This window comes from Corvus moneduloides, chromosome 27, assembly GCF_009650955.1.
Source record: "Corvus moneduloides isolate bCorMon1 chromosome 27, bCorMon1.pri, whole genome shotgun sequence".
NCBI classification, from domain to species: Eukaryota; Metazoa; Chordata; class Aves; order Passeriformes; family Corvidae; genus Corvus; species Corvus moneduloides.
The window spans coordinates 1,586,037-1,657,463 of record NC_045502.1 but is presented as its reverse complement, the minus strand read 5'-3'; the positions used below and the strand labels follow the sequence as shown (position 1 = coordinate 1,657,463).

At 48.1% G+C, this 71,427-nt stretch overlaps 1 long non-coding RNA gene across 2 annotated transcripts; it reads left to right on the top strand.

The window, feature by feature from the left end:
• Positions 1–22,449: 22,449 nt before the first annotated feature.
• LOC116435713 lies at positions 22,450–56,106 on the top strand. Of its 2 annotated transcripts, none has more exons than XR_004236826.1 (3): positions 22,450–23,137; positions 24,659–24,799; positions 54,207–56,106. It is a non-coding gene; the product is annotated as an uncharacterized LOC116435713 (long non-coding RNA). The 2 variants fall into 2 exon arrangements; XR_004236825.1 differs by lacking the exon at positions 54,207–56,106 and adding an exon at positions 38,222–38,626.
• The last annotated feature ends 15,321 nt before the right edge of the window (positions 56,107–71,427 follow it).

Here is a 71,427-nt window from a genome sequence, read left to right as displayed (position 1 = left end):
GAAATTCTGGGTTTTGCCAGCTAAAGGGCAGTGAATAAACTCGAGCTGTCCCTCACCCTCCCCACGTGGGATCAGAACTTCCCAGGGAGAGGCTGCGGGGCCCAGGAGCTCTGTATTCCCTCACTCCATCCCTGGATTTACAGCAGCTGCCTTGCCCGGCCCTGTTTCTCCTTAACTTCGTGATTTATTTGGGAAGGTTCAACGAGCCTGGGTTGAGCTGGGGAAGTGACCACGCTGCTAAATCAGTGGCAGTGCTGGATTTCAGCGCTGACCCCTTAAAGGCCACTCAGATCCCAGGGATTGCTCCCTTGCTGGGAGGCAAAGGGGATGTGGCAGCTGCCTCTTGTTCCACTCAGTGGATTCAACCCATTTGAGGTGAATTCCTGGCATGGTCCCAGGCTGGCTGTTCCTGTGTCCTGGACACACTCCGGGCTCCATGGATAGGGTGATTGACAGTCAGCAGAAGTGCTGGGAGGCTCCGGTGGATTCAGACTCGGGACAGAAGGAGCCTCCTCTGTGCTGTGAGGTGGGAGAAGCCCTTCCCTGCTCCCAGGTGCGCCTGACCTGCAGGAGTGTTGGAAAAATGATCCTTTGTTTCTGTGTCCAGCTCCAAGCAGCGTGGGGGTGCTGCATCCTGCATCCCAAAAAAACCACGGGATGGTCACCACGGAGCTTTGCTGCTCCTCTGTCCAGGCTCGGTTGCAGCTCCTCCCATGGGAATTGCTGCCCAGTGACATGGGAGAGGCACCAGGGAGCAGGAAAGGGTCATTGGCTGCTTGAGGGAGAATTCTGGGGTTAGAGTGGTCAATGGAGATGAGGTCCTTGGACAAAGCTGCTGCGAATGGAAGGGGTGTCTGGGAATGCAGAACACGAGGCCTGAGGAGCTGGAAACCCTGAGCTGGTGGAAGGAAATGGAAGAGAGACACGAGACTTCCAAGTTTGAGTTGAGGTTCTTTAAATATTACCAGCAAAAGTATTTTTGTGCTGTGCGGAATAACGAATTTCAGAGGCTCTGCAAAAGCTGATCAGGAACTCCTGACCCAGAGCAGGGACATGGGGCTGTTCCCAGGGAAAATTGAGACCAACTCCCACCATTATCAGGCTCCTTCTCCTCCCCAGCCCTCATATCCACAGCAGCTCATTCCCAGCAGAGCCCATACTGGGAGTCAGCTGGTGCTGGTGCAGGCAGGATCAGGATTCACACAAAAAGCTGGTGTGAGTGGAGGGGAGTTACCTGAATGCAGAACACGAGGCCTGAGGAGATGGAAGCCCTGAGCTGGTGGAAGGAAATGGAAGAGAGACACGAGACTTCCAAGTTTGAGTTGAATTTTTTAAAATACTACCAGCAAAAGTGTTTTTGTGCTGTGTGGAATAATGAATTTCAGACCTGATCAGGAACTCCTGACCCGTAGCAAGGAGAAGGGGTTGTTCCCAAGGAAAGTTGGGATCAACTCCTGCCATTATCAGGCTCCTTCTCCTCCCCAGCCCTCACATCCACAGTGGCTCATTCCCAGCAGAGCCCTACTGGGAGTCAGCTGGTGCTGGTGCAGGCAGGATCAGGATGAGGCTCCCTGATCGGGTTTGGTGGTGGAACAGTTCCCTCCCCCTCCTCCCCGCTCCCCCAGACAATCAGCCGCGATTACTCATTGCCGCTTCCCGCAATCAGCAGAGTACAGATGGTATCACGTTGTTGGGAGGCCACCACAGATAAGCTGGGGTGAAAACTCTTTGTTACCGGTGATTTCCAGCTTGGTTCTTTTCCTTTCAAATGTTTATTCAGTCAAGAAGAAAGGAACCGTGGGGCTTTTTCATTTTAATTTACAAACCTCGCTGGCTCTCTGCTGTTGCCATTTAAAAGGGAGTTACGGCCAGAAAAATGATGTGATGAAAAATAAATGACCTGGGGAGCGCCATAAATTTCACCTGCTCCCTCCAAGACTCCCCGCTCGAATTTGCTCTGCTCACAGACCCAAAAGATGCCCGTGCAGATTGCCAGGCCTGTGAAATCCATTGGGAACCGTTCTTCCAGGCTTCCTCTGAAGCTCTGCTGTGCCTGGGCTCCTGCAGGCAGGGCCAGCCGGGTTGCTATGGCAGTGGCACCTGGGCATTGATGGACCAAACCCTTCCCATCCTTTTTCCAGCAGCAACAGCATCAGGCACCTTTGAAAAGGGCACAGGAGGCTTCTCAAAAAGGGTCTGAGCCGTGCCTTTTGATGGATGTCTTCTTGAATAGCTGGAAGTGGTTTTGTCCCGGTTTTCCATCTTCATTGGGTTTCACTCCCAGCAGTCCAGGCTTAATTTTACCCAATAAAAAGGTGAATTGAGAGCTTCCCATGATCCTGTCCCACAGGTTTTGTGTTGCTGAGGACAGAAACCAGTTCAGCTAAACAGAATCAGGGCCTTGCAAGCCCCAGTGGCTCCGAAAGAGCTGCCAGAGTGCTCTGCTGAGCAGGAGCAGGGAATGCCGCCGGGACAGCCCAAAGCCTGGTGTGAGCTGCTGAACTGGAGCTGGAATTCTCCGGTCCCTGTCCTTCCCTTCTCCTGCCCAACCTCCCAGCCCAGCTCTGCAGGGCCGTGTCTGTGTGATTCCTTTCCCTGCTGCCAGGAAACCCTGGGTGTTACACCGGGTGGAGTTCCCGGCAGGAATCCCATGGGCACTGCCCCGCTGACCTCGCCGGAGCAGCCAGACAGAGCCACGTCTGCCCCTGCCAGAGCTGCCCTTCCACTGCTTCTGGGTCACATCACAAAGGGACACAGGGCCTGTGCAGGGGGTTTGTCCTCTTTGGGGGGATTTGACCTTTTTTTATTACTCAGACTTGGTTTTTCTGATGGCAGAGTTAAAGGCAAGAAGCAGAATTCATGGAGAGGTGTGGGGTTATGGAGCTGTGGGTGTAAATACCAGTGACCTGGATCATCCTGGAATCCTAGAATGGTTTGGGTTGGAAAGGACCTTAAATCCCATTCAGTTCCACCCCTGCCATGGGCAGGAACACTTTCCCCTATCCCAGGCTCCTCCAAGCCCCATTCAGCCTGGCCTTGGGCACTTCCAGGGATCCAGGGGCAGCCACAGCTCCTCTGGGAATTCCAGCCCAGCCCCTCCCCACCCTCACAGCCAGGAATTCCTTGCCAATATCCCATCCATCCCTGCCCTCTGGCAGTGAGAAGCCATTCCCTGTGTCCTGTCCCTCCATCCCTTGTCCCAGGTCCCTCTCCAGCTCTCCTTTAGGCCCTGGAAGGGGCTCTGAGGTCCCCCTGGATCCTTCCCTTCCCTTCTCCAGGTGAGCACCCCCCACTCTCCCAGCCTGGCTCCAGAGGGGCTCCAGCCCTCAGAGCAGCTCTGTGGCATCCTCTGGACTTGCTCCAATGTCCACATCCTTTCAATGTTCAGGATCCCAAATAAATAGTCCAAGGAGTAAATTTTTCCCAGCTAAGAAGGGTCTGACTGGGAAGTCCCCGCAAACCAGGCATTGCTGCTTCCACTGGGCTGAGTGGTCACTGCCTCAGGTCCTTTCAGAGACCAAACCTCCCCTGCGCTGCCCCTTCTGCCCCCCAAACAGCTTCACAGCTGGGGTGGATTTACTGGTTGTTCTTTATTCCAAAAAGAGCCTGGCCGTGGTTTCCAACTGAAAAGTGCAGAGCAAGCAGGAGAGGGGCGATCCCAGACAGACCCAGGGACACAGACCCACCCAGGGAACAGGAGAAGCCAAATTATTTTTCCAGAGCAGACCTGGGAGAGTCTCATGAGCTGTCAGAGGCCACGAGCTCAGCCGGAGGGGACCAGAACAGCTTCACTTTTCCCTCTTTTATTTTCCATTCTATCCTGGAGCTTGAGGACAGCCTGGATCCCCCAGCCAGGCTGCTCCTCCTCCTCCCCACAACAAACCAATATTGACAATCAGGTCAGAGCACCTTAAATGTTTGGGAGAAGTTTTTTTGTCCCTCTCCCGAGGCTGTCTGCTCACATTACACCCTGAACAGGAACGTTCCCGCTCTGCTCATGCGTTAAGGATGGATCGCTCTATTTTGTTCCCAAATAACAGAGGAGAGGGAAGCAGCTGTGACAACTTAAGCATTGAGGAATCATAAATCATCCTCCCTCTCCCTTGTCCCTCCACATATCATGAAAAATAAATGTGGAGCCCTTTTGGAGATGTTTTCACACTTTTCATTCTTCCAGCTGGGAGGTTTAAAACTGTGGGGCTTTGGACATCCTCACGTGGCTTTGGAATTGGGGGTTTAATAAATAATGAGTGCAATTAAAATGGCAAAGGGGTAATGCCGGAGAAGCTTTAGAGATGAAATAGTGTCACAGTGCTGGTGCTTCACGGAAATGAACACAAGAATCCCCTCAGTTTCTGATGGAAGCAGTGATAATATGATTTCAGCTGATAAACATGTCCGGTTTTACAAGAACTGCTGTTATTTAATAGTTAGGGGCAAAAATGAGTTTGTTTTGTTTAACCGATTCTGCTCTTGGATTGTGGATGTTCTGGGTTAATGACTATTGAAGCCACATCACCTGAAAGCTCCTATATTCCAAATTTCTCCTAATTTCTGCCTGTTTTCCTTCATCCTATGAACCATGGGACGACCCTAAGGGATACCCTTGGCCGCAGGAATTTTCGTAATATTGATTTCAGAGCTTGCTCCTGCATCAGCCTCTCTCGGAGCTCGGCTCCTGTTACTCTGCATGGCTGCTTTTCCTGGGCAAGGCCATTTACTTTAATTTGCTCTTTATTTTCCTTTGGGAAAACCCATTTCTGACGTGGCCCAGGAAAACCTCCTGGAGTCTCTCTTGCTGTTTTAAAAATGAGACACTCGGCTCAGAGGACACCTTGTCTGAGCCTCGGCAGGATTTCAGCCTTTACCCCGCCCAAATTTCAAAATATTCAAGCATTAAATGTTAATTCTTTTCCTTTGGCCTCTTTAGGGACAATCAGAGCACACAAGTTCCTCACTGGATCCATCCTTTTTTCCCAAACCTTGGAATTTAACATCTTATCATTCGCCTTACCGCTGCAGAACACGAGGAAACACCTTTTGTACTTTGCTTTGAAGAGGTTTTTAACCTTCCCTCTTTAAGGTTAATCAGGCCCATTAGCAGAAGTTAATTAAAGTAATTAGGTTGCTTAGCAGACTCTCCTTGGCCTTTGCTAAAACTGAGGACCACAGTAAATACCTGAGATTAATGGCAGTGTTGTGCCATTGTTTATCCCTTGTTTTCGGGAGAGGTGATCAGAGATTGATGCTCTCTCGGATGATTTTATCATAAATATTGCAAATCCCTCAGCCTGTCCTTCGCTGGTGCGTTAAACTTTTATCCTTCCCATTCCAGCCTCTCTCCGAGAGCCGCTGCCCTGAAGAATCTGTTGGTGGAAATAGCAGGATTTGTTTCTGCCCTGGGGGAATTCCATCGTGCCTGGGCCAGGGAAGATGTTTAAAGATCTTCTGTGCCATTGCTTCAGTTTAGTCGTGCAGCTTGTCCTGAGCTGTTCCGACATCCCCTTCTTTGGAGCTGCTATGTTTTGGCTATCAGCTATTTTCTCATTCCTCAGCCTCTGCCAGCACTGACAGCCACACTGGACGCACTTCAGCTCCAATCTCGTCTCACACGAGGGGAAAAACTCGAGTTTTCTTTTATGTTTTTTTTCCTTTTGACAATACAGCTGCCATCTCCCACCTGCTGTTCCCATCTCCAGCGGAGCAGGAGGACGGGAGATCTTCCCTCTCCACCTCTTCCCTCGCACCTTCTCTCCAACGGCTTTTTCCTGGTGAGACCTGGAAATTTCTCCCATCTCTGGGATGGTTTCAAGCTGAAAGACAATAGGTTTAGAGGGATATTGGGATGAAATCGTTCCCTCGGAGGGTGGGGAGGGGCTGGGATGGAATTCCCAGAGCAGCTGTGACTGCCCCTGGATCCCTGGAAGTGCCCAAGGCCGGGCTGGAGCACCTGGAAGGGTCCCTGCCCATGGCAGGGGCTGGAATGGGAGAAACTTTTATGTCACTTTCCAAACATTCCATGATTCCATCTCCCTTCCTCATTAACTCCTGGACTCTGCCTGGCACTGATGGTGTGATTATTCCAGGGTTTATTTTCTGCTGAGGGGAAAAATTCTGCCCTCAGCTCCCTCCCAGTGCCCCCAGTCTGCGTTTACTGGGCTGGGTCAGGACAGCAGCACAGCACTGGGGAGCCCCTTTGCCACCTGCACTGTATCACAGCTTCATTTTATATATAAATATAAATATCTGGATAGATCAATTTACCACTCCTTATATATAAATATAGCTCCTTATATAAAAATATATCTCTCCTTATATATAAATATTTATCTTCTGATATATAAATATACACCTCCTTATATATAAATAAAAATACCCTTATATATAAATATATATCTTATATATAAACATATATATCCTGATATATAAATATAAATACCCTTATATATAAATATATATATCCTGATATATAAATCTATACCTCTTGATATATAAATCTATATATAATCTATATATATATAAATCCTTAAATATAAATATAAATATAAATACAAATATAAATATAAATACCCTTTTATATAAGTGCTGCTTTAACACCACACTGTCCAAGAGTGCAGCTCGTGGCCCCCTGAAAATATTTATTTTGAGAGTTTTTTCCTATTTTTCCGTCATTTTCCTTAAATCCTCAGTAAATACTGGAGAGTTCTGGAATTTCTCTGCGTCTCACTTCCAGCAGAGTCTGTCCCAAACGCTCACGTTGGTGCGTTCAGACAATCACTCCTTGTTTCCCTAAAAAATTCCGCTCTTTTAGTGTCTGAACAGAGAATTTCTCCCCATTTTCTGGTCCCATCCACAAAAGTCTCCCTTTGGGGTGAGAGGGGATTTCAAAACCACTGAAAATTTGGTGGAGGATGCGTAAAAAACCTGGAGTTAAAGCTCTGGAGATTCCTGATGCGGGAGCTCCTGGAAGTGAAGTGGGAAAAGACGCCAAGGAGCAAAAAAGGCAACAGACTCGGAATAAACTCTTCCTAAAGGAGAACTTTGGGGGGAGCATAAGGAAATACACGAATGCAAGAGTAAAAAATATCCTGTAAATGTACTACAGGGTTAACAAATATCCTACAAATATCCTACAAACGTACTACAGGGTTACTAAATATCCTACAAATACCTTGCAAATGTACTACAGGGTTAACAAATTTCCTACAAATATCCAGTAACAAATATCCTACAAAAACCCATTAACAAATATCCTACAAATACGCTAAAAGGTGAACAAATACCCTGCAAATATCCCGTAACAAATATGCTACAAATACTCTACAAAGTTAACAAATATCCTACAAATATCCTTCAAGGATAACAAATTTCCTATAAATATCCAGTAACAAATATCCTACAAATACACTACAAAGTTAACAAATGTCCTACAACAATCTATCAACAAAGATCCTACAAATACTCTACAAGGATAACAAATATCCTACAGGGATAACAAATATCCTATAAATATCCTGTAACAAATATCCTAAAGATACACTACAGAGTTAACAAATATCCTATAAATATCCTACAAATATCCTACAAGGGTAGCAAATATGCTACAAATATCCAGTAACAAATATCCTACAAAAACCCATTAACAAATATCCTACAAATACACTAAAAGGTGAACAAATACCCTGCAAATATCCCGTAACAAATATGCTACAAATACTCTACAAAGTTAATAAATATCCTACAAATATCCTTCAAGGATAACAAATTTCCTATAAATATCCAGTAACAAATATCCTACAAATACACTACAAAGTTAACAAATGTCCTACAACAATCTATCAACAAAGATCCTACAAATACTCTACAAGGATAACAAATATCCTACAGGGATAACAAATATCCTATAAATATCCTGTAACAAATATCCTAAAGATACACTACAGAGTTAACAAATATCCTATAAATATCCTACAAATATCCTACAAGGGTAGCAAATATGCTACAAATATCCAGTAACAAATATCCTACAAAAACCCATTAACAAATATCCTACAAATACGCTAAAAGGTGAACAAATACCCTGCAAATATCCCGTAACAAATATGCTACAAATACTCTACAAAGTTAACAAATATCCTACAAATATCCTTCAAGGATAACAAATTTCCTATAAGTATCCAGTAACAAATATCCTACAAATACACTACAAAGTTAACAAATGTCCTACAACAATCTATCAACAAAGATCCTACAAATACTCTACAAGGATAACAAATATCCTACAGGGATAACAAATATCCTATAAATATCCTGTAACAAATATCCTAAAGATACACTACAGAGTTAACAAATATCCTATAAATATCCTACAAATATCCTACAGGGGTAGCAAATATGCTACAAATATCCAGTAACAAATATCCTACAAAAACCCATTAACAAATATCCTACAAATACACTAAAAGGTGAACAAATACCCTGCAAATATCCCGTAACAAATATGCTACAAATACTCTACAAAGTTAATAAATATCCTACAAATATCCTACAAGGATAACAAATATCCTACAAATATCCAGTAACAAATATCCTAAAGATACACTACAGAGTTAACAAATACCTTACAAAATCCAGTAACAAATATCCTACAGCCGCTCTACAAGGATAACAAAAGCCCTACAAATACATTACGGGGTTAACAAATATCCCATAAATATCCCAGAACAAATATCCCCCAAACACACGGCGAGGATAACAAATATCCTATAAATATCCAGTAAAACATATCCTAAAAACACTCTCCAAGGATGACAAACACCCTGCGAATACCCAGTAACCCTTGTAGGATAAATGTTCTTGTTAAGTAAATTATTCAAATTATCTTCATTATAAATCATTAATTTCTTCTGTGCAGCTGCTGTGAGATTTTTAATTTATATTTAAAGCCTTACCCAAGTCAAGCATAAGCTGATTTTTGCTGCTTTTTGCTGCTTTCTGCTGATTTTTTCTCCTTTTTCTGCTTTTTCCTGCTTTTTCCTGCTTTTTTCTGCTTTTTTTCTGCTTTTTTCCCCGCATTTTCCCCTTTTTTAGGCAAAGTTTTTTAATGTGGAAATTTCCAAAATCATCCAAATTCCTGGAAGTTTTCAGTGCTGACCAAATTTTCCAAATTATTTGCTCCTGTTCTGAGGAAATTCTGGAATTTTGGGGTTACAGTCATTCCAAAACCAGGATATTTTTACTGGATATTTGCAGCATGAGAGGGAGGGAAAAGTCACAACGCAAGTCAGGAGCAATGATCCTCCAAGGGTATCCCACAAGGACATTTGTGCCTGACTTTAACTGGGATTTTTCCCTCCTTCTCACCCCTTTTTTGGCTGCCTGGAAGGTTCAGCAGTGTCCAGATGGTTTTTGTGGAATGGCGAAGGACGGAGTTGCGACAGCAGCACATGGATGGAGACTCAGGCAGGGCTCTGTGTAAATCCCAAACAAATCCCAGGCTGGATGAATCCTGCCTTGTGTCCCGACGGAGCATCCGTGGCGTGGAAAACCCCCAGGGATGAAGGGTTGGAGGTGCACGGACTCTTTCCTCTGTGGAAAGGCTCCATTCCCGATAAATCTCTCATTTGCTCCCATTAATCCCCCCCTTGGAGCCTCTCCTGCCCTGCTCCTCCCCCAGGAACGTGGAGACACCTTAATCCCGGAATCTCTTTATCCTGGAGACATTCCCTGCCAGGGATGGGCAAATCTCAGTTCCACACAGCAAAACCCTCTCCGGTTTTCCTCACAAAGCTGGGCCAGCCTGGATCTTGGGAATGGGACAGGAAAGGCTCTCAAAAGAGGAGTGGTTGGGGAATTTGATGGATGGAAGAGTTCCGAGAGGATGTTGCTCCCTGATTTTGAAATGTCGGCACTTTCTGCGGGTTTTCACTTTGCTGCAGCTCAAGTTATTAAAAGCTTGGTGTTGATAAGGAATTCTCTCCTTTATTTGTTTATATAAAACAACGAGGAGCTCACAGTGCCCGGAGGGCAAAGCAAGAGGTGCCATTCCCGCTTTTAATTGCAGGAAAACCAAAAATAAACAGAAGACCTTGCTCAAGGTCATGTGGAAGAGAGAGAGCTAAATCCAAGTATTTGAGTCATCTCAGAATCACAGAATGGTTTGGGTTGGAAGGGACCTTAAAGCCCATCCCATCCCACTCCTGCCATGGGCAGGGACACCTCCCACTGTCCCAGGTGGCTCCATCCTGGCCTTGGGCACTTCCAGGGATCCAGGGGCAGTCACAGCTGCTCTGGGAATTCCATCCCAGCCCCTCCCCATCCTCACAGGTGAGAATTTTTTCCCAATATCCCCCCCAAACCTAAACTCTTCCCGTTTAAGCCATTCCCCCATATCCTATCACTCCATTCCCCTGTAAAAATCCAGGCTGGGCCCTGCCAGTGAATCCTATTTTATCTCTAGAGAAAACTCAACCTGACAAAAGATGTGGAGCCGAGATGCTCCCATCAGAACCTCTGCAGCCATAAAAGAGGTGAAACTTCCCCCAAAACTCTTAGAGCGTTCAGTGCAAGTACCAGGAGCCAAATCCAGGAGGAATAATAATGGAGTCAAGGATAAAGGGACAAAGTGAGTCAATCCCATCATTATGCAGGGATAATATTTCTTACTGTCCAAAGAGAATATTAAGCTACTGCCTAGGAAGGAAAAAAAAAAAAAAAAAAAGGAATAAGCAGAAAAAGTTATTAAGGAATGATAATGGAGGGAAGGGAATATTATGTTGATTCTCCCAACAGTTATGAATGAATAAAGATACACTGCCTGTGATAAAAAAATCACATTTCCCTGGAGAGAATGGAAAAAAACCCCCATCACTGCCAAAGCCTGATCATTCTTTCACATGCTGAGCACCAAAATAACCCCACCTGTTCAAGTTTGTGCTGATAAGTCCTAATCGGACCCTTTGAGTCATAAAAACATTCCCAGATTTCGATCTGCTTGGAGAGGAGCAATAAATCACCGGGATGGGGCAGACGGCTCTGCCGGCAGCAGTACCGGAATCACTCGTTTGGCACTTAAAAATAAAAGTGAGGACAACGAAGCTGCAGCGTGTACGGTGGTTACAATACATCAAATATTTATAACGCGTCGAACGTCGCTGCGTTGCACCAGTCAGCCACGGAACGGAGGGAGCAGCTCCTTGGCAAAGGCTCTGGAGGTGGAAAATCGAACGGTCTCTCAGCGCTGGAGGAGTCAATTGGCTGCGTTAAAGAGTGAAGTTTTACAAACATAAACTAAAATCTGGGATTCTTTCAAGTTCCCCCTCCCTTTGGGGCACAGTTTGCATCTTCCCGCAGCTCGGGGAAGAGCTGGGCTGGGGATCCTGGCACCAGGGGAGGATTTATGGTGGAAACTACTGGAAATGAGCTGCCACAGAATCCTGGGCAGTGGGAGCCACGGAATTTGGGCAGAGGGAGCCACAGAATCCTGGGCAGTGGGAGCCACGGAATCCTGGGCAATGGGAGCCCTGGAATTTGGGCAGTGGGAGCCATGGAATCCTGGGCAGTGGGAGCTGTGAAATTTGGGCAGTGGGAGCCACAGAATTCGGGCAGTGGGAGCCACGGAATTCGGGCAGTGGGAGCCATGGAATTCTGGGCAGTGGGAGCCCTGGAATTTGGGCACTGAGATCCATGGAATTCTGGGCAGTGGGAGCCCTGGAATTTGGGCAGTGGGAGCCGTGGAATTTGGGCAGTGGGAACCACGGAATTTGGGCAGTGGCAGCCCTGGAATTTGGGCAATGAGAGCCATGGAATTTGGGCAGTGGGAGCCACGGAATGTGGGCAGTGGGAGCCATGGAATTCTGGACAGTGGGAGCCATGGAATTTGGGCAGTGGGAGCCACGGAATGTGGGCAGTGGGAGCCATGGAATTCTGGACAGTGGGAGCCGTGGAATTTGGGCAGTGGGAGCCTTGGAATTAGGGCAGTGGGAACCCTGGAATTCTGGGCACTGAGAGCCATGGAATTTGGGCAGTGGGAGCCACAGAATTCTGGGCAGTGGGAACCATGGAATTCTGGGTAGTGAGAGACGTGGAATTCTGGGCAGTGGGAGCTGTGGAATTCTGGTCTCCCTGGATTTGTGTGCTCTGGTGGGTTCCTGCAGGGATCAGCAGCCAACAAGGAGTGGCCAGAGGGACTGGATGGATGTTGGGAAGCTCCTCATGGATGGTTTTCATTTCTCTGATACCGTTTTGGATGTATCTGATCAATTGCCTGATCCCTCTGATCCTACAGAATTCCAGTGTAGTTCATTTTCAGGCTCCTGAGCTCATTTTCCCTCAGTTTTATGATTTTCATGTTGGTTTTGGGTCAGCACAACCTGCTTTGAAGTGTGCTGATGGGTGGGAATGACAGAACAAAGGGAAGGGTTAACTGGGAAAGGTTTTGCTCTCAGGCTGCTGGAAGGATTGGGATGATTTTCAGGGAACAGGCGTTTTTAACCCTCAGCCTGGTGTGTCAGCTCCTCCTCCACCCATCCACCAGATCCACATCCATCCTCCAGCCCAGTTACACCAGTAAAACCAACTTGCATTTCCCAGTTAAGACTGAGAAATGGTTACCTGCACAATTTCACAATTTCCTCCAAGGCTCATTTTGTCTGGGTTTGGGTTTTTTTTAAATAAAAATTTAGGGTACAATTTCCATTAAAAAAATATAAAGCTGATTTCCATAAAAAAGGAAATTCGGTATTTAAAGAAAGAAGCAGATGTTCACTGCAGGAAGAATGAGGCAGCTTGGTGGCTTTGGCTGAGTTTGAATTATTTTAATTTATATTGTTTTAATTGAGCACGTCCTGTGGATGGACATGCAGGGAAATATTAGGTGATTAAAAGGGAATGGATAAAAAAATGGGTTTTAAAAGGGAATGGCTTCAAATTCCTCCACACCCCAGAGACGCCTGTTTGGCCCAGCCTGTGGCAATTTGTGCTTTGAATTCCTCAAGGCTCAGAGGCAAAATTTGGTGGGATTGGTGTTGTATTTGTGTCCGAGGTGCTCCAGAGCTGGAGTTTCTTGGGAATCCAAGGACTCTCCCTGGATGGATCAGGGCTGTTGGGGTGGGTGTTTAATTAGGGTTGGGTTGGGTGTCTAATTAGGGTTGAGATGGGTGTTTAATTAGGGTTGGGGGTGGGTGTTTAATTAGGGTTGGGTGTTTAATTAGGGTTCACCATCACAGGCAGAAAGACATCTTGGAGCTCTGAGGGTTTGCACAGGGCAGGGATCAGTCTGGGAATGACTCTTCCACCTGGAGAGAGATTGAACCACGGCAGATGCTTGGAGGAGCCAATGGGATCTCACCCAGCCCCAGCTGAGCATCTGGAACGTTTCCTGCCTGCAACCTGTTGGGAAGCAAATTTTAGAGAGCAATTCCTGCTGCTCCCTTCTGCTGTTTGCCACGGGAGTTTCCAGCCCTTCTGTCGGCCGTGTCCGGCTGGCTGGGTCTGACAGGGAGGGGCAGGACGGGGATCTTGGCTCCATCAGTGGGATCGGAGTGATCCAGGGTGACACTGATCGATGCTGGAACAGCAGCCCTGGCGCACGATGTTCCTGGGCCAGTGCGCAGCAGAATCAGTTGAGTGCGGGCCAAGCTCTGAGCTCTCCGTTCCTCAGATCAATGACTGCCGGTGAGCCCAGATTTCACTTTTTCGGCCACAGTTTGCCGTGAAAATCCTGCTTTTAGGCTCTTTTGGTGAGGAAGTTCAGGGCAGTTTCCAGGCCCGAGCTCTCAGGGATGGATCTCCGTGCTGGATGTCTAAATTGGGATTTCACCCTCCCGGTTATCTGGCACAGGCAGAGGGTTGTTCTTGCTTTCAGGAATGAAGTAATCCTAAAGGTTAAGCCTGCGGGGTGTTCTCAACCCTGCAAGAATTAATATGGTGACATTTAACTGCTATTAAAAAAAAAAAAAAATCATTTTTTGCCTTCCCACACCCCCTCCCCTCCTTCTTTCCTTGGAAAAGCGCGTGAGGCGTTTGTTTTGTAGCAGTGGCTGTTTAAAATAAATCAACAGCTCCCACCACTGTCCCTGTCACTGCCTGGGCTAATGCAGATGGATTGGGGCTGTCCCTGCTCCTCCAGCCCCTCCCTGGCACATCCTGACTTTTTAATGGCCACTCCATCAACTTTTCCATGGGGAGCCCTTTCCCGTGGAACACAGGCATGGGACCTCAGCAGATGCCACTGGGAAATCTCCACTGGGGGTGCCATAATTTGCAGTTTTTCATTAATCTGGGGGTTTTTTTCCACCAGCTGAGCTCCCCCGCGCCTTGTGCTGGACCCTGGGGTTGGCTTGGTGGAGGGAAAGTGGATGTGGAGCCATGGATTTGCTGTGTTTCCTGAAGTCCAGGGTGGGATATAATCCATGGCTGGGTTGGGGCTGTCCCTACACTGGCATCATTTTACTCCTCCAGGCAGAGCCGGTTCTCTTCTCCCTTTTAATCTGTAGGACAAAAATGACTTTTGACATATTTGGCTTTTTTAAAATACCTTTATTGTATTTATTTACCAATTTAATGCAAGAAATGAGAGAATTCTGGTTTGGGGGCTTGGTCCAGCGAATTCTTTTCGCCTTGGCTCAACTGGGCTTTGGATCATGATTTTTCTCCTTTTTCTCCTTTTTTTCATCCTTTTTTTTGCTCTTTTTTCTCTCCACTGAAACTAAGCCCACCTCTATTAATATCAGTTATCCTTGCTGTAAAAATCAGTCCATTCATCAGAATAAATGACCCCTCTCTAAAAGGATGATCATAAAAAGGGCTGAGTTAACACAAATTCTCCTGCCTTTTAAGGGGATGACCATCGTAAAACAGCATAAAAACAGATCAATAAATTTTTGTTTGCCGTGGTTTTCTCTTAAGATTAGTATTTTTAACTTAAATATTGAGAACACACAGACAAGTTATGATCCACTTGTGCAGTTTTGTACAGCCAACAATTTTTCTGGTATCAAAAGCTGATTGATTTTCCATTTAAATTAATCTCAGAGAGTCTCAGTTTATGAAATCAAGTGGACCTAAACAAGCTCTAGATACATAAGGAAGGAATTTGGGGGCATGCTGGAGTTGTTTTGTTTTGTGGAACTCCAGATCAAAGATACAGGGAAAAGAGCTGGGAAAGATGCAGCCCAAAAGATTCTATCAGGATTAATAACCCTGATAACAAAGAGGATGAAGATTTGGGATGGATCCCTCCTGACAGGGGGTACCAGAGTGTTTGCAGGGTCTGTGTCAGCCCCTTCTTGGCAAATTTCTCCATTGCTCTTGTACCCTTTAGTATTTTATTTTAAATTGTCACCGCTTATTTCATCCCATTGCCCAAACCCAGTCCCCGGAGAGCGGCTTTTCCCGACTCTGACCATTCTGTTGTTTATTCCTGTTTCCCAAAGCACCAGGGATGCTCAGGGGTGTAAAACGAGGGATCCTTCACCCCAAATCTTCCAAGCCATTTGCTGCAGATGCCACCGTGGCCCGATGGCTTTTTTGGACAGGATGGAGTGGCCCTGAAAAAACCCTTTTTTGCCTGGATGGAGTGGCCCTAATGGAGCCCTTTTTTGTGCCAGCAGAGCTTGGCTGGACACGGACAGGGACCTGCAGCCGCTTCCACGGCTCAGAATTCCATGCTCTGGTCTTGTCCACTCTACTCTTGAGCTCCTCACCTGGAAATAAGGATGGGCTCAAGTTCTGAGCCCACAGAATTAACAGGAGCTGGGACAGCCCCTATGTGGCTGCTGGGGTTGGGAATGTGTCCCTTGGCCTTCTGGAATGCCAGAGGAAACGGCCTCGAGTGTGCCAGGGGAGTGTGCAAATACCCACTTCAGGCTGGATTTGGGGGGAAATGTCTTCACCTAAAGGGTTGTTCAGCCCTGCACAGGGGTGGAGTCCCCATCCCTGGGGGGATTTAACAGCTGTGGGGATGTGGCACTTGGGGACATGGTCAGTGGTGGCCTGGCAGTGCTGAGAGTTGGGTGGACAGATGATCCTAAGGGTCTTTTCCAACCCAATCCATTCCATGATTTTATTCTGTTTTATTTCTAAGGGACTCCACTACAGCTGTGAGTAAGAACCTGCTCTGCCCTCAGTGTCCGAAAGTGACAATTCCTGTTCTGAAGCCACAAAGCCCCATCTGATGATCCAGATGTGGCCAGTGGTTGTGCAAACTGGGCTTCTCCCGTTCCTCTGTTCCAAAAAATATTCCCGGAATGACTCATGGCTGCATCACCAGCTGGATGGGAATGTTTTACTTGATTTGTCACGGCTGAGAAATGCGGGAGTTTCTAAGCAGATTTTTCCCTGGAAGTTTTGTTTCATCCCACAAACGGGCAGAAGATAAAGCACTGCAATGTCCCTGCCCATCAGCCACCCCCGGGTATCTGCCCTTGTTTTCTGAGGCACACTGATAAAAATGCAGGAAGGAATTTCTTAATTTTCATTCTTTGCGCATTGGGGTGAATTTACTCTTCAGGTGCCTCCAAATAATGGGAGGATTTGGGGGTGGGGAGGTGTTTTCTTGGGAATGTGTGGAATCCAAGGAAAACTGGAGCACTTGTCATTAGCAGAGGCAAAAAGGAATTTTCTGTTCCAGGTATTTTTGATGGCCAGGGAGCTTCAGCCACCAGCTCAGCCACCTCCCCCCACAGCAGGAATTCTTTCATTCCCAATATACTAAAAAATGACAGCTCTGACAAATCCACTTTTACCGGAGGTTTGTGCTTAACAGGTATTTTTTCCTGCATTATTTTTCCCTTCTAAAAGCAAAGCATTATTGAAAGTGTCAGCCCCCAAAACTCCCATAAATAATGAGCTGGGAAGCAGGGAAGGCCACAGGCTTCAGCTGCTGTGAGAATTCCAGCATTTACTCAACTCCCAAAGTCCTAAACCAGCTCTTTCCCTAAAACATTTGCAACCAAACTGCTCCCTGCAGCACTCGTGGATTCAATGACAGAAATTGTTAGGAGTGCTGTAATATAATTTGTAAATGATGTTGATTTACTCATTCCAAAGGCTTTTGAAGGAAATAGATTGTGTTCATTTTCTCCAACAAGCTGCACATTCAGAATAACCATTTAAATATATATGCAATTAAACTAATGATGTTTTAGAACATCCTAAATAACAACACAGAGCAAGGACAGCTGTCCACAGCCTCTATTTAGGTTTACATTTCTGCTGCACAGTTTGCTGGTTTAATTTATTATAAATATTGGTCAAAATTATCCTTTTTGCTGCGTCTCCAAGAGCAGCAGCTGCCCCCGGCTCAGAACTGGCCATGAGAGGAGCAAAGGATGGAAGTAAAAGACAATAAAAACCGTTCAGGTGTAAAATTGGGGTAAATCTTTGTGCTTTCAGATGGTGTAGAGACACTCCAGGGGAAAGGAGGATTAGGCCCTGGAATATCCAGTGTAATTATGCAAATTGGTGCTACAGAAAGGGCTTTTAACTGGGGGTGCTCAACAAGACTTGAACAATGCCAGGGCGTTGATCTGCGTGGGTTGGTTCTATCAAAGGCTTCTCATGGGCTAAGGAAAGGAAACATTCCAGGACCTTCGCTGAGGTGTTCCACCTTCATGGAGTCATGAAATCAGGGAATCATGGAATGGTTTGGGTGGGAAGGACCTTAAAGCCCATCCAGAGCCACCCCTGCCATGGGCAGGGACACCTCCCGCTGTCCCAGGCTGCTCCAAGCCCTGTCCAAGCTGGCCTTGGGCACTTCCAGGGATGGGATCCTTGTTTCCTATCCAGTATTTCCCAGGAAGGGATTTTCTTTCCCTGCACAAATTTCCTGATTAATTTTGTCTTCTCAGTAAATAAATCTCCAAGTAAAACTCACTTCCAGATAATGGTTCCCGGTTTGAACTCACATCAACTCCCAACATCTCCATCACCTCTTCACTTCAATAATTGCTGCCTCTGTTTGCCACCAGCCCTTCTGAGGTGCTTCCAGTCCGCACAGGAATCACCAACATTCAGCTCGTTAGGAGACGAGACCCCTCATTAACTGCAAGTATTGAATGAAACAGCTGAGTTGGTAACCAAACCAGCAAAGGCACGGCCTCCTCTCCCTGGGCTTGGGGACTTTGTCATCTCCTTCATGGATTAATTACATGGCCCATTATACTGAAACGTAGGGTTTGGTATTGAGACTGGGTTGCTTCTTGAATTTTTCTACTCTGCAGCTGCTTTAATGTCCTTTATCTTTCCAGGAACCAGCAGCAAATCACAGACTTCTGAACCTGAAGGACGAATTTAGAGTAGTTTTGGATGTCTCTTATTTAAAATTAGTTCAAGGAGAAATGTCCATGGAACAACCTGCAGAGGGGGAGGCTGGTGCAGCTCTGCCCTGCCGTGATCCCTCTCTGGAGGCAGCCAAAAAAAGGGAACAGACCCCAGCCCACCCTGCCCTGCATCCCTCGGCACAATCCCTGCCCTTGGAAGGGATTTCACCTCTTTGGGTTCCCCTCTCCTCCAGCCCTGTGGGTCTACAACCGTGACCCACCAGTAACTCCTGATTTCAGACCCCTGAAAACCTCTGGAACTGGGCTAAACTGGAAAAAAAAAAAGCTCTTTGGCTCGTGCCAAAACTGCTCTGGGGACTGAACCAAAATGTTGTAAATGAAAAAAAAATCAGGATTTTTTCAAAATCCACCCAAAACAAACAAAATTGATGGGATCAAAGGTGTTCTACAGCTTCAGGACAGCCAAGCTTGGATTGAGTCTCTGCTGGGATGGGGATAAAGCTGTGGCTTTATCCAGGCTGGGAGGTGACATCCCACCAGGGGATGGGGGGGTTCTGTTTCCCCTCCCAGCTGGAGCAGCAGCACCTGAGGGTGGGGCACCACATGTGGAAGCTCAAGGAATTCTTGGACATCAGTGCTGGAGTCTCCTGCCCAGTGTCAGGGAATGAGGGGATTTTCAGGCTAAAACACCCAGAATAAATTAATTAACTGACTAAAGGAACACTAACGAGCTGTGCAAGTACCTCCATAAACTCAGCTCTGCTCCAGCACTGAAGGAAAATTCAGGTTTTGATGAGGGTGGTGACACTTCAGATGACACTTCAAAGCCAGGGATAAGGACCAAGCACTTGGAAATGAGGGATGTGTTTATCTGCAGCAGCTGCCGAACTGGGGGAATGGGAAAATTCAATTTGTCCCATAATTATCTTTTGTACAAACAGGCAGTGGCCCTCCAGCCAGGCAGCTCCTAAAAAAGCCTCTAATTATTGCATATAATAACTCCCAACATTAATCTTGGCTGTTGCTTGTACAAAAATTATAAATTACTGCACCAAATCCTATTACTGCAAATATTAAAAGTTACTCAGCATTTATTGGAGCTTTGATTTTTTTTTTTGCCTTGTAACTTTGAGTTAATTCTCTCCATATTTCACAGCTCCAGCGATCACTGCAAGAGAGGTTTGAGAGTTTCAAAAAATTCATCGCTGTGAGATTGGACTCATATGGAAAAAGGAAACATCATGAAGCCAGGAATATTGGGAGTATTTCCTGGATTTGGCCAACTCCAGAGTTTCATTCTTGCTCGTGGGGTGTTCCTCACGGGTTGTTGAGTTTAGAAATCAGCTGAATATTGAAGTTGTGTTTTTGAGCCCCCAAACCACCCCAGTCTCCCATTCCTGCAGGAACCCTGGCCGGGGAATTGAATTCTGGGGAATTTACACCTGATAATGCTCTCGGGAGCTTTGCTGGAGCTGGACGGGGAAAGAGGAAGAATTAGCACAGAATTCAAAGGGATCCACAAATATCATCGAAATCCAGCCCAGATTCTCACAGTTGTTATTGGTCTGACATCCATGGGTGGAATTTTCAAGGCTTCTGTTCCAAACCGGATGGGTAAAGTCTTAAATGAGCTTCTACCACTTTCATTACTGTCAGAACACGAGGTGCTTTGAACACTGGAAGGTTTTGGGATTCTGATGTGCAGGAGGACTCGAGACCTTCCAGGACCATCTTTACATGCCTGCAAATTCATGGAATCATGGAATCATGGAACGGTTTGGGTTGGAAGGGATCTTAAAGCCCACCCAGTGCCACCCCTGCCATGCCCAGGGACACCTCCCACTGTCCCAGGGTGCTCCAGCCTGGCCTTGGGCACTGCCAGGGATCCAGGGGCAGCCACAGCTGCTCTGGGAATTCCATCCCAGCCCCTCCCCACCCTCCCAGCCAGGAATGCCTTCCCAAAATCCCACCTATTTTGTAGCAGGAACAGAGACAGGCCCAGGTAGCAGCTGAACAAAAAACATTGCGCCCATTTTCAGAGCTTTTTCCAGAAACCAAAGAATCTTATTTTTCCTTTTTGTCCTTTTCCTGCTGTGCTGAAAAGCAGGAGAAAAGTTTGGGAATGCAGTCACTTAAGTCATGAAGAATTTAAAGTGTAAGACAATGTTCTTTTTTAGGCTGTGCTGCTACAGAAACAGAGTTTGGAAATTTTTCTCCAAGGTATTTATAGAATTCTCTCTGTTCTCCCCTAAATAATTTCAGACTTTTTTTTTCCCTGTCTAATTCTCAAGTTTTGAAGGTTTCTTTGGGTGGGTTTTTGGCATTTGATTTTTGATGGGGAGCTGGGATGCTTTTGAATATTTTTATACCTTGATTTGGAGGATGAAGCCAAGACTTGAAGCCCTCAAGCAGCTGAGTTGGGGTTGAGCTTGGGGACACAACTGAGGAGCCCCAACTCTCTTGGAGCAGGGAATTGGGTATCCCATAATAATTATCCTCGTCTGCATTCCCCCCTGCCCCTTGCACTGGCTGTGGTTGTTTTTGCAGCAGATTTTTGCAGCGTTTGATCCCATTTTTCCAGCTGGGAACGTGGACAGAGCGCTGTGTGCCCAGAGGCTTTTCCAGGCACGGGAAACCAGCTTCCCTTGGCTGCAGCTCTGCCTCCAGGGAGGCTTTTCCTCCCCAAAACCATCCTGCAAAAGTAAAGGCTTCAGGAATCTCCCAGACCAGGGGAATTTTGGACCAGGAAGTGGCGTTACCCCAGCGGTGTGGAGCTCAGCAAGAGCTGATTTCCATTCCGTGCTGTCCCCTCAGAGTCCAGCCCGGCTTTGCTTTTAAAAAGCCTCATGATGGTTCCGTTTAAAGATTTTTTTTCCCCTGGATTGTCAATCATTCATTTATCACTCTGTCAATGCATAAGGAATTCCTGTCAGAACTGAACTCGCAGTGTCTGATTTTCCCAGCCCTCAGGACTGATCCTTATCTCCAAGTAGAATCATTCAGCTGCTTCAAAGCACCACATTTCCTCCTCTCTTTAATAATAACCCTCTGCTTTAGGCAGATGGGTTGTGCCCCTCAGACTGATTTTAGGGTAAATATGGTCTGCTCCTCCCAATGCCAGATTTTTGGTGGATGGAACTGCTGAATTCCCTGTGCTCAGCCCAGGTTATCTGAAATAACTCTGCCTGGGGATTTCTGGAGTTCAGAGCTTGGTGTGAGGCCCTGAATCCTACAGAAATCATTAATTAAATAGTCACTGAAATCAGTGATGGATGTGGTGTCTTTCCAGGAGAGGGGATGGGACAGGGAAAGGTTTGAGTCCTTTGGGAGATTAACTCCTGGGTTTGTTTAATATCAGCTTGTTCTACTGTGGAACTGCACAATGGCTCAGGGATTAACAGTTCTACAGGTATGGAGATACCTCATTATCCTCGGGGGTTGTTAATTTGTTAATCCAATTAATACTTGATGGAAGGAAGGGAAGCAGCTCCGAGGGTGTTGTGCTCTTAAGGTAGAGCAGGGCCTTGGGTGTTTGTTAGGACAGAGGAAGGGAGGAATATCTGAAATTCAGGGATTTTTCATCCATTCTGCTTACAGGAGCGTGCTCTGGAGTGATGGAATCAAAGCCCAGGCAGGATCATGGCAGTGAACTCCCCTCCAGGCTGTCCTTGAGGAGTCATGGAATCACAAAAGGATTTGGGTGGGAAGGGACCTCAAAGCCCATCCAGTGCCACCCCTGCCATGGGCAGGGACACCTCCCACTGTCCCAGGGTGCTCCAGCCTGGCCTTGGGCACTTCCAGGGATCCAGGGACAGCTACAGCTCCTCTGGGAATTCCATCCCTGCCCCTCACCACGCTCCCAGGGAAGAATTCCTTCCCAGTATCCCATCTCTCCCTGCCCTCTGGCACTGGGAAGCCATTAAGATGCTGTGGCTGGTGCCAGGTGTGGCCGCCTCTGAATTCCCCCTTTTTTGACTCCCCCCAGCTGTGTCCTGGGAAAAGCCCCCTGGTACCCAGGTACTGTTTTTGTTAGGAATTCTCCCATTTTAGGGACAGAGGAGGGTCCAGAGAGGATTACCAGGCCCACAGCTCTGCTATTCTCATTGCCAGAGCTGCACCTCCAAGGTACTTCATGAGTGCAGGAAACCATCCCAGGGAACGAGCTGGAGCCATGCATGGAATAGTTTGGGAATGTTCAGCAATCTCATCCGGTTTGATGTCAGGTTTTACAGGACTCTCCTTCCTAATCAACCTCATTAACTGCGGAATTCTTCTGCTGCTCCTTCAGGAGCTCCAAGCTCTCTGCAGGCCGCGGTTTGTGCAGTTGCAAACTTCAGTGCAGTTCCCAGCATTGAAGCCAACCCAACAATGGTTTCTTTGATACTGATATTCCTGGAGGGAAAAGCAAAGAAAAGGAGCCCTTCAAGAAACGCACTGGCCTCTTTCTCCCCCAGTCCCCTGCCCTCTCATCTCCAAAGGAATTTCTTGATTGTTCTTTCCAACACTGTTACAAACTTAGCTTCAAGGAAAGGGAAAAGAGCTTCTTTTTTTTGGGCTTTTTTTCTCTCTGCTCCCCCGAGTGCTCCTGTTTTGAGTCCTTCAGCCTGATCTCTGTTCAGCAGGGCTCCTTTGCTGACCACAAAGGCGGCAAAGAAACGCTTTGAGCAGAAGTTACTCGCGAACTTTTTTTTTCCCTTGTCTTCTCAGAAAATTTCCTAATGGTGTGGGAACATCAGGAGTTCAAGGTTGCTTTCCTGCAGCTTCCACTGTTTCTCAAGGCTTTGAAATCATGTTTGAAATCCCACAGACGTATCCACACAGCCCTGGGAGCAATTCCGAGCCGTTTACTTCCAAAGGTGAGTCCGCTCGGGGAAGGCAGCGCAAGGAAGGGCTGCGGGGTGGGTGTAACAGGTCTCTAAGTGTTTCTTTGTTAGCTTAAGGAGCCTTAGAAGTCACCTGGGCTGTTTTCTTCCACCAAAAAAAAAGTGCCTGTTTATCACCACACCAGGTCTATTTGTGGGCCAGCTCAAGCAGAGTGAAACCTGCTCCTTCACCAGCTGTAATCTGGAATTGTTGCAGGGAAAAATCGAGTCGATCCTATCGATTTCTCAAAAGAATACACATTTTTGTTGTCTTTTTTTCTCTCCCATCTTCACTTCTTTTCAGTTCTCTCTCCCATCATTTCTTCCCCTCTTCTTTTTCCCTTTTGCAAAGCATCAGTGCCCAAAATGTCAGACCCAGCACCTTAGTTTGTTTAAAAATCAAACAAAAAGAGAGTTCTAACACCTCAGTCCTCTCAAAAGCTCCAGATTAGGTGTCAGTCCCTAAAGAATGTAAATTAAAGACCTCTGTGGACTAGATCTGTTTATTCCAGCTGGGAATCTCACCCTGAGTTTGTGAATTCCTAAGTTCAGGTTCAGGGCAGGTTCAGGGTTTGATATTCTGGGGTAGAGCTGAGCCTCAGGTCAGCCCAGTGTTCTCACTTGGGGTTTTGTGTGATTTGTGTTTTCATGGGAGGAAGGATCATGGGCATCAGGGAATAACAAAACAGCTCTGGAGCAGCTGAGGTCCCCCAGCAGGGAAGAACCTCCAGGAGGACTCTGTGACACAACACACCAAATAAACACAAGTGGCACTGAAAATACAGCTCTGCTTTCCCAGGAGGGCACATTTTGTGTCCTGTCCGAGTTCCTCAGCCAGTCAGTGAGTAAATGCCAGACCTGTTCTGTGTTTCCCAGCAGACTGACCCTATAAAGATTATCCTCAATTCCTCTCCTCCTGCCTCCGTTTGTTTCATCCCTGGAAGTGTCCAAGGCCAGGTTGAACAGGGCTTGGAGCAACCTGGGATAGTGGGAGGTGGCCCTGCCCATGGAACTGGCTGGGCTTTAAGGCTTCCCCCAACCCAAACCTTTCTGGGGCTCTGTGATTTAAATCTGGCACTGTCCAGGCCACATATCTAAAATGTTGGCTTTTTTCTCTGGTTTCTGGAAGGTGCTGAGGAGTGAGAAAAGACCAGTGGTACTGCTGGGTTCCTGCCAGCTCCATGGCTCACGTGCATGAGCACAGACACAGGATGGCTCCAGTAATATTAAGCCAACGGCAAGGAGTTGAGCAGGGTCCTTGCTTAGAGTTCCACAGAAAGCAGTTCATTGCTACAACTTGTGAAGGGTTCTAGAGGCAAAGGACCCCGAACAGCGGCAGCTCGAGCTCAAGTACAGGGCTGTGGCTAACACCAGGAGCCAGCCGGGGAAGCAGAACTGGGGTCCATTGCCATAACCAAACATCCTGGGAGAGGCTCCTTTCCCTCACCATAACCGCGGGGTCTTTGGCACCAGAGACTGTCTTACCAAGAGCTCTCTCTGTCTCTTGTACCACAGGTCAATCAGCCACCATACAGTGGCTCTGTGTTGGGACAACTGCTTAGGATTTTCATCAGGAGCCGCCAGGAAGCGTCACCTTAGCCCTCGGCAGATCAGTGACTCCAGCTGCCTCCACAGACCAGAGCTCGCATCGGTCAGGTTGGTTTGTCAGAGGCCTCCTCTGGTGGATTCAAAACTCTCCTCAAAGGAGGCAGATGGAGCAAAGTCAATGCAAAGCCGGTTCTAAAGCTCGGCTCTAAATGGTAAAGAATCTTTGTGATTTGGGCTGGGTTACCTGCATGTCCTGAAGGTTTCGAGAGTCCTGGAATGGTTTGGATGGGAAGGACCTTAAAGCCCATCCAGTGCCACCCCTGCCATGGGCAGGGACACCTCCCACATCCCAGGCTTCTCCAAGCCTCATCCAACCTGGCCTTGGACACATTTCCTCACTTTAACCCAGTTACGCCCTGACTGACAGCAATAAAATGGGATATTTTGCTCTTTTCTTTGGCTTTGCAGAGATGTTGCTGTGACAACAACCTGTCCCAGCTATTAGAGAGTATCAGATGATGGAAAATGTTCTTTCCATTCCCCTCTCTCTCCTTTATTTGCTTTCTAACCTTGCCATGTGCTTTCTGCCCTGCTCAGGGATATTCTGCTCTCACCCCCTGTTCCTGCTGCTGGATTGGGGTCAGGAGGTGTCCCCAGGAGTGATAGACTGCAAAGGTGCAGCAGCAGATAAACCCTCCTCAAAACCACTTGTGAGAATGAAGCCAAGGGTATATATTTAGAAATCCATTTAGGTCTCCCCATCTTGCTTAAAATGGAATTGATAATAATAATAATAATACCTGGCTGGGCCGTGCACTTAATGAAAAGCAGCGAATGGGAAAGTTAACAAATGTAAAAGTTGAATTTTTTATGGGAGCTTTGCTTTTCCAGGAAGCTTTTAAAGCCCTGTTCTCATTGGAAGCAATCTAGTGATACATTTAACAAATGTCAAGATGAAATGCTTCAGCAGAGATCAAAAGGAGCGAGGTTTTATTGTGCTGCTCTTGCAGCACTGATAGCCTGGATTGAACTTTCATGCTAAGGATCAATAGCTTTATTTGATCAAATATGGGGCGCTATCAAAGCCATCAGGCTCTACCTAAAGGACACTTCAGATTGAGCTGCCTCCCTCGAGAGCACTCGGGCTCTTCACTCCAGGCTTTGATATTTGCTTGTGTCCCTGTTTGTTTGGAAATTGGGTTTTAATTAATTTAAAACAAAAACCACGCTTGGGCTGTTGTCTGTTCCTGAGTACTCTCCACATTCCGTGGGGATCAAAGCCACCACGTGCACCAAAAGGCCAGTGCTGGTCCTGGGCTTGAAATTTGGTGGTGTTGGAAGGCTTCAAATCCCAAGGAATTCCCTAAAAGTGATGCAGTGAGGCTGGAAGGTCAAAGGGCCTCAGAGGGGAGGACACCATACCCCTTGTGTTGATGGCCAAGGAGAAGGGGCAGAGATGCCTCTCCTGAGCTGGAAACTCAACAATTTGGCCCCAAAACTCAACAATTTGCCCCCAAATGTCCCGCCAGTCTTCCCCTCCCTCCATCCCACCTCCCCCATCGATGATTAAGAGTTTTCCTGGTGAACTTGGAACAAACATTTGTGTTGATCAGCAGAAAATTTGGTGGCTTTAGAAGGCGTAAATCCCAAGGAATTCCCAGCAAGGGATGCAGTGGGGTGGAGGCTCAAAGGAGCATTGGAAGGGAGGACACAGCAGCCCCTTGTGCCGATGGCTGAGGAGGAGGGGAAGGGGCAGAGATGCCTCTCCTGAGCTGAGATCTGAAGAACTTGGCCCCAAAACTCAACAATTCATCCCCAAAACTCCCCCGAGTGTTCCGCCCCTCCATCCCACCTCCCCCGTCGATGATTAAGAGCTTTTTGTGGTGAACTTGGAACAAACATTCGTGTTGATCAGCAGAAAATTCGGTGGTGTTAGAAGACTTAAATCCCAAGGGATTCCCTGAAACTGGTGCAGTGAGGCTGGAAGCTCAAAGGAGCACTGGAAGGGAGGACACCACAGCCCCTTGTGCCAATGGCTGAGGAGAAGGGGCAGAGATGCCTCTCCTGAGATGGAAACTCAACAATTTGGCCCCAAAACTCCCCCAAGTCTTCCCCTCCCTCCATCCCACCCCCACCATCGATGATTAAGAGCTTTTGGCTGGTAAACTTGGAACAAACATTTGTGTTTATCGGCAGAGCTGCTGAAAGAGGAAAGCGGTGGGAGCAGGTGGAGGTGGCGGGGGGAGAGGGAAAGAATTGGAAGGACACGGGGAGGAGAAGGAACAAACACCAGAAGTGAGCTTCCCCCCACACTTGAGAGCAGCTTGGCTAAAGGAGTGTTTCAGCTCCAATAAAAGGAATGGCAGAGGCTGCAGGAAGTGGAGAGGGCTGGGATGTGGTGGCAGGTCCTGGTGGGTGGAGAGGGGGTTCTGTAAAGCCCTCGGAGCATCTGTTTTCCTCTGACAATGGCCCCTGAGCCTTACGGCTGATTCTTGTGACAAAAAAAGGGCTTCAACTTCTCCCGAGCTGGATGAGCTGCGGGGTTTGAGGAGCTCACCTGTGTCCAGGTGAGGATCTGTGTGGATGAAGGAGCTGGGGGATGAAGCACCTCTGCAGGGATGGGTGTTATGCTGGTGATGAGAACCTGTCCTGTCAGCAGAGATGAAACACCAGGGCCTCCCTAGTGAGACTGAAGGTGGGGTTTAGCCCTGAATCCCAGCTCAAAGAAGTGTCAACACCCCTGGAAGTGACATTACAGGCAGAAATGTGGCTTTTCTCCTTCCTCCTGCCCCATCTTCGCTGCTTTCTCAGCTTAATTTCAGCACGAGACAGTCAGGAAGGAGGCTGGGAACAAGCTGGAGAGGAAAACTCTGCGGTGCTGGTGGTGCTGGGAGCCCAAGAGCCTGAAGATTTGAGGGAATATTTCAACGGTGCATTAAATCAGCCTGCAGTGAACCCGGCTTTATTTCACTCGTTGCTGCAGAGCTTGTTTGGTGCTGTTCCAAACAAATCAACAACCAAATAAAAGGCTTGGAATCCCAGAAGGATTCCGGTGGGAAAAGAGCTCTGAACCCATCCCTGCCAGCCTCAGGGCAGGGTTGGATGGGATATCGGGAAGGAATTGTTCCCTGTGAGGGTGGGGAGGGGCTGGGATGGAATTCCCAGAGAAGCTGTGGCTGCCTCTGGATCCCTGAAAGTGTCCAAGGCCAGGTTGGACGGGGCTTGGAGCACCCTGGGACAGTGGGAAATGTCCCTGCCATGGCAGGGGTGGCACTGGATGGGATTTAAGGTCCTTCCAACTCAAACCATTCCATAATTCCATAAATATCCACTATTTTGAGCTCAAACCTGCCCTGTGCAGGGGTCTGAGCCTGCTCAGTGGGATCTGGAATCTGGGGACACTGTGGCAGTGACATTGGGAATAACCCCTCTCTTGCCTTGGCAGTCTGAGTGTCCCCTCGAATCTTCAGCCTTGAGCACAACAATCCACTGAGAACGACAAAAATGCAGAGGATTGTTCTGGGCCAGCCACCCTGAGAGCAGGAATTGTTATTTCCTTAACCAGATTTACTAATTATGGGGGTAATTAGAGCCACTGAGCAATGGCTGCTGCCTTTCTCCAGCCTCTTTAGATTTCGGGGGGGTCCTGCTGATCAGTTTTAGTGTTTTCCCTCCTTTTAGCTGCAGTGGAATCTGTATCCCTGCCCTTGCAGACACACCCCAGTCTTCCCTAATTAAATCCACTGGGAAAGCGAAAGATTCGGCAGGTGATTGTTTAAATACCCCCTAAAATTAGCAACTGTTGAAGAGAATCCTCATTTAATCTGGAAAGACAAGAGGAAACATGATCCCATTGAATGGGAAATGGCGTGACAGAGCACACAAGGTGGAGTTCGCTGTCTTAAGTGTCAGCAGGTGTTTAGGGCCTCGAAACGGGAGCTAAATTCCTCAGAGGAGTAGTCCTGGATCTCTTTATGGGGATAAATTTCATCTCCCAGCAATGCCCGTCCTGACTGAAATAAACTGCTGGATGGAGTTGCTGTGCCTGGGAGGAACCGTTCTGGAGGGGGGATGAGCGATGCTGCAGAGATTTCTCTCCTGGTGGATTCAGTTCCGTTCATACCCTCCCAAGCACTCCAGGAAAAATGCTCCTGGTTTACATATTCCAGCCCAAAAGAGCCGAGCAGTCAGAGCTGTGCTGGGAAGTGATGGAAAACCCGGATCTGGGTATACGTTACTGCCTGCATCGCATTCCAGGACACCGGGAATTAAACACCTCGCCTTAGTGGTCTCCCCTGACCATTAAGAGTCTCCTTCTCTCCGTTTGCTCTTTGTCATCCGGACATTTTGTCTTTTATCTCTTGGAGATGCCGTGAAAAATAAATTGTTTCTGCAAATCTCCAGAACGGAGAGCTTGGAGCCATAAAAAACCCATGGAGGAGCTTTAATTGGATCTGGGGGAAGGTTTGGGGGAATGTGCTGGAAATCAGGGGTAGGAGCTCTCAGGGAACAACCAAGGACCTGACAGAGTGGTGGATGGATGCTGGGTAAGTGAGGACAACCTGCCCTGGGCACCGTGGATCCGACCCTGGTGAGGGAAGAGAAGGGATGGAAGAGGGAAATAGCCAGGAAAGATGGAATTGCTCTGTTTTGGAGCTCAGGGTGTCCTGAAAGTGTGGCTGCCCCATCCCTGGAAGTGCCCAAGGCCAGGCTGGATGGGGCTTGGAGCACCCTGGGATAGGGGAAAGTGTCCATGGCAGAGGGTTGGAATGAGATGATCTTTAAGGTCCCTTCCCACCCAGTTCCATGATTCCATGACACAGCCGGGCTGTATTTCCGAGCTTTCAGTTCTTTGCCTCCAAAATTGACTTTTCATCTGCAAAATTGCCCCTTGGAGGGTTTGCTCTGCCACAACAACACTTCTGATGGTGTGACCTGTCCTTTCCTCCTTTCCAGGCTCGCTGATGGTTCTCGAAAGGATTTTTATGGGATTTGAGTTATTGGGGTTCATCAATCAAACCTGAAGGGAATTAGGGATGGAAACTGTGCTGATTCCAAAACAAATCCCCGAGCTGGGGTGTGAAATCCCAGATCCCATGTGCACATCCCTGCTGCTGGTGGGTTGTTTCCAAGGGATTTTCAAAAGCGTTGTTTTTCAATTCCAACATTTATGCCTTTGTAGGTATTTTGTCTGTTGGATCGAGAACACAAAAATGTCACTTCCAAAATTTCCTCCAGCTCCTCCTTAGGAGGAATTGAATATCCTAAATCTTCCTTTAGTCCCTGAATCCTTGGCAATATCTTTCTCCCACTCAGCTGAGCGGGAGGGCTGATTCCAGAATGTTTAATAAAAAGAAAATGGCATTTCAGGCTTTGCTGATGCAACACTGCATGGAGCTGTCACTTCCCTGCTCCCTGCAAACAACCTGGGATAAAACACCCGGAATCTGGGAGCTGCAAATGGAAAATTCTTCTGGCTCCAACCCACTTCCCTTTGTTGCATCAGCAGGAGGAGTATTTCTGGAGGAGGCAGAGTGACAGATTGGCATCCCTGCCCAGGCACGTGACTCCCGATTTATCTTCCGATGGATTCCGTGGAGTCTGGAGGTGTCAAAATAAAGGAAAATAATCCCGAGCTCTTCCAAGCAGCTCCACTGTGAGGGAATCACAGCACTGTGATTGGTGCTGTCACTTGTTACAGGGTGAGCTGCACCGACTTCTCAGGGTGGATCTGCCCGTCCTGGAGCTGAGAGGAGCTGAAATTCCACATTCCATGGGAGTTCCAGTTGTCAGATCAAAGGAGCATCTGTCAGCTCTGATTTGCTGCTGCTTCCTGAAATTTTCAAGGGCTGAATCCTCCACCATCCCCATCCAGGTGTCAGCTTTGCAACACTCTGAATCCAACCTGTTGCCTTTTGATAAATGTAGCCCAAAAAAGTTCATTTTAAATGTCAGGGAACGTGCCTGACATAGCCCAGGAAAACCGGGAAATGGGAATCATCAAAATTCCCAACCCACCCAGCTGATTTCACTCCTTGTTTGGCTTCGTTTGCCTATTTCTGCCACTTAAGAGCAGCAAAAAGCCAAGCTCGAGGCTGACAATCTCAGTTCCTTTTAATTAGGTTTAAATCCTGCAGGATTGAAGTCAATAGCTGGGAATTGTCTCCATGGCTGCAGTAAATCATTGGGAATTCGATTACTGGAAGAGACAGTCCCGAAATACAGGTTGGTGCTTGCTCTGACTCAGTAGGTGTTTAATGAGGTAAATGCAGGCGATTCTTCCATTTTCAGTGTTTCTGTGCAATTTTTTTGCATGTATTGGCCCAAAAAAATGTAAAAATTTGGGAGCTGGCCTGCTAAATACCTGAATAATAAATACTGAAGGGTTTTATTACATTATAATAAAAATATAATATACAAATATTATAAAAAATAACCAAGTGCGTGCAGAAGTTCCAAAAAAGATCAGAAGTGCATCCATTAAGAAGTTAGGGTAGCACAAATTTTGCCATTTTTCTCTGTATTTAATATTAAAAATATTAATATTAAAAATATTTAATATTAAAAGTTAAATGCCATTAAATTAAGCTTTGGAAAGTGAGCTCAAGACATCAAAGTGATGATACAGGGAGAGAATATTTTGATTGTCCTGGTCTCTGCTGTCACATCCTTCTCCTGCCCATCCTCTTGGAGAGGTAAATTCCCAAATTCTCCTTTCAATGTGTGATCTCAGCTGGCACAGGAATTGCCTACGGATGGTCAGCTTGGGTCTCTTCTTGATCTCCAAGTGGGAATTTCTCAGTGACCTTTGGCAGCGGTCAGTGTCTACTCATCCATAAAATCATGGAATTGTTTAGCTTGGAAAAGCCCTCTGAGGTCACAGAGTCCAACCATCCCCAGCACTGCCAAGGCCACCCCAATCCATGTCCCCAAGTGCCACATCCATTGGGAAATCCCCCCAGGAATGGGGGCTGCCATGGACAGGACAACCCTTTCCATGCAGGAATTCTGCCAACATCCAACCTGACCCTCCCCTGGCACAGCTTGGAGCTGTTCCCCCTCCTCTGTCCCTTGTTGTGCCATGTGGGCATGGGTTCCTCTGCTTCCATTCCCTCCAATTCATTTCTCTGCCAGTTGCAAAAGTCCAGAAGGAATGTTTTGGGTGGAAAACCGGGATCTGAGTGGAAGAACAACACAAGCAGAAGGCTCTGGCTGATGCCAGTAAATTCCTCATCACTGTAACTTCTCCATAAACATGAGCAGAGAAGGATTCAAGGGGAAGAAAGGACTAATTTTGAAGTGATTGAGTCAAAATTCCTTCGCACGGAATTTTTTACACGGTGCTCCTGGGAAAATCTGGCAGCAAATTTAATGGGAATGGATCCCAAACACACCAACATTTGTGTGGGTTGAACTGGAAGGGGTTTAGTGGTGGCTGCACCTCATTTCCCAGGTTAATAACGAGAGGTTGGTGTCTCACAGACTGGATTTCAGCTGGATTTGTGTGTGTGGGACACGGATACAATCCCAGGAATAAACTCCAAGGGCTGAGCCTCCCCCAGCACGAGTCAGGAGGAGCGAGACAGGAAAAGCCTGAGAGAGCAGAAGGGATGTGGATGGCAAAGGACAGGAGCGGATTTGGCATTGATTTGGGATTACAGCTCCTGGGATTCAGCCAGCTGTGAGCCCTGATGCTGCTTTTGGGTGGAATCCCTGGAAGTGGGGGAGCAGGGTTAGGTTGGGGTCACTTCAGCCTATTAAACTTTTATAGGGGGATCCTTTCTTTTTGCTCCATTTCTGTTCCAGATGGACAAAGGGCAGGTTTAGGTGGGGTATTGGGAAGGAATTCTCATGTGTGTATCATTAGGATAAGGCTGGAGCTGCTCTGGAGCAGGGCCGGGAGAGGTGGGAATGTCCAGCCTGGAGAAAAAAAGAGCTCAGAGCCCCTTGCAGGGCCTAAAGGGGCTCCAGGAGAGCTGGAGAGGGACCTGGGACAAGGGATGGAGGGACAGGGTGAAAGGAGACAGTTTTAAACTAAAAGAGGGGAGATTTAGATGGGATATTGGGAAGAAATTCCTCCCTGTGAGGAGGTGAGGCCCTGGCACAGCTTTCTGAGGGAAGCTGAGGCTGTGTCATCCCTGGATGTCCCACTCCAGACCCTTGTCCCAAGTCCCTCCCCGGCTCTTCTGGAGCCCTTTAGGCCCTGGAAGGTGCTCTGAGGACTCCCTGGAGAGGGCCTGGAGTGCCAGGACAAAGGGGAGCAGTTTTAAATGAAAAGAGGGAAGATTTAGATGGGATATTGGGAAGAAATTCCTCCCTGTGGGGGTGGTGAAGCTCTGGCTGCCCCAGGCCTGGACGTCCCACTCCAGTGTGTGAAACAAGGATGTTCTTCCTCATTCCTCATCAGAGAGCAATTCCAGGAGGGGAGGAGAGAAAGGCAAAGTGGAGCAGTGCAGCAAGGCCAGGCCTGGCTTCGTTGGCAATTTCCTTCGTTATTTCACCACACAAATAATCGAGTGTGAATATCGGGAACGTGGCGCCATTTCCCGCGGGATCCGGACCCGCCTCACCTGTTTCAGATATTTCTGTATTGGAGCTGTCAGTGTTTCCCACTCTGTCAAGGCTGAAACAACCACAGGATCCAGGGATGAAAGAGGAGACTTGAAAAGGCAAAGTGAGCAGCGTTAGGCCCATTGAATTTAAATGTGCTGGATCCAGCCCAACGTTCTGGCTCCGCTGTGTCCGTGCAGAGAGAGGGGAGGGGATTTAAAGCAGGCCTGGCTGAAGAGGAGGGGAATTGGAATCAGCAGAGCTTTGGGATGGGTCTGTACTCAGCTCGTTGCACTCGCAGGTGAGGAGGGAGGGAGCTGTGGCAGCAGTGCTTGGGAATGCTGGCTTAGCTGGGGAGATTCCCGTGCCTCAAACAATGAGAAAAGTGCTTCCTGGTGGGGCAGGGAGGAGGGAATGATGAAGGGAATTTGGGATTTGCCCTCGGATGGCTCTAAGAAGGGCAGCTCAGCTCTGTCCCACTGCAGGGATTGTCCTGCGGGTGTTGATGGAGCTGCTGGGCTCCAAGTGGATGTGGGTCCTGCCCGGTCTGCCAGGTGCTTCCACACACTGCAAAACATCCCGGGAAAGCTCCTCAGGGGACAGAACCTTTTATTTGTCGGTTCAGAGCTGGCAGAAAACAGGGACAGGGGAACTGTGGGACAAAGTCATCACTGGGTTAACCCCGGTGACAGAGGGTCCCTGTGAAGCGCCTCCCCGGCTGGTGTTAAAGTTCAGGACAAAAAAAAGGGATTGTAAAAGGTGCTCCAAGGGCTGGAGCCCCTCTGCTCTGGAGAGAGGATGGGAGAGGTGGGAAGGTCCAGCCTGGAGAAGGGAAGGCTCCAGGGACACCTCAGAGCCCCTTGCAGGACCTGAAGGGGCTCCAGGAGAGCTGGAGAGGGACTGGGGACAAGGCATGGAGGGACAGGACACAGGGAATGGCTTCCCAGTGCCAGAGGGCAGGGATGGATGGGATATTGGGAGGGAATTCCTCCCTGGGAGGGTGGGGAGGGGCTGGGATGGAATTGCCAGAGCAGCTGTGGCTGCCCCTGGATCCCTGGAAGTGCCCAAGGCCAGGCTGGAGCAGCCTGGGACAGTGGGAGGTGTCCCTGCCCATGGCAGGGGTGGCACTGGATGGGCTTAAATGTCCTTCCCAACCCAAACCAAGATTCCATGGTTTTATAGGACCTTCCATTCCAGGCTATTGGCCTGTGATTGGAATTTCCACGTGAGAGATTTAATAAAAGCCACCAGAGCTCATTGTGCGATTTAATAAAACCTCAGAGCCCTGGGATTAGGAAGATGCAGCCCAGAATAACCCATGGAGCTCCTGATGACTGGGAGACAATTCCTGCTCCAGCCCCACCCATGTGAGTGGGATTTCACAGCAGCTGCTGTGCTTAAGGTTTTCCTGAGGCAGAAGAAAAGGGAGGCAAAACCTTGGAATATAATTAAATCTTTTGGATCTTTATGGATTCAATTACTGAGGGAAAAACAAGGAGATTTGGGTGATACAATGTTCCCACTCAGGAATCTTTGGGGGTTTTCCAGATGATTTTCCCGATTGTTTTGTTTTCTTTTTGTCATTTAAGGGGTTTTTTGAACAACAAGGTGTTTTTCAGAACAAGTTTTCCATCAGCTGAGGAAGGATCTTGTTTGGTGCCAGGGGAAAAACCTGCATTAGCAGGAGCAGAGCAACATTGTTTGGATGGAAATTTCTGTTCGGATTCCAACCCCGATGCTGAACAAGCCGCAGTATTTGTTCTCCCTGTCTTTGCAATCCCCACGGAAAACCTCAGGGAGCTGCACGGCTCTTTCCTCTGCTGCTTACTCCTGTCTCTACTTCCAGGGAAAAGAGTCTGGGTGGGAGGTTAAACTACTCAGAGAAGCTTCCAGAGGCAAATCTTGGCAGTCCCACCATTCCCAATCAGTTGTTATCAATCTGGGGGAAAATCATCCGGAATTAGATAAAACTCCCTCAATAATTCCCATTGCAGAGGGGGCTGGAGTTAAGGAATGACCACTCTTGGGGTTAATTTTCAGCAGGGTTTGGTTTTCTCTCCCTGCTCCCCTCAAAGCGCACTTCCAGAGCTCTTAATGACAGGAAACTTGTTGGATGGAGCCACCCCCTGTAATGAGATATTCCAGCAATTTATTCCCCACAAGATTTTATACCCAAAAAGGAGAACTTTGGGCAGCCTCGAGGGCAGCTGGGAAAACCCAGAGAGCCTCCCCGTAGACAAAAATCTCTTCACCACGGAAAATTTTCCTCCAGGATGTGTTTTTGGGGCTGTGGGAAATGGAAGCAGAATGCTGCACACTCAGAAAAGTTCATTTATTTGACAGGAGAACTCCAAATTCACCCTTCCCCTGCTTGACGCGAGCGAAAAAAAATTGGAATTTGAGGTCTTGGAGGTTATTTTAATTCAGAGCAAAAACTGTGTTTGAGGTCAGCTACCCTTTGGATTCGGTATTCGTGCAGAATATTCCTGAACTCCTCTTTCCGGGGTTCAGCAGGGATGAAGCAGCAGGGAGTGGTTTCTTTGTTCCCTTCTCCAGACCATTTTTAGCCGGATTTTACCTGGACTCTGCCTCTCCTGCTCTCCCCAAAGGCAGCAACCTCTTGGATTGGAGACCAATCCTTTTCTTTCCAGACACATGGAATGAATTCCAGCACTGCCAGTCCCTGGTTTTCTGCCTGGGGTGCTGCTCCCTGTTGTTTTAATGGACTAAAACAGAGTTTGGAACTTGCTCTCATCTCCTCCGAGCCCTGAAATCCTGGAGTTTTCCATCAGTGGAGTTTTTCCACCCCTAAAGTGATTTTCCCTCCCATCCCGAGAAATGGCAGCTCCATGGAGTCCTGCCCTGCTCCTGAGCCCAAGCTGGGATGTGGAAATTTATTTCTATTTTAAATTTGTCTCTTAGTTCTGACCCTCTTTGCCTCTCAGCAGTGGGAATTTGTGAGCTCATGGAATCCTGGAATGTCCTGGGTTGGAAGGTCCATCCAGTGCCACCCCTGCCATGGGCAGGGACACCTCCCACTGTCCCAGGCTGCTCCAGCCTGGCCCTGGACACTTCCAGGGATCCAGGGGCAGCCACAGCTGCTCTGGCAATTCCAGCCCAGCCCCTCCCCACCCTCATTCCTTCCCAAGATCCCATTTAAATCTCCCCTTTCCCACTGGGAAGCCATTCCCTGTGTCCTGTCCCTCCAGCCCTTGTCCCCAGTCCCTCTCCAGCTCTCCTGATGTTTGAGCCTCTGATTCCAAGCAGTGCCTCCAAATGAGTAGGATCTCTTCAACTGCATAGAAAATTCTGGATTTTTCAGTTCCAGAGCACCAGGATTCCTGAGAAATTGGAATTCCAGCCTTGTGTCCTTCCGTATTTACCGAGGAGCTGAGGAATTGTAAACACGGAATGATCTTCCCTGGGACTCATTAAAACCTGGGACCGAGGTCCTGCTTTGATTTTCCTCGTCTGCACAGCAATCAGTCCGATGAAACCTGGCAGCAGCATTCCCAGCAGCGCTCAGCATCCTCCCAAATGGATAAAAATCAGGATTGTTTGGTTATTTTCAAGCTAATCAAAATTAGGGATGCATCCTGGATGGATGCTGGTACCTGAGGCTCCTTTTCCTCCTCTCCTCCTGCTCCTTGTGCATTTCAACACTGCTAGGACAGGCTGGAATTGCACATTTTGCAATCAGGGCATGTTTTTCCAAGCCTTGCCAGCCTTGGAGCCTCTCTGGATTCAGGGAGGTGCAATCACACCTGGGAAATCCGAATTTCCACGGTGATAAGGCTGGAACAGGAATGGATCTGGGACAGGAATGGATCTGGGACAAAATGGATAAATCCTCACTGGGAAGGGTTGAATCAAAGGGAGACACCTCTTCATCCACCCTGGGCTGGAGCTGGGAGATACAAAATCCCCTCCCTGACATCCTCATTCCTGAGGGGTTGTTTTGGGGCTGTTTCCACCAATAAATGGAATTTCTGGGTGTCTCATTTTGGGTTAAATTGTTGAGCCACCACCCTGGAGAAGTTTGATCCCTGCCAGGAGATTTTTTGGGAATTCCCTGGGGGTTTCTGAGTGCAGGCAAGGGCATCCCAGACTGTGGAGTCACAGAAAATGTTGGAAAAGATTCCCAAGATGATGAAGTCCAAGCGTGTGTGTGAAGACAGCTGGGATTTTAATGGGATTTTCCTGGTTTAACTCCTGATTTAAATAATCACAGAATCCCAGACTGGTTTGGGTTGGAAGGGACCTTAAATCCCACACCTCCCAGTATCCCAGGCTGCTCCAAACCCCGTCCAACCTGGCCTTGGACACTTCCAGGGATCCAGGAGCTTCCCTGGGCACCCAATAACGAAGAGTCTGTGCGATGCCAACAATAAAATCCTCAGCCAGGAGGAAAAGAGAGGATTTTTTCCGATAGTTCATTAAATCCATGGCAATCCAGAGCCTTTCTGCTCCTTCCAGTGCATCCTAATAAGTCTTATAATTATCACAGAATCGGGTACAGAAAACTCTTCTGACCCAAATGAGTTCTTCACAGGTATAAAATATACAAGGCTCAGACCTGAACTCCGAGTGAGTTGCACGGGGATTCTTTCTCTCATCCTTGTGAATGTTTAAAGTTTAAAAAGTGGAGTTTAGTCCTGATTACGAAAAGAAATTGGGAATTTTCGTGCTTTCAGCTGCCAACAATGGGCGCAAATGGTGTTTCCCTGTTCCATCTCCCATGGAATGAGCTGTGCACAAAGAGCCCCCAGGTATCGTTATTATCACTAATTACACACTTTGTGTTTAATGAAAGGGTCCTGTCTCCTGTCAGAGGCTTTCATGAAATGTTAATTTTTGCTCCTAATCAACTTGAAACATAAAAGCAGCAGCTCCCGAACAAATCAGTGAACTTTGTGTTTGCCCTGTGCTGCTTTGGAAGTTTTCCAAGCTCTTCCTAGCATGATCCACCTTTTCTTGCAGGCTTGGGGAGAGCAGCAGCTCAGCAGGACTCCCATAAATCCGTCACACCTGGAGCAGAGTGGAACCAATGAAATCCTTACCCTGGCTTCAGTTCGGCACCACAAATGCATTTTCCCGTGGCAGGTTTTCCTCTCAGCAGCCTGGGAAGGTGACTGCAATGAGCTCTGGAATTCTCTCCCACTAAATAAAGATGATGAAAGGCTCTGTCACGTGGAATAAGTCACCTCCCTAAATCCTGCCCCTCTCGAGCCTTTCTGAACCCGTCTCTGAGCTCCTGTGGGCCCCAAAATCTTCGGAGATCTTGGGAATTTTAAAACTATCCAGGGAATGGTTTAGGTTGGGAGGGACTCTAAAATCCCAACCCACCCCTCCCACTGTCCCAGGGGGTTCCAACCTGGCCTTGGACACTGCCAGGGATCCAGGGGCAGCCACAGCTGCTCTGGCAATTCCATCCCAGCCCCTCCCCACCCTCATTCCTTCCCAAGATCCCTTTTAAATCTCCCCTTTCCCACTGGGAAGCCGTTCCCTGTGTCCTGTCCCTCCATGCCTTGTCCCCAGTCCCTCTCCAGCTCTCCTGGAGCCCCTTTAGGCCCTGCAAGGGGCTCTGAGCTCTCCCTGGATCCTTCTCTTCTCCCTTAGACACTTCCAGGGATGGGGCATCTTCTCTGGGAATTCCATCCCAGCCCCTCCCCACCCTCACAGGGAACAATTCCTTCCCAATCCAATCTAAACCTGCCCAAAATGGTTTTGTTTTGATTATTTGTTTGCTAATTAGCATGTAAACACCAGCCTGTGGGGAAATACGATTGTGCCATAGAAACCAGGCCTATCCCTCAGCGTTAGGAAATTCTGTTTATCCAGGGAAAACTGAAAAACACCCCCCAGACTCCAGATCCAGGGAGTATTCCTGGCTGGTTTTTGGGAAGTTGGTAGCTCCTCTGGCTTTGTGATTGGCCCCATTCTCAGCTCCTTTTTGGAAGGAGCAGGAAGCAAAGACAGTTTGGGGATATCTTTGTGCTTCCCATGGTTCAGGCCCGTGGAGTTTTTATATGGATTTGGAATTCAAAGCCAAAGTGGGGAAGAAACCAACCTTTGTAATCAATTCCTCAGCATTTCCTTGGTTTGTTCCCTGCTTCCCCTTGGAAGTGGGTGTGGAGGAACACCTTTGGAGCAGGTGGAGCTGTGAGGGGCTGGGATCTGGGATAAGAGGTCAGGAAACTCCCAAACCTTTGGATAACAAAGGGGCTATGGCACAGCCAGGTGAGGGACACTGATGGATGTGGCAGGAGCTGAGGATTCGGGAAAAAAGCAAAACTTTTTGCATGGGAGGGGATAAAAAACCAGGAATTCTTTGTTGAGGAACCTCAGAGGCACCAGCTCGGGCTGTTCCTGTGTGGCTGCACCAGGAATAAACTGATTTGAGCTGGACATCCAAGACTCTGCCTTGGGAAACCTGGGGTGGAACCGGGGAAATCTGAATGGATTTCAGCGGCCACAGTCTCGGGGTGGGAGTGTGACTGCCAGAGAATCTCAGGAATGTCAGACTGGGAAGGTTCCTAAACAACGAGACTGGTACCAGATCACGGAATCCTGGAATGGTTTGGAAGTTTCTTCAACAGCGAGATTGGTACCAGATGACGGAACCATGGAATCCTGGAATGGTTTGGAAGGTTCCTTAACAGCAAGACTGTACCAGATCATGGAATCATGGAGTGGTTTGGAAGGTTCCTCAACACTGAGATTGGTACCAGATCATGGAATCCTGGAGTGGTCTGGAAGGTTCCTAAACAACGAGACTGGTACCAGATCACAGAATCCTGGAGTGGTCTGGAAGGTTCCTTAGCAACAAGACTGTACCAGATCATGGAATCATGGAGTGGTTTGGAAGGTTCCTCAACAGAGAGATTGGTATCAGACCATGGAATCCTGGAATCCTGGAATGGTTTGGGTGGGAAGGGACCTTAAAGTCCATCCAGTTCCCATCCCTGCCATGGGACACCTTCCACTTTCCCAAGTTTTACACGAGCTGTTTTGAGGGAGCACCCTCTGCTAATAACTCCGGGGTTTGGCCTATTTTAAGCCTATTTCTGCCTCTTTTAAACTATTATAAGGCTGAGTGTTGAGGGAGATCTTGGTGTAAATTAAATCCAGCCCCATTATCCATTATCACCCTCATCCTTTGCCTTTCCTGTCCCCACCTCTTTTCCCTGAATTCAAATAATTGAACAAACCTGACTTTGGGGTGGGCTTTGAGCTCCTCGTCCTCACTGGTTCCTCTCTGGCTGCTTCAATCACTCTGCCATTTGTAAACTTGGAGCGTGGATAGAGCATTTTCCGGGGAAAACTGAGGTCTGACTTTGAATTCCCGCTTTCCTGGAGCTCACATGGATTCCCGGAATGTCTCTGGGCATGGCACAGACCCTGTTTTCGATAATGCTCCTGTGACCAGAAAAACCAGAGCAGCCCTTCTGCCCCAGAAAGCAATTTAAGATTTAATTAATACTTGAGGGCCGTGCCGCTCCAGTGAAACGAGCAGGAAGGTCTCCTCATTTCAGGCCCTAAGTGCCCTACATTTGCCGCTAATTAAAGCAGAAATTTGATATTAAAAAAACAATTTTAAAAAAAGAAAATAAAAGAAGGAATCCAGATTTAAACTGAGGGCTGAGCAGCCCCTGTATTGCTTGGGTGTCTTTTATAGCTGGTGTTAAATGTAAAGTGGTGGAGCCTCGGAGATGGAAATCGGGAATGAGAACTTGGATATATTTTCTTCCCTCCTAAAAATACCTCTGTCTATGAGGAGGGTTTGCTCTGGGGTGATTAAGTGGTTCATTGGTGCCGTAATAGTTACAGAAATTCAAGGAAAACAGTGCTGGAATGAAAGGAATCTCTGGGTATTTGTGTGGCTTCTGTGTGGAAGCAGCACCTGATACCGATTTTCTTTTTTTTCCTTTTAGGTTGATTTGATTTTTAGAACTCATTTAAAAATCAAACCTGCTGTGTTCCCCTTTGTTCAGAGGTTCTCTACTCCCACTGGGTGCATTTCACAGGGCCTGACCTGCTTCTAGGAAAGGGGTTTCAGCTTTTTTGGAATTCTCATCCTCCATCCCTCAGGGAGGATGGACAGTGTGATTCCAGAAGGGATCAGGTGTCCAAGAGTCTTCAGCTCTAAGGTTTTAAAAGGTTTGGAGAACAAATTTCCAATGGATTTTGTAAAATCACTCCTCCAAACTTCCCCCTGTGCCACTCACGGCCACATTTCCAGGTTGTTCCACTTTGCTTGGGATGGGTTGAATTTTTATTCCTTGTTTGAATTTGGCCATTTCGATGCCTGGCCAGGAAGTGACTTTTTTAATGATGTTTTGCTCAAAATGCACAAGACCTGCTCTAAGTGTCTCTCCCTCCTCAATGAGCTGCTCCTCTTGTCCTGACCCAGCTTCCCATTCCCAATCCAGGGCTGAAAAATTGGGAGAACCATCCCCTCCTCCTCCCTTTGGCTCTGGGGGCTGCACCTGCCCAGCATTTTCTCCCTGCCATAAATCAGGATGGGAACTTGCTCCACAGATTACTTCAAAAACATCAGAGACCTGACATATTTCTGGGATCATGACCGTGGTACCCTGGGATGAGAGGGAGTTCGCTTCCCTCACATTTTTTCCGTGGGAAATGAGGGTGGGTTCTCCTTTCAGCACGGTGTGCCCGTGATGGATGGGATAAAGCAGGCCAGAAGTTTAGTTTTTATGATTTATAGGAGCCCTGCACTCACCTATTTTTCCTCTGGCTCCTGTGGTGTGGTGCCAGGGAGGCTGTAAACAGCCCATTGCCCCTTCCAGGAGTGTGCAGCCATTGACCCCAGCGCTTCTCTGTGTGATCGATCCCGGATTCCTGGCACGGAGGAATTCCTCTGGGAGGAGGGAAAGTGGTTTTTTGCTCTCTCTGTACATGGGGGCTGCCAGCACTTCATAAAACCAAATTTTTTGTGGCCTTTCCCTGTGTACAGAGCTGGCTGTGCTTTAGAAGGGAATTGCTGGAGCTTTTAAAGAGTAAATCGACTTCCCATTCAGAGAGAAAATGTTTAGCGCCTCAAAGAGGTGGGTCCAGGCTTCTTAATAACATTTTCATTTCATTCATGGCCTTGAACCCCTTGACAAAGTGATATTAATGTAATAATTGCCGGGTTATGTACAGTGCCTTGCCTGCCGTGACCCAGCTGGGTTCATGGCTGTGTTCCATGGCCTTGGAGATCTTTTCCAACCTAAATATTCTTTTCTAACCTAAATATTCTCTGAAATCATGGAATAAAACCATGTCCTACCCACAAAACCAGGTCTTTGGCTGTGGGTGGCAGTCACCCCATCCAGCAGGGCAGGGAGGTGCCTGGGCTGGGCCCGTGGGGGATTTCAGGGTGCAAAAGCTGAATGAAAAGGGTTCAGAGCGACCCTAAAATGAAAATGGCTCAGAAGGACCCTAAAATGAAAATGTTTCAGTGACGTTAAAATGCAAACACGGAGCAGCAGCAAAGACTGAGCCTCTGTTTTCAGAGGGCTCAAGGCAGGGCCTGGACTTTGGGGGGATTTCAGGGTGATTCAAGCAAACCTGCTGTGGGTCACAGGTGCCATAAATGTGTTTAAGCACCGTGACAGGGAAGAATATTTGGGAGAGGAGCTTCTTTTCTGCCTCTTCCTTCACACTTGCCATCTCCTTAATTAATTCACCCACAAGCAGAGCAACTTCCTTGAGCTGGGAAGAGTTAAAGGGCCTGGAGCTGGGGAGAGGTGTCTGAATTTGCCTCTTTCTCTTCCAATGTGACCCTTTGCACTTCTTAAACCTCAAAATTGGGCCATGGACCACTGCAGAGTCATGAATATAGCCCTGGCTGCAGCGAGGAATCAGAGACTTTTAATTTTTTTATGCTTTTTTCTGCTTATCCTGCTGCTAAGAAAGGGCAGGGAGAGAAGTACAGAGAACCGAGACTCTTCTGAGGACTCGTGGGCATTGTTTTGGGGACTCCATGGAGTGTCCACAGCAAAGACACAGCACAGCTCTCGCTGTAGCAGCACCATGAAGGAGTAAAACTTATTCCAGGATGGCCACAAGAAATTTCTGATTGTTTGGGATGCTGTGGAGCGGGAAAAGCAGGTGTAGGAATGAAGAACAAGTGCTTGGTGTGTTTGATGCACTGAGAATGTGTCCCAGGCAGCCTCCTCTCTTCAGCAGCCTGGGATAAATCAATCACTCGCTGATAAAAGTTCTTTTTCTCTTTGTTTAATCTTAATTTTTCTTCTTGCAGCCTCCCCTGCTCACAGAAAGTTAAAGAATCCAGATTCACAGAGGCACCTGTGACTCTGGGCTGGTTTGAAAGGCACAGAATCCTGGAATGGTTTGGGTTGGAAAGGACCTTAAAGCCCACCCAGTGCCACCCCTGCCATGCCCAGAGACACCTCCCACTGTCCCAGGGTGCTCCAACCTGGCCTTGGACACTGCCAGGGATCCAGGGGCAGCCACAGCTCCTCTGGGAATTCCATCCCAGCACTTCTTACACCCTCACAGGGAGGAATTCCTTCCCAATATCCCATCCAGCCCTGCCCTCTGGCACTGGGAAGGAATTCCCTGTGTCCTGTCCCTCCAGCCCTTGTCCCCAGTCCCTCTCCAGCTCTCCTGGAGCCCCTTTAGGCCCTGGGAAGGGGCTCTGAGGTGTCCCTGGAGCCTTCCCTTCTCCAGGTGAACACCCCCAGCTCTCCCAGCCTGGCTCCAGAGGTTCTCCAGCCCTTGGAGCATTTCCATGACCTCTGGACTGGCTCCAGCAGTTCCACATCCTCCTGATGTTGCTTTTTCCCCACAAAGTCCCCTCACACAACAGTGAAAACAAAACCTGTGAGAATTAGTCCTTAAAACTGTAAAATAACTTTTTCCTTAATTACAATTCCCCCTGGCTGTTGTTTGATTGGGGTTTTTTTCCTGGGAACCCATTTTGGTTGTTCTCTACCCCAAGAAGGATTTGTTGGGAAGAGAAGCCAAAGGCACTGCTGGAATCAGACAGGCCAAGGCACTGGCAAAGTTTTTGCCTTAAAATCCATGGAAATAAATGTAATCCTGTCAGCATAATTAGTCTGATGAGGAAAAGTGACCTTTCTAGCAGGGAACAAAATTGCATGGTCATGGCCCATGATTTGACCTTCTCTGAGCCCTCCCTCCACACCGCTAATGAGGATTGTGCTGGATCCTGTTGACAGCCAGGATGGTGGTGGGATGTAAGTGGCTCCTGGAAACCAAGCAAAATATTTTAAAAAATATTATAAAAAGCCCCTGTTAACGTAACTCCTCCTGCTGCAGTAATTGGTGAGAGCTTGACACCGTTTTTTCACCCCCAGTTCCTTGTGGAGCCTGAGGTTTGTTCTCTGTAACATCCCAAAGCTACTGAGACCCTAAAAATAATTTTAAAAGGGCCCTTAAGCTTCATGTTTTTCGGATTCAAAAGAGCTCAGGGCCTGAACAATTGGCATTTCCACCTTATTTTTCCCACCTTCCAAGTTAAGGGTTTGTTCATGGATTTTGAATAATGTTTTTCTTCATTTTTTTGAATAACGTCGTTTGCTCAAGGGGTGAATTTTGGTGCCACCTTCCTCAAATGCCTGAGAGAAGCCTCTCATCTGAGTTTTTATTTCTGATTTAGGGGCAGTCCTTCATGCAAGCCAGAGGAATCAGTTTGAAAATCGGCTCCTGCATCCTGGGAAACAGAGGCTGGAAAACTTTCCCTCCCCGACATCTGCCTTGCTCAGCCTGTGAAAGTCCCTGGGAGCTCTTGGATGTGTTCTAGAAAGAAATCAAGCCTTGATTTAGGACTCCAAGTGACCGGAATTTGCCATTCCCCTCCCTCCAGGGTTTATTGCTTTCCAAAATCGTGTCTCTTCCGGGTAAATTTATTTAAAATGGTCTTCCCTGGGTTTTGTTTTACTTAATTTGAGAGTTTCAGGGGCTGTGGTGGTTCTGCCAGCAGAGATTCCACACCCTCAGGAGCAGCAGCTCTTTCATTGCCTCCCCAGTTGTAAGAACTTCTCGAATTTGTGAGGATTTGGGGATAAATTAAGCTCTACCCACAGGTTTAGGTGATTTGCACAGGGGAGGAGTAATTCGTGCTCAGTTTTGACATTTTATTTCCTATTTCCCACCTGTTTCTGGCATTACAAACTCCTCGTTGACTCCTTTCCACAGACTTGGAACATCCAAATAATTACTTTGTTAACTGCAAAGGGAAGGAAACTCTGTTTCTGCCGTGGCTCCCAGTGCTCCATCCCAAACGGAATGTCTAGGCAGGATCACAGCGTGAGTGTCTCCAGCTAAAACTATCCCAAAAGTTGTGGGTTTCCACTTCTACTCCTTTGGAACAAACCTGTTCCCTCTGCAAAAGGCAACACAGGTGTTGGAAAACCCTCTCTGTTGTTTTTAGTGTCAGATGGCCAGGAAAAGTCATGGATTTTTCAGTGTTTCCAGGGGTTGTGGTGGTGGTGGAGTGGGAATCTCGGTGGTCTCGCCTCTCATCGAAAGTGAAAGCTGGTGCTTAAAATTCCAACAGATCCCACAGCTCCCCCTCTGCAATCACAGGGATTAATTATTGAGGCTGTTTTCAGGAAAAGGGGGGTTTTAATGACTCTTTAGAGGGATGGGAAATGATTTTGATTCCATTTCTGCAGGGGATGCCAAAGGACAGGTGGCTCCAGGCTGGAATATTCCAGGTAATGAGGCCCTGGGGGATAAATCCCACCAGTCCCACACCCAGGACATGCCTGGCAGGAAGGAGGCTGGTCCTGATTTATTTGATGTGTTGTGGCCGCTCTGCTGATGGAGCAGGAGCAATATCCCACACTGATCATCCAGGAATTACTGGGAAACATCAGGAAAACTCATTGTTCCCACTCAGGGAGCACCAGCTGCCTTTAAACGTTGTCTTTGCAGCACTCAGGCTGCTGTGGATCGGGATATTGATGGGATTTAGCAATAAAATTCCCGAAAAATGTGCTGCAACCTGGACACAGCAGGAGGGACTCGACCCTCTGCATCACCAAGGTCTTCAAAGCACATCCAGCACCTCCAGGGATGCTCCCACACTCAGAAAATGAACTTTAAAAAATGTCCAATTGCTTGGGTTTGTCTGGGGGTTATTTTTTATCCAAAAACGCCAGATAAATTCAGAGATCTGTGGGCTGCATCTCATTATTAAAATAACTTCGGAGCCAGGATGAGGCTGAAAGTCAGAGATGCACTTCTGATGAAAGAAGAAAAAAAGACACAAAGGAAAAAAAAATATCCTTGGAAATTTTACTTTTGAGGAAAAACGTTTGGTGTCAGCACTTGGCACTCTTGGAGCCAGACTCAGTGATCCTGCAGGACCCTTCCAGCTCAGGATATTCCACGATTTTGTGTTCTGTGACAGCACCAAGAGGGTGTTTGGCTCTCACCTCCCTGCGCAGGCACACAGGTTGATTTTTGTGTTTCATTCTTTGCCTTCTAAAGGAATTAAGTGTCTCTTGTAGCTCTGGTGCTTTGGCAGGGGCTGCAGACACGGAGCTGCTTCTCCACCGCTGAGATGCTCCTGGTACCCTGGGAGCCATTTGGGAATTGTCTGATAAGGCAGGGAACTGGATTTATGGCATTTTGATCACACAGAGAGGACACAGGTTTTTAGAGCAAAATTCCCCTGTTAAGAGAGGTTTGTTTGGTCGTTTTTCATGGAGCGACTGAAAAAAAAATTGTCTTTTTTCCAACTCCAGCTGCAGGTTTTGTGTTTGTGTCTCACTCCAGATAAAAGGTGTGACGCCAATAGTAAATCTTTGCCTTTGTCAAAGGATTTCCACAACTGAAAGCAAAATGGGCTTTTATTCCTCAGGGATTCACTATTTCTGCAGATCAGGTGGAGAGAAAAGGGGTGACAATCTCCCCTGCAACAAAAGAATTAAGGAGTTCAATTTATTAAGTTAATCAAAATAGTGCCGAAGGAAACCTGATCGCAGCCTGTCCCCCCAGGAGGAGTGACGTGATTATAAAGGGCTTTTATCCTGAGTGACAATGAAACAGCAGTTCCTGATAGCTGGGAGTTATTTAGGGAAAAAAATCTCAAAACTGAAGGTGAACTCTTTAAAGTGACTCTAAAAATCACCTTCTCTGGAAGTTAAAAAAACCGTGCGGATGTTTGGCATTTGGGGACATGGCTCCGGGTGACCCTGGGATGGTGCTGGGTTATGGCTGGACTTGATCTGAGAGGTCTTTTCCAACCTTAACAACCCCATGATCCTGTGAAGTGAGTGAGAATTTGGAGAAATTCCTACAGTTGTGCTTTATCCATCACTGGGAAGACACAACAAAACCCCACTCTAAGACCGGGGTAAATTTACTTCATATTTGGCAAATAACTCCACATGGAGCAGGAGGAACCACGAGCTCCATGTCCTGCTCCAAGTGACCGCCTGCCTTCCCTGCCCTGCCTCAGTTTCCCCATTTTCCTGGGAGGGAGAGGCCCTTCCCTGTGTTTTAGGGCCATTCTGCTCCGTGGATGTTCGACAGGAGCCGTGGCATTGCCATCCCCAGGATCCCTGCCCGTGCCTGTTTTCCCAGCTGTGCCCGTGATGGTTTAAGAGTGGAATTCTGCTGCCACATCCCCTGCTGGACACATCAGGGCTGCCTCATTAACATCGATCCCAAACTCCGGCACTGACGAGTTCCTCTCCGTGCGCTGCCACCGTGACCCACTTTCCTTTCTTAGATCAAAGCTGCCCACGAGCAGCAGCGATTCCATTCTGCTCTCCACTCCCACGCATTCCCCTTCCCAAACACTTCATTCCGCTCGCTGAACTTTGTGCCTGTGATTGTTGCCGCACGTCACTGATCCGCTTTAAACAGCGCCTTTAAAGCCTTTCCGTTGGGATTTCGGGAGAATGGAAGTGGTAATGAGGGAAGGGAGAGCATCCAGCAGGAGTTCATGGATGCAGCCACACAGCCCCGCGTCTCTCCGTGGGATCTGGGATGTTCATGCCCATAAAGGGGCTGGTTTTTCCTTTAAAGATCCTGTTCTGTTTGGATTCGCTCAGGCACCGGCCAGGACCAGACACCTGGAAGCATCTGGAAATCCAGAAGCTCTGAGTTGGTTGAGCTCTTGATTTTCCTGATACCTCAGTGTGATATGGAAAGAAACTCTTTTTGTCCCAATAAGTTATTATGGATGCTCAGGAATTCTCATTCCGTTTTCTCCAGGGTTTATTTCGTCACACTTTCCCACATTTTCCCCACACACAATACCACACTTGGTGTTTTCCCCCTCTCTAAGATGAACACCGTGATCTTTTCAATATCTGCAGCACTGGCATTAAAAAAAAAAAATAGGCTTTAAATCATTCCATAAAATGTAATAGGAAATGTTGGCTGTGCCATGGAATTCTGCTGCTCCAACCCTACAGAAAGGTTATCATTTTCTATCACAAATACAGAATTTAATGCACTTCCTGGGAAATCCTATCGGGATTTACTCCTATTAAATTCTATAGGACTGGAAATGCCCCCAGGGATTACTCTGGTAACAGCAAGAGACCGTTTTGGGGGGATGGATCTCAGGCTGTTTCCCAGCTTCTTTTTGCAGTTATCTGGGAAAACTTTATCACCCCTCTCTAATTTCTCAGCTGTCTTTCCTTTCTGAAAAACACCTTTGAGATCCCTCTCTGGTGGAATTTCCGATTATGAGGCTGTCAGGAGTGTAAATATTTCATAGGTGATGATTTGCCTTGCCAATAAATCAGCACTTCCTGAAGTCCCCTGGAACTTTTGGGGCCGGGTTGATGAAATGTTGTCAGTTCTTGGCCCAGCTCGTTGCTTCTGCATCCTCTGCTCTGCTTTCCCAACGTGGATCTGATTTTGCTGTATTTTGTGTCTCTGAGGGGTGGATCCCTTCCAGGAGGTGTTTCCAGAGGCGGTGAAGGAAATTCCATGTATTGGTCCTCAATCTTTGTCCTTGTTGCTTCCCAACTGTGGTGCCAGCACTGGTCAGTGCCTTCTCCTCTGATAGCAAAGGGTTTGGTGAGCCCTTCTTGAGGTCCAGAGTTCCCCAAAAAAAACTTCTGTGAAAGTCATAAATCCAAAAAGTTCTGTGGAAATCATAAAATCATGGAATGGTTTGTGTGGGAGGGACCCTAAAGGTCATTTTGTTCCACTCCCCTGCCACGGGCAGGGACACCTCCCCTATCCCAGGTTGCTCCAGCCTGGCCTTGGACACTGCCAGGGATCCAGGGGCAGCCACAGCTGCTCTGGGAATTCCAGCCCAGCCCTTCTTACACCCTCACAACCAGGAATTTCTTCCCAATCTCCCATCCAACCCTGCCCTCTGGCACTGGGAAGCCGTTCCCTGTGTCCTGTCCCTCCATCCCTTGTCCCCAGTCCCTCTCCAGCTCTCCTGGAGCCCCTTTAGGCCCTGCCAGGGGCTCTGAGCTCTCCCTGGAGCCTTCCCTTCTCCAGGCTGGACATTCCCAGCTCTCCCAGCCTGGCTCCAGAGGTTCTCCAGCCCTTGGAGCATCCTGGCATCCCTTCCCTCCAGCACAGCAACCACACCATGGAGCTTGGTGCCATTGCCAAAATTGAAACGGGGACATGAAAACTCACGGATGAAAGGGTGCAGAAAGAGCTGGAGCATTTCTTCAGAGAGGGAATGACTCCATGGCAATTCCTTCAGTCTCTCAGTGAGGTCCTGATTTATTCCCGGAAGGAGGAAGGTGAGCACAAGCCCATGGGATCACAGAAATCCCAAAATGCTTTGGGTTGGCAGCGACCTTAAAGAAAACGCCTCATTCCACCCCTGCCATGGGCAGGAGCACCTTCCATAGACCAGGGTGGTCCAAGCCCATCCAGTGTGGGGCAGTTCCATCCAGTGTGGGGCGATTCCATCCAGTGTGGGGCGATTCCATCCAGTGTGCGGCAGTTCCATTCAATGTAGGGCAGTTCCATTCAGTGTGAGGCGATTCCGTCCAGTGTGGGGCGATTCCGTCCAGTGTGGGGCGATTCCATCCAGTGTGGGGTAATTCCATCAAATGTGGGGCGATTCCATTCAATGTGGGGCGATTCCATCCAGTGTGCGGCAGTTCCATTCAATGTAGGGCAGTTCCATTCAGTGTGAGGCGATTCCATCCAGTGTGGGGCGATTCCATCCAGTGTGGGGTAATTCCATCAAATGTGGGGCGATTCCATTCAATGTGGGGTGATTCCATCCAGTGTGGGGAGATTCCATCCAATGTGGGGCGATTCCATCCAGTGTGCGGCAGTTCCATCAAATGTGGGGCAGTTCCATCCAGTGTGGGGCGATTCCATCCAGTGCGGGGAGATTCCATCCAATGTGGGGCGATTCCATCCAGTGTGGGGCGATTTCATTCAATGTGGGGTAATTCCATCCAATGAGGGCGATTCCATCCAGTGTGGGGCGATTCCATCCAGTGTGGGGAGATTCCATCCAATGTGGGGTGATTCATCCAATGAGGGCGATTCCATCCAGTGCGGGGCGATTCCATCCAGCATGGGGCATTTCCAGAGCATTTCCTAAGATGGGAATTCCATCTGACGCTCCACACCTTGGCACCATCACCAGGGGGGTTTTGTTGCAGGGACCTGGGTGTGGAAGAGATGAGATGGATCTGGAGGTGTGAACTTGGAAGGGACGAGGGAGAGCTGGATCAGAGTCCTACCCTGGGAAACAAAAGTGATGCAGTGATGAGGGGCAGTGATAACACTCAGTGATAACACTCAGTGATAACACTCAGTGATAAAATGCAGCTCTGCAGGCTGGGAAGGCTCATGTTCCTCTGGGATTTGGGATGTTCACATTCCCTTTATCTCTTCCCTCCTGGAGATCAGCTCCAGTGGGGGATGTCTCTCCTCATGTGAGGGTTTCTCCTGAGGGTCCTTCCAGCCCTGTCTCTGCTCCATGAGGACCACATTTATTCCAATTCCATGGAAATTATGGATTTCACCAAAACCCACTTTCTGAGAGTGCTCTTTGCTCCCTCATTCCCACAGCAGTGAATCCTCCTCTGTATCCCGGTGTTGCTTTGTTGAAGCAGAAAATGAGCTCTTGGCTGGATGTAAAGTGTGAGAACAGCAATATTCCCTATTCCCTGAGTGATCCTGCCTGGCACACGGAAAAGGTGAGCACATCCAGCCCTGCTTGTCTTTGATTCCCTGGATAGGCTGAAATACGCCTGAACTCCTCACATTGTAATTAGGAGCAAAGAGGTTGAGCCACAGGATATAATTTTAAAACATCTGAGTGTCTTAGGAGAGAAGAAATCATCATTTCTTCCAAAATATCCTTTAAAAAAAATCTGATTTCATGCCGTGTTCTCATCCAAGGCCTGTGCTGGCTCATTTTGGCACTTTGGGAATGAATCATCGGCTCCAATTGTCTTGTCTAGGAATTCCCATCTATCAACATCCTTCTAAGAAACTGCAAGGAAAACAAAAAAAACAAAATTAACTTCCAGCCCCCCTTCTTCAGTCCCCTGTACCTGACTCAGATGAGATCAGGGATTTTATTTCCCTGGCCAGAGCCTGGGAATTTTTCCCTATATTAAAAATAACCCAACACAGCCTCCCGCAGCAGATCAGGATCTTTCACAAAGCCTGATTTTATCTTGCAAGAGATAATCTTGCTTCTTCATTAGGAGCTATGGGACTATCTGGGAAACATTCTCCTTGGAAAAAAACAGGCCTGGGTGGTCTGAAGCAGAAAATGTGTTGGCTCATCCTTTTAGTGGCTTTTCTGCATTGGTGGCAATGAAGATTTTTTCAGGTAGCGACAAAAAAAAGAGATAAAATTGGTTTTTTTCCCTCTAAACCCAAAGCACGGAGTCCATCAGGTTCTATCCTGAATTGATGGAAAATGGATTCTGGAATGTTTAGGGGAAAAAAAATCTGTGTTTTCAGAAGGATAAGAGGAAGCAATTCCACAAGAACAGGTGGACTGGACCCTGTTTTCCTCCCCAGGCAGAGCTGCTGGGCTCCGTGGGTTCCATTTAAGATGATCCAGGAGAATGTGCCTCCTTGGACAGGTGACATTCAAGGCGCCGTGGTGGCTCCTCTCACCTAAACCCAAAGCTGAAGCTTAGTCCGAGCCTCAGGCGGGGATTACCCAGCCCAGGCATCAGGCTGGGCCCCCGTGAGTTGTTTAATTCCCCCCTTGATCCAGATGGTCCCAGCTCACTCCGAACCCAGCCAGTCTGGCCCTTCCTTCCAGCCGGTTTGGGTTCTTTGATTCCCCTTTCCCCCCCAGTAACCAAATCGTGTTGGACATTTCCCGCTGAACACACGGAGAGTCTCTGAAACATCCAACGCTTTATCCCCAGGAGCCCCTCAGGAGCTGCTTTTTTTAATGGATTAACTATGACAGGGACTGCACTCCCACAGTTTTTAAAATATACAATAAGTATATTACATACTTTTAAGGCTATAAATAAGATTTATACACAACCCATGGGGATTTTCCATTAAAACTTCATAAATCACATTGTACATTATCCTTTTTAATCCTCAGCCTTGCCGTGGTAGTCACCAGAAAATATATTTAACCCTGTATAAAATTGATGATAAGCACGGAGAAAGAATGTTAACGAGAGCTTTTATGGGTTCTGTATTTTCCTAGCCTGATCCATTCTTTTTCCTGGCAATTATTTGTAATAGGAGTAGTTATCTCCTGCCCTTTATTAACTGAAAACTCAGGTGCTCTGCCTAGAACGGAGCCAGTACAGCCCAGGCTGAGCTTTTCCTGCCTAATCCTCTCTTTAGCTGGGGGGGTTTGGTGCTTGGAGAAGGCAATTTTCACACTGCACGTCTCATCCACACTCTTCCTGCTGATTCAGCTCCTCCTTCGAGTGAATGGCATCTGGAGAGGAACGTAGATTTAATTGTTATCGTGGAATTAAAGCCCCATCCAAGGTGAACCTTCCAGCTCTCGGCTGTGGATGCCCAGGGAAGGGAATCAATTTTAAAAGTTGTTTTTTAAAGTCCTGGTTTTAAAAGATCTTCAGAGCTCGGTGCTGCTTTGCTGTCATGTCTCAAGCTCTGCCCAGTCCATGCCTTTCCCACCCCTTTCTCAGCAGATCATTTTCTCCAGAAATACTTTTGTCCTCTGCAAAGATCTCTTAAAGATCCACTTCTCCTTCTTCCTTCTGCTCCTTGTCACTGTGGCTGCCCCTGGATTCCTGGAAGTGTCCAAGACCAGACTGGACACTGGGGCTTGGAGCTCCCTGGGACAGTGGGAGGTGTCCCTTCCCATGGCAGGGGTGCCACTGGATGGGCTTTCAGGTTCCTCCCAACCCAAACCATTCCAGGATTCCATGATTCTAAAAAATTCCCATTTTAGATGCTGTAAATTGCAAAGATTGGAGGAGGAATTTGAAATTGTTGGGGGACCAGAACACGTCAGGAGTGATTTTCTCAGTGCCCTTGGTGGCATCCAAGCCACTGCCCTTCTCCTCCTAAGGACAGGGAAAATTATCCAGATCAGTGAAATTCCAATAATCTGAAAGTTTTACAGTTTATAGAAGGATCCAACCTCCAAGTGCTTCCCACTGCCAGAGGGCAGGGTGGGATGGGATACTGGGAAGGGATTCCTCCCTGGGAGGGTGGGGAGGGGCTGGGATGGAATTCCCAGAGCAGCTGGGGCTGCCCCTGGATCCCTGGAAGTGCCCACGGCCAGGTTGGACAGAGCTTGGAGCACCCTGGGACAGTGGGAGGTGGATGCGCTTTCAGGTCCCTTCCCACCCAAACTATTCCAGGATTCCATGGTGATGCCTGGCTCTCCAGTAGAGAGTTCACAGCGTGGGAAGGATCCGGGTGCAAATGATGATGGAATCCTTGGCTGTGTCTGAAACACTGGGAACAGCTCCGTGTTGTCACCTTGCACTTCTCACCCAACCCTTCATTTATTAATTTTAGATATTTTCTCCTCTTTCCGTGCATTTAGGCTGGGAGCTCTTTAAACCCAGGACCATCTCCTCTCACTTGGAAGCGTGGAAGGCAAGGATACAATCCACAGTCACGGTCCTTTAGGAAAACCTGATCCCTGCAAGGTGATGTCGGAGCGAACGCGTTCCCTCCATGTGTTAAATGGGATCCAGGAGGGAGCTAGAGAGAAAATAATGTGGAAAAATTCCTGGAAACAGCAGGATGCTTTTAAAACCCCAGGAGACGCGGGGCAGCTGCCTCCCCACCAGGAGCCACTGGCAATGGGACTTAATTAGCAGATCCCTTCCCGTGCTGCAGCAGGGAAGATGCTTTGTGGGAAAGCACCAGCGGTAAGGGTTGGGAGGAGGCGCCTCAGCCCCGTGGAGACAAGGAGCAATCGGGAATGTGCTCCAGAGGCTCTCAGGAACAAGCAGCTCTGATTAGCTCCGTGCCAGCCCAGCCAAAATAATTCGTCAGGCTTGGAAAGCTCCGCTTAGGAGGAAAACGGGAGGAGTTTTGGGATCTACAGGTGTTCCGTACCCAATTCTAGCAGTTGTTCCATGCCCAATTCCAGCAGTTGTTCCATGCCCAATTCCAGCAGGTGTTCCATACCCAATTCCAGCTGCCCGGATGCTGCGGTGGGCGGGATGGATCCTGCCCTGGAGTGGGTGGCAGGGAAGGACTTCCCTGATTTTCCTCAGCTCCTGCTCGGCTGGTTCCGTCAGGGGATCAGGGCTTGTCTGATCATGCAAATGAGGGTTTCCTCACCCCGTGCAAACAAGGTGGAGATTATAAATAAAGTTAATTAAGAACTTAGCAGCAGAACCCTGCTAATATGGACTGTGCCAATACCTGTCCAGGAAAACCTGGAGGTGAAGCTGACTTGGAAAATACTGGCACAATCCCTGTTTGTCCCCTGGGATTGTCTAGGGATGAAAAAAGCAGCAGAGTTGTGGAGTGATGGGAGGGTTTATCCAAAAAAAGAGGAATTAAGGTAAATATGAACCTGTTTGAACCTGAGTTTAGGTCAGAACTGATCTCCAGTGAGTCTTTAATCCATGGGACAGCAGGCTGGGAAATGGGCGGAATTCCAGTGTGAGAAGTTCCCATGGAGGGCTCGATAGGTGGTGCTCCCATCACAGGTGAGGGATGGATTCCAGAGTGATATGGGAGGCAGCAGAGAAAATCATGGAATCATTTAGGTTGGAAAAGGCCTCCAAAACCATCGATTCCAGCCTTTTTCACAGCCCTGAATGGAGAAGGTGATCCTGGGAGATGCTGGTCTGGAACAGCACCCAGAGACCCAGAAGTCTCCTGGTTTTATTGGGGAAAAACTCCATGTTCCCCCTCAGCTTCCCAGACCTGCACGTGAGTTCCTGCCCAGAGGTGGGAAGGCTGCACAGAAGGATCCTTGGACGCTGCAGCAGGACGGGAAGGATGGGAAGGACAGGAGGGAATGGGAAAGATGCCAGCTGCTGTCACACAGAGGGAGGCACTTGAGGAGTTCTGGCCCTCGTGTGCCAGCAGCTGCTCCCGCAGCCCTCGGAAGGTGCCAGATGCTGCCTGGGCAACCACAGCTCCTCTGGTTTGTGTGTCCTGCTCGGAATTTACAGCCTGGAACGTTGGTGAGGGACAATCTCGCGGTGCTGAGCAGACTCAGCTCAGCCAGGTCACCTGAAAGCGCCTTGGCTGATCCAGGGTGAGCTCCCCCCCATCCACAGAGGATTCCTGGCATTGCTTCCGTGTCTTCAGGATTGTCACGACCTTGGTGGATCCTTTGTTCAGCATTTAAGTTTGGAGGGAATAATCTTTTGTTTCAGGGATCATCTACCTGAAGGAGCCAACAAAAATGATGGAGAGAGACTGTTTACAAGGGATGGAGGGACAGGACACAGGGAATGGCTTCCCACTGCCAGAGGGCAGGGTTGGATGGGAGATTGGGAAGGAATTCCTGGCTGGGAGGGTGGGGAGAGGCTGGGATGGAATTCCCAGAGCAGCTGTGGCTGCCCCTGGATCCCTGGCAGTGCCCAAGGCCAGGCTGGAGCACCCTGGGACAGTGAGAGGTGTCCCTGCCCAGGGCAGGGGTTGGAGTGGGGATGATCTTAAAGGCTCCTCCCAACCCAAACCATTCCAGGATTCTGTGATCCGGAACATAGGGAAGAGGATCATTCCCAGGAGCACTGTGGATCCAGCCCTCATCATCTTAATTTGTCTCCATCCTTTAAAGTTCAAGTGCCAAATTTGAAGAGGTTCTACCACTAATTAATGAGGACAGGCCCTGCAGGGCTGTGTGGTGGTACCTGGCCTGGGTGTTCGGTTGCCTTGAAGAGGAAACCCCTGATTTTCCTACTCTTTTCTGTCCCAGAGTCCAAGAGCAAATGTACCTGAAAAATATAAATCTGGGTAAGATGAAAAAGAGCAGATTTGCGTCAAAATGTTTTGTTAATCGAGGTCAGAATGTGAGTTGCCAGGAGGACAGAGGATATTTTATCCATTAGGATAAAAGAGTTGGTCATCATGGACTTCTCTTCTGGTTTCCCTTATGGAGAAGGGTGTTCCCTTAAAACGCGGAAAAATTTGATATAAAATCCATGGGTGTTGTCTGCACTGAAAGACTGAAGGGCAAAACCCTTTGGTTTTCCACTCTGACATCCCAAAGGTCACCAAATCCAGGAGTGAGCCCAATACCTGAGTACTGAATATTCCTAAATATGAATATCCCAGACGGATATTGATGACTCCCGGGTAACAGTCCCATCTTCCCTTTGGGATCAGATGCAGGAAGCTAATATGGCTAATGAAGGACTTTGAGGGTTAACAAGCCCTAAATCAGGTTTCCCAGGCTTTTAATTATGCTCCATAACTACTGGAGATTTCCCATCATCATTTTTCATCTGATTGATGAATAAGGGGGTCAGACAATCCATGGAGCACCTTGACTGCCAGTGGAACCATTCCAGAGGCTTCGGCTAAGCGGGAAGAACACCAGTGGCTGGTTGGTGTGAGGCACATTTATCAGGAGGGTCAGGGATAACTCTGGATTCCTGCTTTTCCCAGCTCAGAGGCGGCCTGGTCGTCATCCCAGGCTTCTCAGGAGAATCCAAGACCACCCAGGTACCCCCAAGGAGGGAAAAGATGGGAGAGGAAGGGGCAATAATTGTGCTGGAAAAAGGAAATAGAGCTGCTGGGGCTGTTTGAGGAACGGATGGATCCTGGAAGTGCTCAAGGCTAGCATAGACATGGCTTGGAGCAACCTCTGGAAGCAAAGCCCAGGCAGGAGTGGAATTTGATGGCTTGTAAGGTCCCTTCCAGCCCAAACCATTCCACGGTTCTACCATTCCGTGTCCAAGGGTTCTGCAGCATCTGCATGGCATAAAAATGAACTGGGAATTAATTTTTATGCCAGTTTTTTCCTGGTTTTTGCATCCATGCATGTGCAGTTTGGAGCATTTCAGTTATTGAATGAAGCTGCTTTTTTATGGATTCTCACTGGAATGAGGAGGGAACGTTTCTGGGTTTATATGGGAATTCAGACGTGGGTTTAGATATAAAACCCATTTACAACTTTTATCTTCCATCAGAACTCGCAATGTCTTGTGCCTGATCCTTGATCCATGCTTCGATTCCTCAGCCGAATTCCTTGGATTTGGGCTGCTCTGGCCTGGACTTCTTATTTGTGCATGTGTTGAACTCCACTCTCAAATCCCAGGGGTTTTAAGCAGCTCCACGGGCTGGTTTGGGACTGTGAGAGCCGAGCATGTTGTGATCACAAAAATTGGGATTTTAATGCCTTCTCCATCATCCGTATTCCTCCTTGGACAACCCCTCACGCCAAGGTAATTTCCCCTAGGAAATATTTCTGCGCTGAACAATTAATAATTCCATGGAAGTGGATCACACTGTCGGGGCAGTTTACTGAGCTCTCTGCACTGTTTGGAGCTGGAGGGGCTGAAGTGACCATTCCCACCCGGATTTGGGATTTGGGATGTAATCCAGCCTCACTGATCTGAGGATTACCCACACTTATGAGCACATTTTGGGTTTCTCCAGTAGACTGGTGAATTCCACCTTTATTGCTCACTGGGGGAGCTGGAATGACATGAACTCTGTCATTCATTCCGTGACAAGCCTGGAAAACCACTCCGCATTATTTCTGACTGCGCATCCTGTTCTGGAGCCCAGGGTGCAGCGAGGGAGTGTTTTAAAACATTCCTGCTCTGCACATTCACAGATGCAGCTTTAAAATTCCCCTCCCCAAGACGGATTTTGGCAGGGAAAAGCCAAGCACCGAAATGTTTGGAGGAAGCAAACATGGGATGTGGGGATGCAGGGAGAGCTGGAATGTCTCAAGTTAACCCTGGCAACAGAATGTGGGGAAAATTCCCTTTGCTTTTCCTGAAAGAGCCACCTGGCCCTTGGATCTCCTGCTCCTGACCTCTTATCCCATGTTTTCACCTCTGGCTGTGCACGGGGAATGTTTAATGTCCCAAAACCAGGCTTGCGAAGTGGCAAATGTTGTAGAATCCTGGAATGGTTTGGATGGGAAGGGACCTTAAATCCCATCCAGTTCCACAGGCAGGGACACCTCCCGCTATCCCAGGTGGCTCCAAGCCCCATCCAACCTGGCCTTGGGCACTTCCTGGGATCCAGGGGCAGCTGCTCTGGGAATTCCAGCCCAGCCCCTCCCCACCCTCATTCCTTCCCAAGATCCCATCCGTCCCTGCCCTCTGGCACTGGGAAGCCATTCCCTGTGTCCTGTCCCTCCAGCCCTTGTCCCAAGCCCCTCTCCAGCTCTCTTGTATTTCCCTGTGTGTTTCTGCAAATAAACATTCCAACCCCACAGCCTTTCTCCCTTTCTCCCTTTCTCCCACCTCCTCCCACCGTGATTTACAAGGAGAAATTAAAACTCCGCGCATCCCCGCGCTTGGGCTTTTACATCCTGGGCCACTGATTTATAAAAGCTGCCAGTGAATTTAAAACCCTTGGTTTTGATTTAGAAATCATGGCCTGAAAGTTGCGTTTATCTCCAATATTCAGCTGCACTGCACGTCACCGAAAATATGATTTATGGGTTGCAAAATGTGTGCAGAGAGACTCCGAAAATATTTATGGCTCCCTCCCCCTCGGAGGAATCCGTGCAGCCCACCCACCCCAAAATATGCACATCTCTCTATGCATGTGGAAATGCATTTATGTGCATATATCACAGATTTATATCAAATCCTTCTTTTCTTCTGCTGCTGCGTGGGTCCCATGCCAGGATCTGAGGAGAGGCTCTGTGGTGCCTTCCTTCCGCTCCCTCTCCTTCTCATTCCTCCAAAACCTACAAAATCCAGCTTTAAACTCCATTTCCAGCTCCCCAGGGGCCTCCTCCTCCTGCTGCTGCCATTGGAGGTGGAGAGGCTGGAGGCTGGAGTCAAATGACTGCAAAAAACAGACGGAAAAACTGGATTCTCCAATTCCAATCCAAAATTGGATTCTCCATCCCATCCCATTGGGGAAGGTGTGGGATTGCTCCTGTTTTCCTCTCTCCCCACCAAATTCATCTCTCGCTGCCGGGGTAGGAAGAAAAGAGATTAAACAGCACCAGGGAGGTGTTTCTTACCCTAAAATTGAACAGGAAAGAGCTGCTTTTCCTTCTGGACTCATGAGTACTGGGAAAAAAGGAGGAAGGGCAGCAGAAGGATGAACAGGAGAGCAGTTTCTCAACAGCTTCATTGTCTTTTCCCAATCTGAACTCTTCCAAAGCCACCAATCCCTGGTGTTTCTGACCCAAAGCACATCCCCAGCTAACGGCATCGCACAAGGGCTCCTCACACCCTGATTGGTGCTGAGTGAGCACAGCAGAGGTGGAAGATGGCTCCTGCTGTGTGTGCGATGCTCTAAAAAGCTCTGTGGGCCTTTCCTCCAAAAGTTCTCCCTCCAAACCAGCACCTTCTGCAGGGAATGGGGTGTGGGAAGCAACGAGATGGTTAAAAATTGCCTAAAGTTGATGCCCAGAGGGTTTTAGTGGGTCTTTAGCAGCGTCACAGCTCTCCTCACCCACCCAGGTGTTTTCAGCTCAAAGTGAATCGGACTCTTCGTGCAATGGGTCGGGGAGGCTGGGTCAGGGCTCCAAAACTCCACAAATTCAGCATAAACCCACAGAATCCTCCTCCATCCCCACCTGTCTGACTGCCCCACCCAAGAGCAGCCCCACAGAGGAGTGAATGACCCAAACCACTCCAGGGGCATCACCCCTGAGCCAGCGCCTCCTCCCGCTCCTCCTACACCGTTTTTAGGGACAGTTGTGGTTGTCCCACTCAGCTGCTGCCCCTTGTCCACCTCCCGAGATGTTCTGAGCCAGGAGTGGTCGGACATCAGCAGCAAAAGGGCGGTGGGAGGTGTGAAAAGGAGTTTAGGGCACCTTAAACTGTGCCAAGGAGCAAAGCAAACCCCCCAAGGGAACCCCACCCCGCAAACCGACCTTGTGCTGCCTCCTCCACGCAGGATTAACATCCCCCCTCCTCCTCCTCATGGTTAAAAAACCCCGTCCTGGTCACCTGGGATTATTTATGGGCTGAGGAGGTGCCGTGTCTGTGCCAGCAGCTCTTTCTGGGCTGATGAGGTTGGTGTTACAGCTCCATGAGGAGCTGTGCTGGCAGCTGGGTGTTCGTGCAGGTTAAACACGAAACTCCCTGTCCAACAACTGCAGGAGACTCCCCTCCCTCCTCCCCAAAGGCCATCGGGAACACCGGGATGGGAAAGGGGGAAGAGCCTCTTTAATCTGTCTCATGAATGGGAACAGATCAGGAGATCCACTGTGAATCTGCTTTATTGATAACATCATTAAATATTATTCAGTTACTCAATATTCTTCAATGTTATTCAATTCTATTCAATTAATCAATGTTCTTCAATATTCTTCAATATTATTAAATTATTCAGTATTCTTCAATATTCTTCAATATTCTTCAATATTCTTCAATATTATTCAATTATTCAATATTCTTCAATATTATTCAATCCTATTCAATTATTCAATATTATTCAATATTATTCAATATTATTCAATTCTATTCAATTAATCCATATTCTTCAATATTCTTGAATATTCTTGAATATTCTTCAATTCTATTCAATTTTTCAATATTCTTGAATATTCTTGAATATTCTTCAATATTATTCAATTATTCAATATTATTCAATGTTATTCAATCCTATTCAATTATTCAATATTCTTCATTATTATTCAATTCTATTCAATTATTCAATATTCTTCAATATTCTTCAATATTATTCAATTATTCAATATTATTCAATATTATTCAATCCTATTCAATTATTCAATATTATTCAATATTATTCAATATTATTCAATTCTATTCAATTAATCCATATTCTTCAATATTCTTCAATTCTATTCAATTTTTCAATATTCTTCAATATTATTCAATATTATTCAATATTATTCAATTATTCAATATTATTCAATCCTATTCAATTAATCAATATTACTCAATCCTGTTCAATTTAATCAAGAATCCTGTTATCCCAGCTCCTCCCAGCTGGTAAATGCTTCACCTTTGGAGGGGATTTCACCGTCTTCACTCCAGAGGCATCACAGGGAAGCTCAGCCTCCCACCCATGGGTCAGTCCCAAAGCACCACGGGAGCTGGGAGGCTGAGGCTGAGCCTGTCCCTGAAAAAGGAGGAATTTGTAGGGTTGGAATTCAATTCATCCTTTCCATGAACTCCAGAGAAGGGGTTTATCCATGAGAGACGTGGTAGCTCTCATGAGTTTATAATTTGCAGTCTCACAGTCCTGCAGGTTTTATAGTTTACTCTGAATCCAAGAGCTGAAGGAGTCAGAAACTCTGGGAAAGCCTCTGAGAAATCGATTCCCAAACCTCTCTGAATCCAAATCCAGGAGTTTCCAAGGGCCACACAGAAATCCTGCCCTGCTGAGCTGCACCTTCTGTATTGTTTTCCACCGTATTTGTGCGAAACAGCTGGAGAACACCACGAATCCCCTCCTTCCTTTTGATGTCAGTGAGTGAAGCAATTCCAGAGCTGGAAGCAGCATCTCTCCCTCCCCTTGGAGTCCCCTCTGAATCAGAGGAGAAAAAAAATCCTGTGGAGGAAAAAAAAGGTGAGAAAAAGGCATTTGGGAACCTTGTTTGGGACATTTCTGGACAAATGCCCCGTGTTTGGAGAGCATTAATTGGTGTTTGTTCAGCCCCCCAGCAAGCTGAGGAAGATCCTCTATAAAATACCCACGCTGAGAGGAGATAAAAAGCAATAATAAAAATATAAAATACAGGAATCATTCTCTGCTTTAAATCAGGGCAATTAAAAGCTGCACATTTCAGCTTCCAAAAGCGAGGATTCAGGTCCTACCCCATCTTTAGGGACACATTGCCACTGAGGCCATCGGTTATGAGTAATATAATTTCCTGTTCCCTGGGAATTGCTTCCTAAATTCACCTTTTCCTTGATAATCCACATTCCTTGATTCTCCAAACAGCTGTGCCATTGAACTGGTAAAAATCCAGGGATAAGGCTGCCTGAAATTCTGGACATGGAAAGCAAGATCCAGAATGGGATTCTTCTAAAAAGATCGCAAATTTGGGACAGCAACAGGATTTGGAGCAACAGTTTCAAAGGTGCAATTACAGTGATGAACCAGGGAGACAAAAGATGAAGATTTTTATTATTCTGTAGCATTTTTTAGATTTTATTGCCAATCATTGCACAGGTTTCCCTTCTGCTTTCGCTGCCCCAGCATCTCCCAGGTTAATTACGTTGTCAAGATCGTGTCAAAAAGGCGCTGCTGGAATTATGGTTCTCATTAGAGGATGATCGGATCAATTCCGTGTGGGAAGTTTGGGCCAACCTCTCCCACCAACACATCCTGCACACGGGAAAATTAACTCCTGTGGCACCCTGTGGCTGTTGTGGCACCACAGATGAGAGCCTGGCACAGCCCTGCTGCCACCCCTCGTATCCAACGATTTTAATATTGGCATTACAGGGGAAAAAGGGAAACTCTGGCTGATGTTTGATGGGCAGATTCATTATGGACTCCAATTATATTTATCTGAATTTTGGTTCTGTTTGGATTGCGAGTCTCAAGCCTTGTTATCTGGAGAGCTGTTAAAATTCGGGATTGAGGTAAGAGACAGAATCCCAAACCTAAACTAGGCTTGAAAGAGAAATAAAAATGAGCTGCTTCTCTCCCTGGAGATCAGAGCGCTCCATGTTTGGAGTCTGGGGCTCGGTTTTAGCAGCATCACAGGGCTGAGAATGTGACAGCCACAGAAACCCAATTATTGGAGGATCTGCATCCTAACAACTGCCGGAGGTTGGGATACAAAAAAATCCCTGAAAACATCCCAAAGGGATGTTGTGTAAAACCCTTGGGTTTGTCGTGGATAAGGAACAGGAGCTGTTTAAATCCAGGTGTACAGGGGTAGGCAAATAGGGAATATCTGGGGGTGTCCAGCCTGGAGAAAAGAAGGTTCTAGAGAGACCTTAAAGCCCCTTCCAGGGCCTAAAGGGGCTCCAGGAGAGCTGGAGAGGGACTGGGGACAAGGGATGGAGGGACAGGACACAGGGAATGGCTTCCCACTGCCAGAGGGCAGGGATGGGTGGGATATTGGGAAGGAATTCCTGGCTGGGAGGGTGGGGAGCGGTTGGGATGGGCTTTAAGGTCCTTCCCGCTCAAACCAGGATTCCAGGATTCTCCAAGAGAGTCATCCCTTCATTACCTGGATTTCCCTTTGCAGCAGAGCTGGGATCACTAAGCCTGCACAGCTTGTCCCGTGTTTCCTTTTCCCGTGTTTCCTTTTCCCATTCTGTTTCCAGCTGGCAGACACAGTTTGGTCTTGGCTCAACAAACCAACGGTTTGAGCCTGGGAAGGGAAATGTCCAGGACGTTCCAGGAGTGCAGGGAAGCCCCAGCTCTGTGGGATCCGATTAAGGCAGCAAAGCCGCGGCTTTCCCTGGATTGTGGGAGCTCAGGGATCTGTTTTCTGGGAAAAAACCATCATTCCTGGCAGAGCTGGGGATCAGCACAATGGTTTAGATGAGCACCCTCAGTGCCTATGTGGTCTGCAGGCCAAAAACTGGTCAGGACTATGGAGTTTATCCCTCATCCCAAAGAACGGCCTGGCTGGCAACATCCATTGCATTTTCCATGGCAAAACCTCCTTGATTCCACTGGCATGAGTGAAAAAAAAGGGCGAGCTGGGCTTCAAACACCCTCAGCTCCTGCAACAAGTATAAAAAATTAACATTATCACTTCAAAGAGCTCACAGAACCAGAGATTATCCTGAGGGACCCTCAAGGATCATCGAGTCCAACCCGATGCTGGACTTCAAAACACACAAATTGAAGACAAATCAGCCTCACATTATTTAATTGAGCAAATCACAATCAGCGCTGGAGGAGCTGGGCCCAAATTCCTCTTGTGTAACCAGTATTTAGTCACAGAATGTGGAAGCTCGAGCTCAGGCTGACTCATAGGAGGCTCTGTTAGAAAATAGTTCCTCTCTATTTTTCCAGAGCTGCCTCATCAGATGTACACTGAGATTGGCAGCTGCTTCCCTGCATATGCTGGGGAAATTCGGAAGGTTTGGAGGTTCATTCCAGATATTCCAGCTTGTCCCTGGCTTGCTGGAGGCGTGAGAATGTTTGAGGTGCGTAGAACTGAGCTGCAAATCGAAGAGACTTTTGTCAGGAGACACTGCAGGTTCTGCCTCTCCCCTCGTTCAGAACCAAAGCTGTCCCGGGAGTGTTTGGACACCGCTCCCAGGGAAAAGGTGGGAATTTGGGGGGTCCAGGGGTTGGATCTGTGATCTCTGTGGTTCCCTTCCCATGGGTTATGATTTTATTTGGCACAAAGAAATGGCCAAGGATGGAAAGAAGGCACTTGACACCAACACAAAGAGAGCAGGAAAAGCCCGTTCCAGTTTTGGTTGGATTTCTGAGAATTTCGAGATTGGATTTGTTCAGCTTGGTTTCAACACTGAGCAGCTCCACGGTGTCACACCAGGGGAGCTAATTAATCCTTTTTGTCCTAAATTCTGTTAATTCAGCACTAGCCAGAGCCCAGCTGACTTTGGGCAGGGGCTTTTCTGATGAAATATGTTGGGCTCCATCATCCTTGCCTAAGGATAGCAGGGATGGGACATTCCCAGCCTCTTATCCCACATTGGCTTAAAATTTTGTGTGGAGACTTTATTTTAGCAGGTCTGTCTCCATGGAGAAGTGGCTGGTGGACTTTTTTGGGGATGTTGCCTCCTGGAAATATGCAGATTTCCTGCAAATTAAATTGGAATTGTGAAAGCAAATGGGATTTTATGCATGGGGGTCTTTGCAAGAGCTTCAAAGTGAGCCCTTACTCTGTGGGATATTTGAGAGCACTGGCTGGGATTGAGAAGGGCTGGAGGGACAGGACACAGGGAATGGCTTCCCACTGCCAGAGGGCAGGGATGGATGGGATATTGGGAAGGAATGAGGGTGGGGAGGGGCTGGGCTGGAATTCCCAGAGCAGCTGTGGCTGCCCCTGGATCCCTGGCAGTGTCCAAGGCCAGGTTGGACGGGGTTTGGAGCACCCTGGGACAGTGGGAGGTGCCCATGGCAGGGGTGGCACTGGATGAGTTCCAAGGTCCCTTCTCAGTATCCTGCCATTTCCGTGCTTGTGCATCCCAAGGCACGCGTTGCTTTTGTTCCGTTCTCCCAGGGCCTGAAGGGGCTCCAGGAGAGCTGGAGAGGGACTGGAGACAAGGGACGGAGGGACAGGACACAGGGAACGGCTTCCCACTGCCAGAGGGCAGGGAGAGATGGGATTTTGGGGAGGAATGAGGGTGGGGAGGGGCTGGGATGGAATTCCCAGAGCAGCTGTGGCTGCCCCTGGATCGCTGGCAGTGTCCAAGGCCAGGCTGGAGAAGCCTGGGACAGTGGGAGGTGTCCCTGCCCATGGCAGAGATGAACTTTAAGGTCCCTTCCCACCCAAACCATTCCAGGATTCCACGCAGCCTTTTCCCCAGCTCACTGAAACGCTGAAGTCACGGTGGCTGTGGCTCCCTGCAGGAATATCAGCACTCGAACAGTGCCTCTCCTAATTCCGAGCAGCTCCAGGCGGGATGTGGGATATCCAGATGGTGCCTTTGACACCTCCTCCTCACAGCCTGGGCGCAGCTTTGCACATTCTCCCTCCTCTGACAAGGCTCAGAGCCTGTTCTGAGCGTGCTCAGGTCCTGCCGGTGCAGATGGGCGAGATGTGCTTGGAAAGGCCAAACGACGGCAATTAGCGCTGTTTAAAATTAATGATGGCGGTGATTTGCAGGAGAGGGGGAAATACCTGCTCCAGAAACAACCAGGCTGGGTTTAACCGTCACTGATTATATTTTTGTGATGTGAAGAGGCAGACCAAGGTGGGAAACGAGGGGGTTAATTTACCATGTTTCTGGTAATTAATAATCCATATTAATTAGTGGCTGCTACTGGGAAATTGGGAAGTGAAATTCCTTGCTGGTTCCAGGTCCAGGCTGGCTGTGAAGAGCAGCGACCTCTGGGTGATGCCATCCTAAGGATTGTGTTCCCTGGGCTGCTCCCGCTGACGACGAGCTGTGTCCTGCTCCCAGAGACATCCAGACCCTGGGCAGGGGTGGAATTGGGAGGGATAATCCACGAGGCCAAGTTGGACAGGGCTTGGAGCAACCTGGGCTAGGAGAAGGTGTCCCTGTCCATGGTCCTTCCCAACCCAAACCATCCTGTGGTTGAGGGGAATTCCTCCTCCCTCTGGCCCCACTGAGAACGGAGCATCCAAAACTGGTTCTTCATCTCCAGAAGAAACGGGGATTCCATTTTTCCTGAGCTTCTCTCTGTTTATTTCTTTTACTCAAGGTTTTGTCATCTCAGACCTTCCTGCCAAGAGCCTTCCAGCCCCCCTGGTTTCAGGGTGGATCCAAACGAGGCGGAATTAGAGGAGGAAGAACTGGAAGCTCCGTCAGCTCCAGCTCCTGCAGAGGAATAAATCAACAAATGTCGAGCTCTGCCCAGGATTATGTAACACAGGGAGCTGCTGGCTGGCTCTGAGAGCAGGAAATTGTGTGGTTTGTGTGACAGATCCCAGAAAAGGCGAGGAATTAAGGGATTTGTGTGGGTGATTGGTGCATGGGAGGCCACAGGAGTGTCCTGCAGATGGACACGCGGACAGGGGGGATGGAATAGGCAGAGCCAGAGGTCTCAAATTCCCTTTTACTGCACTCACATCAGTGCCAGCTGACAGAGCCTGCAGGAAAACCAAGGAAAAGTGGTTCCTGAAGGCAGGGATCCCGTGTTTTCAGGCTCCCCACGCATCCTGCAGCCCCAAGGTGCTTCATGGTGGGAATGGGCTGGTCCACGTGCCTGCGGATCATCAGGTTAATCCAAAAGGAAAGAAACGGCTGGGTGGTCGTTCCTCATGGACGCTGGAAAGTCCTGCAGGTGCAGGTGTGGCCGGGGGTTGTTAAAATCCTGCAGGAACGTGTCAGCTCTGTTACCTGAACTGAAATGAGCAGGATGAGTCCGGAACGCTCACAAAGCCAGAATCAGGTGTGCTGGCAGGAGGGAGCAGGGGGAGAGAAACATGGGGTTTGTCCTGGTTTTTGAGACTTTAAATTAACTTAAATTACAATTTCGGCCTTTTCTCTGAAGACTTTGGGCTGTCATTTATCTCAAAAGGAAAAGGAGGGGTGGGAGCCTCCACAAAGCTTCCTCAGTCTCCAGAGTGTGGCCATGTGGAATTGGAAGCTGCTGAAGTTTCGGAGGTCTCAGGAGGAAATCCAGAATAGCTCCGTGGCCTTTGGCCCAGCTCGCTCAGCGCATTGTCAGAACAGCGCTGGGATTGGACCAGCGCTCCCCAAGTTCCCCTCAGGGCTCCTCCTCTGATCCGCTGGCTCTTCTTTGGTCCCTTTTTAAAGCTGCCCCATTGAAGTTTCCTCTCTCCAGCACAGAAACGTCGCTTCAGGAGGAGGATTCGCAAGAGCAGTTAATCAGCGTGAGGGTCAGCTCGGAGGGTCACCAACCCTTCAGCAGGTGGGGACAGTCTGAGTGCAAGTGCTGGCCTAGAGCACGGCTCTCGTTTAGGATCAAATTGGATTCTAGGGAAAATTTCTTCCCCAAAAGTGCTGTCCAGCCCTGGGCAGCGGTGGAGTCCCCACTCCTGGGGGGATTGGATGTGGCACCAGGGGACATGGGCAGCGCTGGCCTTGGCAGTGCTGGGGATGGTTGGACTCAATCTCAGAGGGGTTTTCCAGCCCAAACAATTCCAGGATTGCTCTCCCTGATCCTGTGAGTGCAGCTGAAGGGCAGAGCAGCCACAGAGCTCCGTGCAGGTGGAGCAGCCAGAAGTCTCAGCACTTCTGAGTCTGTGGGGAAGGTGCAGCAGGAACCGGGATGGATGGGATATTGGGAAGGAATTCCTGGCTGTGAGGGTGGGGAGGGGCTGGGCTGGAATTCCCAGAGGAGCTGGGGCTGCCCCTGGATCCCTGGAAGTGCCCAAGGCCAGGTTGGAGCCCCCTGGGACAGCGGGAGGTGTCCCTGCCCGTGGCAGGGGATGGAACGAGATGATTTTAAGGTCTTTTCCAACCCAAACCATTCCAGGATTCTATGGAGCAGCTGCTCCTCATCATCGGAGACCCTGAGCTGCTACGGGAGGAGGGAACTGTGCGGGTTTGGGGTTTGGGGAGTGCCTGGTGCTGGGAGAGGACAGAACTCACCTCCACCCTGCAGGAGAGCAGGGAGGGTTTGTGGAGTCTCCATCCTCGGGGATCTCAAAGCTCAGCTGGAAAAGCAGGGAGGACCCTCCTGAAGCTGTCCCTGTTCTGGTCAGGGATTGGACTGAACAACCTCCAGTGAGACCCTGCCAGCCTCAAAATTCACCATTTCCCCCATAAAATTCCTCATTTCCCCCACAAAATCCCAATTTCTGTGAGATTTTGTGTGGGAAATGGGGAATTTTGTGTGTGAAAGGATGAATTTTGTGTGTGAAAGGATGAATTTTGTGTGGGAAAGGGTGAATTTCATGTGGGAAATGGGAAATTTTGGGTGGGAAAGGTGAATTTTGTGTGGTAAATGGGGAATTTTGTGTGGGAAAGAATGAATTCTGTGGGGGAAAGGGGGAATTTTGTATGAGAAATAGTGAATTTTGTGTGAGAAATAATGAATTTTGTGTGAGAAAGAGTGAATTTTGTGTGAGAAAGGGTGAATTTGGACACTCAGAATCCAGAATTATTAAAGGTGTCTCAGAACCCCTCTGTCCATTATATTTAGGGGATAAAATCGTGAGTCAGGCTGTCCTGCTGGAATTGTACAGGGATTGTAGGAACAGTTCCGTCAATAAGAGTCCAGGTGAAGTTTTTGTGGGTTTAAATGTTGGTTTTTATTAATCTCTGCCTGGATTTCCCTAATTTTGCGTGACAAAGGAATCATCTCTTTTCTCTCTGATTGCAGCTCGGTGTTTTATTGATGGAAGTTTCTCCGCTGAGAGCTGCTGTACAAAAATGTAAACTCTGATTATTATTATTATTATTTCCCCAAAGCCTGTTGTCCATAACTCACAGAAAATACAGAATATGCACCACGCCAGCAATGCAGTTGTCATTTCTCATCCTTATTTATGAATGCCTCTTCCGAGCACTTTAGATAAGGATTTCAAAACCCAGTTCCAGCAGAGCCGTACTTTGCACGTCGCACTTTGACCGGGGAAAACATTGTTGTCTGATTTTAATCATCAAAATGAAATGCTCCTATTAGAGCGAAAAACCCAATTTCCTGCAGAAGCGGTTGCAGGCTGATGTGGCTCCGATATTCCTGCCATGACAGGAGAGTGATGCCTTGGGCATGGGAAAATGTTCCGGATATCCCGGAAACAAATGGAGCTGTGCTGGATCACTTTGAGTTTTGCATCATTGACTTTCAAATGTCATTTGTCGATAATTAATAATTAACCTCCACAGCTCCTGGGCTTTATTCCTGGGGGTGGGTTGGGCATCAGGTGAGAGGAGGTAAAACCCCACCAAACACTGGGACAAGATTCGAGGATGGTTCTCCCATATTGATTCCTAATTTCCAGCTTGTTCCGTGCCTCCTCTTCCTCCTCCTAATTATTCCTGACACAAGCAGATGAGTGACTCGGAGGGGACAAAGTGGGAAAGAGCTTTGGAGGGTCAGAGCTTAGGGATGAATTGAGGTCCTGATAAGTTGTGTCTCTTCCCAAAATTTGGCTTGGAAGGCAGGAGCATTTTTTAAGTTGCCGGTGTTGTGGGGTTTGAATTCCTTTCCCAAAGTCTCACTCCAGGATACCGGGAAGAGTCCGCCAAGCTCCGGTTTGGGACTTTTTGGATCCAGTTTTTAGGGATCTGTCGCTGACATGGAAGGAGGATGGAGCCAGGTGGGGGTTGGTACAAGCAACAGGATGAGAGGAAACAGCCCCACGTTGTGCCATGGGAGGTTCACGTTGGATACTGGGAATATTTTCTTCATGGAAAGGGTTGTCCAGCCCTGCACAGGTGCCCAGGGCAGGGGGGGAGTCACATCCCTGGGAGGGTTTAACAGATTTGGGAATGTGGCACTTGGTGACATGGAAACATTTGGTCTTGATGACATTAGAGGGCTTTCCCTAGCCAAAAAATTCTGGGATTCTGTGACATTTTCATCTTTAGGCTCCTTCAGATGGGAATTGCCTTCTGCTCCTGGTTTGTTTGGTGCTGCCTCTCATGAGGATTTCCTATTGATCAACCTTAACACATTCTCCCGACCCAATTATTAATCCCAATTTTGCTGATTGGATCTGCCTGTGCCTGGCTACGGGTCAGGAAAAATGGGATTATTCCAATCTATCACAAAGAACTCCAAGATCTGAAGAAAGCAGCGATTTCTCCCTGCAGGGTATCAATATTCCCAACTCCACTGGCAGCCGTCTCCCGCAATATTCACAGGAATCCCATTCCATCCCTCTCCCATGCGAGTGGAAGTGCTAATGAAGGAAAAGTGTCCTCAAACACAGGATGGTGACAACACCAACATGAAATTTGGCTAAAAGTAGCACCCAGCAGAGTTGGTGAGCGTCCAGCACAGCCAATATTTATCCTCTCCTTTTAAAGAAATAACAGGAAAGGAATGTTAATGGAATTGTGTTCATTGGAATAACCACGACCCTGGAAAAATCTCCTGTTTAATCCACAGGTTGGGTTGGTTTGGGCTTCACCAGC